The sequence below is a fragment of the Coregonus clupeaformis genome, chromosome 19 (genome assembly GCF_020615455.1).
Source record: "Coregonus clupeaformis isolate EN_2021a chromosome 19, ASM2061545v1, whole genome shotgun sequence".
NCBI lineage: Eukaryota > Metazoa > Chordata > Actinopteri > Salmoniformes > Salmonidae > Coregonus > Coregonus clupeaformis.
The window spans coordinates 50,308,865-50,379,729 of record NC_059210.1 but is presented as its reverse complement, the minus strand read 5'-3'; the positions used below and the strand labels follow the sequence as shown (position 1 = coordinate 50,379,729).

Below are 70,865 nucleotides of genomic sequence, written 5' to 3'. Positions count from 1 at the left end.
CTTAACATAATACACCCTATACCATAATATCACCCTGTGTTGTATTGTTGTATATGTTATTTGATGGCTCATTTATCTGGACCATATATTTTCTTGTGTGCTTGTTGTTTGTGCTTTTAGCCTAGTGACAGTGGCAGTCGGCCTTTCCACCTTACTGTGGACAAACTGGAGGAAGCTATGAGGAAGGCAACTAGCGAGGTAGCCCCCCCCCCCCCTCCAAAACAGAATAGTTATCCATTGATAAAATGAAGACACCGGTACTAGAATGTTTCATTGGTGTAACTGTCCCTCGGTGTGGCCCTGTCTGTCAGGGGGTGACCGTGCGGGCCGTGGTCCTGGTGAACCCCCATAACCCCCTGGCTGAGGTCTACTCCCCTCAGGAGATGACTGGCTTTCTGGAGTTTGCCAAGAGGTGAGATTTCTCCTCATATCATATTACCATATTGTACAATATTTTTTCCCTCTTGCGCATATAACGCAGAGTATCATGACTGTAGTTGTGTTTTAAAGTGTAACCATAAACCAGCTCATTTGTACAACACACTGCTCCCTACTGATAGAGGCCTTTTACTGCCTGCTTGTATTGCCTTTGTAAACATCATAAAACGGTGCAATAGAAATTCATAGTAAATGATTTCTCTTTTCCTCCCTGTTCTCTCCATTCCTTCCCCCCTGCCTAAGGCATAAGTTGCATGCCATTGTAGATGAGGTGTACATGCTGACGGTGTTTGAAGACACCTTCCACAGCGTCCTCAGCATGGACAGGTATGATGCACACACACGCACACACGCACACAAACTCTCCCTATGGAATGTACATTAATAATGGTGTGCTTACAGCCTGCCGGACCCCCAGAGAACACATGTGATGTGGGGAATCAGCAAGGTAAGAGTTTAAAGTGAGTGTGTGTGTGTGTGTGTGTGTGTGTGCATGCGCGTGTGTGTGTGATGTGTGTGTGTGTGTGCATGCATATGCATGTGTCTGAATGTGTTTGTACATACATGTTGTTGTGGGGGCTATCTGGGGGTTATGTGGCCATCCTCTTAGATTGTCCCCTGTCTCCTGTGTGTTGTCCCTGTGCAGGACTTTGCGATGGCAGGAGTGCGTGTGGGCACTGTGTACTCTGATAACAGGGACTTGGTGGAAGCTCTGGATAAACTGGGGACGTTCCATGGTGTCCCTGGTCCCATACAGCACCAGATGGCAACGCTACTCCAGGACAAAGGTACGCATACACACACACACACACACACACACACACACACACACACACACACACACACACACACTAGATGAGAGGAAATGTCATCCAAGTAGGGAGCTCAATCTACCTGTGTTCTACTCTGTAGATTGGATCGATGGGAAGTTTCTTCCAGAGAACAGGCTGAGAATGCAGGCAGCTCACAGGTACATGACAGGGGAGCTACAGAGCCTGGGAGTCCCCTACCTCCACCGGCCTGCAGGCTTCTACATCTGGGCTGACCTCAGGAAGGTAAGGACACTGAAACACGGTTGGGGTTACTGCATGGTGTGAAGCTGATGATTTGGTTCTTCCTGACATGGTTCCTCCTCCTCTCTCTCTCTCTCTGTCTCTCTCGGTCAGTACCTGCATGAGCCGTCATTTGCGGAGGAACTGTCCCTGTGGAGGTGTTTCCTCAGACACAAGGTGGTGCTGAGCTGTGGCCAAGCCTTCCACTGCTCCACCCCCGGCTGGTTCCGCATTGTCTTCACCGACCGACAGCAACACCTTACGCTCGGTACGTTCAGATGCTTTTCTCCTCTCATGATAAGGGGGCAGGAAAACAGATATAGGGAGACGTTGATCTTTTTTCCTCCTCGCTTTCTCTTTTCGCCCTCTTCTTTCTTCTGTCCTGTTTTCCTCAAATTCCTATCTCTTCATCTCATTCTGTGAAGTCATACAATGACATGAAAACTAAATCAAAGGGATGGTGTTATGTGGTTGTTGTAGGCATGCAGAGGATCAGGAAGGCCTTGGAGGAGATAGATGGGGCCACATCCACCCCTGACACGGGCACAACGAAAGAGGCCACAGAGGAGAAAGGGACAGAGAAGACAACACAGGGGGACACAACACACACACACAAACCTCTGACTGATAAGTCAACATCCTTGTCCAAGAACACATCATCAGAAGAGCCAGAGGAGAAGGATAATCCCACCCCTGATGCCATCCCATTGGTCAGTGAAGACTTTGTCCTGCTCGACTGCCAGACGTCCCACCCCACAGAGAGTCTGGACTCCCTGATTGGTGCCCTGAGGCAACAGATCCACACATCTGACTGGCTGGAGAAGAACACTCCGGAACTGTCTGCTGGGGAGGACCCAGAGCTGCTGGATGTGTTCAAAGACCTGCTGGACAGAGCCAGGAAGTAGAGGAGAGGAGGGGATGGAGAGGAGGGGATGGAGAGGAGGGGAGGAGAGGAGGGGAGCGGATGGAGAGGATGGGAGGGGGAGGGTGGGAGGGAGAGGTGGAAGGAAAGGACAGGCAAGAAAGGACATCCGTCAGGATAGGCTGCAGGAAAGGAGACAAAGGTTCCCCAGTTTGTCCACATCAGGATGTCTTATTTTTGAGTTGTAATGAGAGCTGTTCTTAATTATTTCAGCCAGAAGTCAGTGTATCAGGCTGTGCTGTAATCTATGCAGTTCTGTTCATTGAATGCCAATGTTGACTCAAATGAATATACTGAGTTAAGTTTCAGTCTCTGTCAAATACATTTTGTAACTCAGTTATAACTCGTTTTCTGGTTGTGCTGTAATCCACTTTAATGATTAACCCGTGAATATGGTTATACGTTTATGATGTGGTCATCTACAGTACATTTCCTGAGCTTTTAAGAGAGTTGTTTTTAATACTGTATACATATGTACAGTAAATGGTTCTGAATATTTCACCAAGTCTTAATGTTGATAAATTGGTCAACTTTCAATAAAAGCCTTATTTTTACCACTTGTGGAGAAGGACAGGATGTGTTTTTCCAGATCAATTCGAGTGAAAGCCTAAATACTGTAGACTACATTTTTTAGTTGGTAAATCAAGGAAGTGAAACTGACATGAAATAGTTTTGAAACCCAAATGATTGAAGTATAATGTTGCCTGTTTTTGTTACTGTAGATATTCCAAGTACACAACATAATCTGTTTTAGCCTGCCTCTTGATACATAGTAATCAACCAGTAAAAGTTGCATAAGCTGTTGTTGACAGTTTGGCTCTGGGTTGTTGGGGTTTTTCCATGATGACCCTGCTCTGGCTGGGGACTAGAAAAGGAAGCTGGAGGTCTTGATTTGTGTGGGGGTACCCAGGTTTCCTTTCCTGAGCTCTACACACACACACACACACACACACACACACACACACACACACACACACTGTACAACCCCCTGTTCACCAACACATGGCAGCTATAATGTCATGGCTGAGCGGGAGCATGTGATTGATTGTGATCTAGTGAAAGCGTCATGTTACTTACTCTTGTGGGCGAGGTGTGAAACACAAAGTGTTTGTGTGTGTTAATGTGTGTGTGTGGGGGGGGGGGTATTTTTCCCCACAAGATGACAACCTGTCCTTTGTTACACCCCATGCAGAGTGAGGGAACAGGGACCAAGCTTAAAAGTGTCATCACCCTTCAAAACAGATATAAAATACAGTAAAAAAAAGAAAAGTTGTTTGACTATCGTCCTTTCACTACCACGGTGGATATGGTAGAGGGAGACAGAGCTGCTTTCACTTTCCTAATGACATGAGCCTTTGTGTCACAGCTGTGGGAACTCAAACACTGAGTACGGGGGTTTCTACTGTAGTGGTGAGGCGGAGAGCAACACAGAGGGAAATATATATTGTGTTTTTCTGACTGTGGTACACTGACAGTGTGAGTCACTGTATCAGAGTGTTTGATGGCAATGAGCTCATTGTACAGTAGTCCATCACGCGTCTGACTAGCTCCTGCTCTCCTCATGCTGGGGAGATTTATACAAAGCTTCATCACACACTCTAATCCAGCATTCAGGAGTCCACAGTTCAGACAGAGTTCAACATAACAAGATTGTCTGATCCTCTGTATCAACAAAACAAAATTAAAGGTAAGATGAAAATGTCCTATACAATCTGTCTGTTGCTAATGTCGTGTAGCTGATTTACTGTACATTGCTCTGTTGGTTTATGGCACCATTTTAATTTATCTTTTATATATCTTTATAACTTTGAACTGTTACTGATAAGGATTAACGTTTTTAAACAGATTGATACTGTAGTAGATTTACCTGTGAATGCTCCACCCTCTCTCTCACCACACCACCCCTTCTCTCCCTGCTCTCCCACTTTCTCCCTGTCTCATTCTCTTTTCTCTCAGCCCTCTCAGTCTGTCAGTATGAAGGTGTTAGAGATGGGAGACTCAGTGAGTCAGTTCAGGTTGGCTGAGTCGTGTGTGGGGCTGGCAGGGTGTCTGTGTGTGGCCTACTCTGTTTGGACCCCTTGCTGGCTCAATGACCAGGGACTGTGGTCTATAGGCAACAACAGCACCAACACAGACAGTGATGGTGACCAGACTGGGGGCATCATCTTTAACGGTGAGTCAAGAAGCTACATTGACCGTCAGCATCAACTTTGGCTCTGTACAGCATCAAATTTGGCTCTGTTTGACTCAGAATTAGAGATGTTTATTACCCCTGTGTAAGCAGGGTGTATTAATGTCAGTGACATGTTTATACAATTTAGTTTATGATGTTACGGTAATACTAACTGTTTTTTAAAATTTATTTTACCTTTATTTTACCAGGTTATTCTCATTGAGATAGAAATCAGAGACCTGGTTGCTAATTCAAAGTGTGTGGTTGCACCTAATGGAATGCTTAAGGTAGCAGATGTACAAGGAGAGGCTTAACTGTGAGTGTTGTTGAACATTTTAGTTACACTTAAGGTTGGCTGTCTGCCTTTGGCACTGTGGAGTTTTCCCTCAGAATCCCAGTGATGTGTACAGGTGTGGACTTGCTCCTGAAGCAATCATCCACATTCTCAGAGAACAGGAGGAGAGGTAGATGGGAGGGGGATGTTAAACTTTTAGGGCTGAAGAGGGTGTACAACAGGTAATATACACATCCCAAATTTCTCCACCAGTGCTGGGCCAAAGAAAAAGCTGATGTTAAAGATAGAAAAGCTTGCATACAGTTCATGCTGCTCCCCTGCTTTATTCCTGCACCCATATACTGTATATAAATGGCAGCGAAATATGCCGTGTGGAGGCGTTTCTTCTATTGATTAACTTTTAGGGCCTCTCACAAACCTGACAGGTTTGTTAGGTTAGCTGTTTAGTGTGGTTTTGAGGCAGTAAGGGTATCTGATTAAATCAATTGCCTCTCACTGTTGTTCTCTGTTTAGTATGACATCAAAGAGGGACAATGTTAGAATGATAGATCAGCAGTCAATTTGACAATAAATGACATTGTGTATTGTCATTGCATTGACAATGGTCCTTGTATTCGTCTCCGTTCAGAATAATTATTGGGATCTTGAAGAGTTTTTCAGAAGTGACATAGCCGGTTGTTATTGCTCTCTCTTCTATGTTGGACTTGAATATAGCCTGCAGATGTAGACAGGTTTAGACATGAACTCTAGTTCACTGCTGAGAGGAAGAAGAGCTCAACGCCCACATAACTGAGAAACACTGTCCGAGGCAGAAATTATTACAAGTCACTGTAAAATCATGTGTCACTGTTTACATATTATAACCCCTCTGTGTGTGTGTGTGTGTGTGTGTGTGTATGTATGTGTGTGTGTGTGTGTGTGTGTGTGTGTCTTCAGCCCTGGAGGCAGAGCAAGTGTTTGGGGTACTGTCCTTCTTCATGGCTGTGAATTCGGGGGCTCTGTGCCTCGTGTTCGCCCTCTGCTGGACATCCCAGACAGTGCGCTCCTACTCCAACACCCGTTCCCTCCTCATGTCAGGCCAGGCCCTCTACCCCACCGTCCTGCTAATCCTCACTCTGGGACCCACAGGTCAGTATGGGTCCAGGGCACAGGCCTGAAAGGAAGAAAGTGTGCATGTGTAAAGTATTGGAACAGGGGCTTTGAGTCCACATCCTGCAAGAATCTATCTATGTTGCTTTTAACGATGCAAAACATGTTTTGATCAGTGGAGGCTCCTCAGAGGAGGAAGAGGGGGACCATCCTCCTCAGTGAATTTCTTACAAATAAAAATGGTAAAACATTAAAAAAGTTATCATTTTTAGATAAAACTCTACTAAATATATTATCGTCACCAAATAATTGATGAAAACACACTGTTTTGCAATGAAGGTCTACAGTAGCCTCAACAGCACTCTGTATGGTAGCACCATGGTGTAGCCGGAGGACAGCTAGCTTCCGTTTTCCTCTTGGTACATTGACTTCAATACAAAACCTAGGAGGCTCTTGGTCCTCACCCCCTTCCATAGACTTCCGGAGGACATGCTCCAACTTATCAGAGCTCATGCAGTATAAACTGACATGTTGTCTACCCAATCAAAGGATCAGAGAATGAATCTAGTACTGAAAGCATAAGCTACAGCTAGCTAGCACTGCAGTGCATAAAATATGCTGAGTAGTTGACTCAAAGAGAGAGAAAGCCAATAGTTGAACAGTTCTGAACAAAATAATTTCTTCAAAAATGAAGGAGAAGCGCGAGAGAGAGAGAGAGAGAGAGAGAGAGAGAGAGAGAGAGAGAGAGAGAGAGAGAGATTTCGTATTTTTATTTCACTTTCAGTTTCACGTAGCTAGCGAATGCAGCTAGCTAGTTTAGCCTACTCAAAACACCCGGCTAAAACAGAGGGATGCTTTGTTAGCTTGCTGGCTATGACTATCCAACACAACACTGGTACTTTTCCAAGTCAGGGTAAGCTTTTGGTTTTATTAATTTATTTCCATCGGTGCCCGCCGGTGTAACCGCTATACTGCTTAGTGACTGTAACGTTACTGCATGATTGTAGGGGCTTTACGAACGCATTAGTTATATTAGCTATGTTGACTAGGACGTTACTTTAGCTAATAAGGTGACAACGATGTAGGCCGTGTGTAGCGGTTAGGATATGGTTTGGCTTGAAAAGGTTTTATCGCCTGGTCACATACTGCTGATGTGTTGTGCATTGAAGTCCACAAACGAAGGGAAAAGGTGAGTGAACTGTGTTTACAAGTGATCAGGGGTGTATTCATTTATTTTAATATTTTTTTGTTGTTAATTTTTTTTATTTAATCTTTATTTAACCAGGTAAGCCAGTTGAGAACAAGTTCTCATTTACAACTGCGACCTGGCCAAGATAAAGCAAAGCAGTGCGATAAAAACAACAACACAGAGTTACATATGGGGTAAAAAAACATAAAGTCAAAAAATACAACAGAAAATATATATACAGTGTGTGCAAATGTAGCAAGTTATGGAGGTAAGGCAATAAATAGGCTATAGTGCAAAATAATTACAATTAGTATTAACACTGTAGATGTGCAAGAGATTATGTGCAAATAGAGATACTGGGGTGCAAAAGAGCAAAATAAATAACAATATAGGGATGAGGTAGTTGGGTGGGCTAATTTCAGATGGGCTGTGTACAGGTGCAGTGATCGGTAAGGTGCTCTGACAACTGATGCTTAAAGTTAGTGAGGGAGATAAGAGTCTCCAGCTTCAGAGATTTTTGCAATTCATTCCAGTCATTGGCAGCAGAGAACTGGAAGGAATGGCGGCCAAAGGAGGTGTTGGCTTTGGGGATGACCAGTGAGATATACCTGCTGGAGCGCAGACTACGGGTGGGTGCTGCTATGGTGACCAATGAGCTAAGATAAGGCAGGGATTTGCCTAGCAGTGATTTATAGATGGCCTGGAGCCAGTGGGTTTGACGACGAACATGTAGTGAGGACCAGCCAACAAGAGCGTACAGGTCACAGTGGTGGGTAGTGTATGGGGCTTTGGAGACAAAACGGATGGCACTGTGATAGACTACATCCAATTTGCTGAGTAGAGTGTTGGAGGCTATTTTGTAAATGACATCGCCGAAGTCAAGGATCGGTAGGATAGTCAGTTTTACGAGGGCATGTTTGGCAGCATGAGTGAAGGAGGCTTTGTTGCGAAATAGGAAGCCGATTCTAGATTTAACTTTGGATTGGAGATTCTTTATGTGAGTCTGGAAGGAGAGTTTACAGTCTAACCAGACACCTAGGTATTTGTAGTTGTCCACATACTCTAGGTCAGACCCATCGAGAGTAGTGATTCTAGTCGGGTGGGCGGGTGCTAGCAGCGTTCGATTGAAGAGCATGCATTTAGTTTTACTAGTGTTTAAGAGCAGTTGGAGGCTACTGAAGGAGTGTTGTATGGCATTGAAGCTCGTTTGGAGGTTTGTTAACACAGTGTCCAATGAAGGGCCAGATGTATACAAAATGGTGTCGTCTGCGTAGAGGTGGATCTGAGAGTCACCAGCAGCAAGAGCGACATCATTGATATACACGGAGAAAAGAGTCGGCCCAAGAATTGAACCCTGTGGCACCCCCATAGAGACTGCCATAGGTCCAGACAACAGGCCCTCCGATTTGACACATTGAACTCTATCTGAGAAGTAGTTGGTGAACCAGGCGAGGCAGTCATTTGAGAAACCAAGGCTATTTAGTCTGCCAATAAGAATGCGGTGGTTGAGAGAGTCGAAAGCCTTGGCCAGGTCGATGAAGACGGCTGCACAGTACTGTCTATTATCGATCGCGGTTATAATATCGTTTAGGACCTTGAGCGTGGCTGAAGTGCACCCATGACCAGCTCGGAAACCGGATTGCATAGCGGAGAAGGTACGGTGGGATTCGAAATGGTCGGTGATCTGTTTGTTAACTTGGCTTTCAAATACTTTCGAAAGGCAGGGCAGGATGGATATAGGTCTGTAACATTCCGCCGACTCTGTTGAAAAACGTTTCTTAAACGGAAGCAAACGGAACGAAACGGGGATAAATGTGTCGCTGTGTGCAGCTACGTTGTAAACGTTCATTCATAGGCTAGGTTGTAACAACCTCATGATGGGAAAATTTGATTATCACGTAGAAGCCTAAACCTATCGATGTTACATTGAACTGGGTTAATGGAATATGAATGACAGTCATCCAATATGCTGTAATAGAAATAAGGCCATGCTCATACAAAAAAAATCATCCACCCTCATCATAAACGGCACTGACCGCCACTGGTTTCGATAGAAGATTTCCCATTCCTGTCACTGCTTATGTTAATCTAGTTTCCCTTCTGCTTACTCCTGCTTTATGGGGGAGGAGCTTTTGTCGAGTGTTTTCACACAGGTATATTAGTAAAGATGGATTGCTTGTGTATTGCCTACAGTAAACACTCAGATTCCTCTGTCTAGACTCCTTCTATCTACTGATGATGACCTGACGGACTCCGCTCTTCCCTTCTCCTCCCTCTCTGTCTCTCTAGGATTCTTTTTCCTCCTCAGCTGGTCCCTCTTCACCTACCAGCACCGGGCAGAGATCAGCGATGACTTTACCTGCCTGGGCTCCTCCTTTTGGCTGGGCGCCCTGGGCTGGGCCCTGCTATTGGTTGCTCTGCCTGTGGTCTTCCTGGTGGAGCAGTGTGTGGTCCCGGACATCCTGCCAGATCTCATGAAGGCCGCTGAAGGGTGGCGGGGCGCTTCCCAGGTACCGTACGTCCAGCGCTTGTTCACCGTGAGTCACCAGCATTGTCATGAAGACCAGAGTGATGAAGACGTTGAGAGAGGGCTGAGGAGGTACATGTCTGTACCCTGAGAGGAGGAATAGAGAGGACACAGGACAGTGATGGTGTATTAGTGTAACCTTCTTCAGGTTCAGACACTGAGCTGACTGCAGAACTGGACTGGACTGAGCACACAGCTGATAGGGGTCCATGTTCACTAGGGAGAGGAGCTTCTAGTCCATGTCTGTATCAGAGATTTCTCCACTGTAGGAGAATGTTCACAGAAGCACTCTGAAAATATGTAATATTAGACAAATAAAATAAAATGTTGTTGGTCGCACACACATATTTTGCAGATGTTATCGCAGGTGCAGCGAAATACTTATGTTTCTAGCTCCGACAGTGCAGTAATACCTAACAAACCAAACCAAAACACACAAATCCAAAAAATAAAGAAATAAAGAAATAGCAGAACGAGCTATGTCAGAGTCCGGAATATATATACACTGCTCAAAAAAATAAAGGGAACACTAAAATAACACATCCTAGATCTGAATGAATGAAATAATCTTATTAAATACTTTTTTCTTTACATAGTTGAATGTGCTGACAACCAAATCACACAAAAATTATCAATGGAAATCTAATTTATCAACCCATGGAGTTCTGGATTTGGAGTCACCCTCAAAATTAAAGTGGAAAACCACACTACAGGCTGATCCAACTTTGATGTAATGTCCTTAAAACAAGTCAAAATGAGGCTCAGTAGTGTGTGTGGCCTCCACGTGCCTGTATGACCTCCCTACAACGCCTGGGCATGCTCCTGATGAGGTGGCGGATGGTCTCCTGAGGGATCTCCTCCCAGACCTGGACTAAAGCATCCGCCAACTCCTGGACAGTCTGTGGTGCAACGTGGCGTTGGTGGATGGAGCGAGACATGATGTCCCAGATGTGCTCAATTGGATTCAGGTCTGGGGAACGGGCGGGCCAGTCCATAGCATCAATGCCTTCCTCTTGCAGGAACTGCTGACACACTCCAGCCACATGAGGTCTAGCATTGTCTTGCATTAGGAGGAACCCAGGGCCAACCGCACCAGCATATCAATCAATCAATCAATCAATCAATTTTATTTTATATAGCCCTTCTTACATCAGCTAATATCTCGAAGTGCTGTACAGAAACCCAGCCTAAAACCCCAAACAGCTAGTAATGCAGGTGTAGAAGCACGGTGGCTAGGAAAAACTCCCTAGAAAGGCAAAACCTAGGAAGAAACCTAGAGAGGAACCAGGCTATGAGGGGTGGCCAGTCCTCTTCTGGCTGTGCCGGGTGGAGATTATAACAGAACCATGCCAAGATGTTCAAAAATGTTCATAAGTGACAAGCATGGTCAAATAATAATCAGGAATAAATCTCAGTTGGCTTTTCATAGCCGATCATTAGAGTTTAAAACAGCAGGTCTGGGACAGGTAGGGGTTCCATAACCGCAGGCAGAACAGTTTAAACTGGAATAGCAGCAAGGCCAGGCGGACTGGGGACAGCAAGGAGTCACCACGGCCGGTAGTCCCGACGTATGGTCCTAGGGCTCAGGTCTCTCAGTTGGCTTTTCATAGCCGATCATTTAGAGTTGAAAACAGCAGGTCTGGGACAGGTAGGGGTTTCGTAGCCGCAGGCAGAACAGTTGAAACTGGAATAGCAGCAAGGCCAGGCGGACTGGGGACAGCAAGGTGTCATCATGCCCGGTAGTCCTGACGTATGGTCCTAGGGCTCAGGTTCTCAGAGAGAAAGAGAGAACGAGAGAATTAGAGAGAGCATACTTAAATTCACACAGGACACTGGATAAGACAGGAGAATTACTCCAGGTATAACCAACTAACCCCAGCCCCCCGACACATAAACTACTGCAGCATAAATACTGGAGGCTGAGACAGGAGCGGTCCGGAGACACTGTGGCCCCATCCGAAGAAACCCCGGACAGGGCCAAACAGGAAGGATATAACCCCACCCACTCCGCCAAAGCACAGCCCCCGCACCACTAGAGGGATATCCCCAACCACCAACTTACAATCCTGAGACAAGGCCGAGTATAGCCCACAGAGGTCTCCACCACAGCACAAACCAAGGGGGGGCGCCAACCCAGACAGGAAGATCACGTCAGTAACTCAACCCACTCAAGTGACGCACCCCTCCCAGGGACGGCATGAAAGAGCACCAGCAAGCCAGTGACTCAGCCCCTGCAACAGGGTTAGAGGCAGAGAACCCCAGTGGAGAGGGGAACCGGCCCGGCAGAGACAGCAAGGGCTGTTCGTTGCTCCAGCCTTTCCGTTCACCTTCACACTCCTGGGCCAGACTACACTCAATCATATGACCTACTGAAGAGATAAGTCTTCAGTAAAGACTTAAAGGTTGAGACCGAGTCTGCGTCTCTCACATGGGTAGGCAGACTGTTCCATAAAAAATGGAGATCTATAGGAGAAAGCCCTGCCTCCCGCTGTTTGCTTAGAAATTCTAGGGACAATTAGGAGGCCTGCGTCTTGTGACCGTAGCGTACGTATTGGTATGTACGGCAGGACCAACTCGGAAAGATAGGTAGGAGCAAGCCCATGTAACGCTTTATAGGTTAACAGTAAAACCTTGAAATCAGCCCTTGCCTTAACAGGAAGCCAGTGTAGGGAAGCTAGCACTGGAGTAATATGATCAAATTTCTTGGTTCTAGTCAGGATTCTAGCAGCCGTATTTAGCACTAACTGAAGTTTATTTAGTGCTTTATCCGGGTAGCCGGAAAATAGAGCATTGCAGTAGTCTAATCTAGAAGTAACAAATGCATGGATTAATTTTTCTGCATCATTTTTGGACAGAAAATTTCTGATTTTTGCAATGTTACGTAGATGGAAAAAAGCTGTCCTTGAAACAGTCTTGATATGTTCGTCAAAAGAGAGATCAGGGTCAAGAGTAACGCCTAGGTCCTTCACAGTTTTATTTGAGACGACTTTACAACCATCAAGATGAATTGTCAGATATGGTTGTAATATGGTCTCACAATGGGTCTGAGGATCTCATCTCGGTACCTAATGGCAGTCAGGCTACCTCTGGCGAGCACATGGAGGGCTGTGCGGCCCCCCCAAAGAAATGCCACCCCACACCATGACTGACCCACCACCAAACCGGTCATGCTGGAGGATTTTGCAGGCAGCAGAACGTTCTCCACGGCGTCTCCAGACTCTGTCATGTCTGTCACATGCTCAGTGTGAACCTGCTTTCATCTGTGAAGAGCACAGGGCGCCAGTGGCGAATTTGCCAATCTTAGTGTTCTCTGGCAAATGCCAAACGTCCTGCACGGTGTTGGGCTGTAAGCACAACCCCCACCTGTGGACGTCGGGCCCTCATACCACCCTCATGGAGTCTGTTTCTGACCGTTTGAGCAGACACATGCACATTTGTGGCCTGCTGGAGGTCATTTTGCAGGGCTCTGGCAGTGCTCCTCCTGCTCCTCCTTGCACAAAGGCGGAGGTAGCAGTCCTGCTGCTGGGTTGTTGCCCTCCTACGGCCTCCTCCACGTCTCCTGATGTACTGGCCTGTCTCCTGGTAGCGCCTCCATGCTCTGGACACTACGCTGACAGACACAGCAAACCTTCTTGCCACAGCTCGCATTGATGTGCCATCCTGGATGAGCTGCACTACCTGAGCCACTTGTATGGGTTGTAGACTCCGTCTCATGCTACCACTAGAGTGAAAGCACCGGCAGCATTCAAAAGTGACCAAAACATCAGCCAGGAAGCATAGGAACTGAGAAGTGGTCTGTGGTCACCACCTGCAAAACCAGTCCTTTATTGGGGGTGTCTTGCTAATTGCCTATAATTTCCACCTGTTGTCTATTCCATTTGCACAACAGCATGTGAAATGTATTGTCAATCAGTGTTGCTTCCTAAGTGGACAGTTTGATTTCACAGAAGTGTGATTGACTTGGAGTTACATTGTGTTGTTTAAGTGTTCCCTTTATTTTTTTGAGCAGTGTATATATACAGTACCAGTCAAAAGATTGGACACACCTACTTATTCAAGGGTTTTTCTTTATTTGAACAATTTTCTACATTGTCGAATACTAGTGAAGACATCAACACTTTGAAATAACACATATGGAATCATGTAGTAGCCCAAAAAGTGTTAAACAAATCTAAATATATTTTAGATTTTAGGTTCTTCAAAGTAGCCACCCTTTGCCTTGATGACAGCTTTGCACACTCTTGACATTCTCTCAACCAACTTCATGAGGAATGCTTTTCCAACAGTCTTGAAAGAGTTCCCACATATGCTGAGCACTTGTTGGCTGCTTTTCCTTCACTCTGCGGTCCAACTCATCCCAAACCATCTCCATTGGGTTGAGGTCGGGTGATTGTGGAGGCCAGGCTGTGGAGGCAGCACTCCATCACTCTCCTTCTTGGTCAAATAGCCCTTCCACAGCCTGGAGTTTTTTTGGGGGGGTCATTGTCCTGTTGAAAAACAAATGATAGTCCCACTAAGCACAAACCAGATGGGATGGTGTATCGCTGCAGAATGCTGTGGTAGCCATGCTGGTTAAGTGTGCCTTGAATTCTAAATATATCACAGACAGTGTCACCAGCAAAGCACCTCCACACCATCACATCTCCTCCTCCATGCTTCACGGTGGGAACCACACATGCAGAGATCCTCCGCTCACCTACTCTGCATCTCACAGACACTGTTTTTTTTGGGGCTGCAATTTCTGAGGCTGGTAACTCTAGTGAATTTATCCTCAGCAGCAGAGGTATCTCTGGGTCTTCCTTTCCTGTGGTGGTCCTCATGAGAGCCAGTTTCATCATAGCACTTGATGGTTTTTGTGACTGCACTTGAAGAAACGTTCAAAGTTCTTGAAGTGTTCTGTATTGACTGACCTTCATGTCTTAAAGTAATGATGGACTGTAGTTTCTCTTTGCTTATTTTAGCTGTTCTTGCCATAATATGGACTTGGTCTTTTACCAAATAGGGTTATCTTCTGTATACCACCCCTACCCTGTCACAACACAACTGATTGGCTCAAACGCATTAAGAAGGAAATGGTGTGTATAGACAGTATGGACAGTATATGAATAGAAAAGGTGTGTACAGCAGTAGTTATATAGGATAAGCCTTGAATAGAATACAGTATATACATATAAAGTGGGTAAAACAGTATGTAAACATTATTAAAGTGACCAAAAGTGTCAATGCTGGGATAAAGTGTTCTTGTCAAGCAAGGAACAATTAATTATTTGTAGTTGTTTGTTGCCAAGTGCACTTTCAGTAAGATTTCCTGTATTAAAGGAATTATGTATGTTACAATAGTGGCCTCATGTGGTGAGTATGACCAAGGTTTGATGTGGAAAAAGCTATTTTTGATACAGCTTGGCAGTAGTGATATGTTCGCAAGTATTCAACATTAGTATGTGGAAAGTCACACATTTTGGCTGTTCATGTGCAAAGTGGGATCACTACTTATTGAATTTAGATGAAAGTGATACATACATTTACAGTTTAACAGTTTAACTAATACCTCTAAATCCTATGTGAATGTAAATATTATCAGAAAGCTTGATACCCGTCACCACTATAAAGTGATTGATATTACAACGTTTTTGCTGTGTGACTGTGATATTATTGATATTGTACATTTTAAAAACAGATGAATAAACTGCTGTTTTTATTTACTCAGCCCTGTTAACCAGTATCTCCACCAGGCTCCAGACGTCTTCCTGTCATCACCAGAGAACAGTCCCCTGCCCTGCCAGTGCCAAGCCACTGGATATCACACTGCACTCCCACAAACAGCCATATTATTACACCCCTCTTCCCCCATGAGCAGTAGAACCATCACATCCAGCAGTACAGTTGACTCATGCCAGCCATCTACTCAGCACTGCCAAGCTACTGTCTACCTGTCTCTCTCACAGCCCTTCATTAGTTCTCTCAATCTTCTCTCTTCTCTTAATTCCCCAACAGGAGTGGAGAGAGTGGGCTGCCTGCCTGCCATCCTGCCCCATGTTCACGTCCTGATCCTTGTTAAAGTAGGGGAGAATTAACAGGCTCTGGCTTTGTTAATTGGCCGTTAATCAGGTGTTGCTCTAATTAAAAGGCAGTTCCACCCTGTTGGCGCCTGCTAATGAGTGTGTTATTAAATCCACCAAGGATTTGGGTCTCTTTTTCAATTTATCAACAGGGTAGAGACTAATTTGTGTTGGAATGAGAGTGGAATGTCATTGAAGGTTGTCTTGCTAGATAGCGTGACCCATGCATAGGGTCAAGTGCTCCCTTACTCTCTACACAGTCCTGTGTAGCTCAGTTGGTAGAGCATGGCGTTTGCAACGCCAGGGTTGGGGGTTCGTTTCCCACAGGGGACCAGTATGAAAAAAAATGTATGCACTCACTAACTGTAAGTCGCTCTGGATAAGAGCGTCTGCTAAATGACTAAAATGTAAATGTACATAGACAACAAACATGGTGGTGTGTAGTGTTATTGCGTGTGTGTGTGTAGTGCATCCAGCTGCACTGAATGTGAGGATACTCATGTTGTGAATTTCTCCCTTGTGCTGTATTGCTCTTCAAGAGATTGGGTCTTTCCACTCTTTGACATTGTGTATACATGGAGATGTGACCCTTCCCTGGCCTCTTCATTTAAGTAGAGCACGGCCCTTCATCAGACACAGCTGTGGCTCTCTGCCTGGCTTTTTGAGACCTTTGGGCAAGGCCATGTGGTAACGGAGTCACACTCCCACTATAGAAATGAGCAGATATTTTTTATAATCAGGGCCAAATCTTAGTGCAATATATGTATTTGAAGGTATTTGTTAGTGCTTTAATGCAATATTAACAAGTAATTGTTCAAATATATCTGTCATGCAAAAACATTATTAGTGCTGGGTGATAGTCACAGCTTCCCAGAAACTAAACAAATCATCTTACTTCAAATAATGTGTATGCATTTTATGACTCCCAAATGGCTCCATGACAGATATTCAATTTTGCATCAGGATATTGTCCTAAAAATACTGATCCAGAGATAATTATATTGCAATATGCTATTTTGCACGTTTGTAACTCTGTTAATGGACATCTCTTTGGATTATTTGTATTTTCATGATGAAATATTACATGAAATGATACCAAAATATAGTCAACTAAGTACTTTATCAGATGATATGTTACATTAATGGATTATCAGTAAAAAACAGAATGTTATGTAGGTTTGCATATACACCCCCCCCCAAATAGATGTTAATTGACTGTGACTCAATTACCAAGCACTAATTAGAGATGTTTTGCATGAAAGATATATTTGAACAATTACTTGTTAGTATTGCATTAAAGCACTAACAAATACATACATAGCATTAAGACTTGGCCCTGATTGTAAAACAAGACATGGCAGTTTTTAGAGTGGGAGTGTGACTCCTTTACCGTGTGACCTTGCCCCTCTATATAACCCATACACAGTATCACTTAACCCCTCTACTACTCACTTCCCCTACCCACTTCACCTTTCTCTCAACCCACTGAGAGATAGAGACAGAAACAGTGAGGGTAAGAGAGAAACCGAGTCTGATGGAGCGAGAGAGAGAGAGATGGAGAAAGAGAGTAATATAGAAAAAATAATAGCTTAGGATGAAGGGAAAGGGAGAGAGAGGATTGTTTAGTGTTGTTTGCCAACTTGGCCTTTTGGTGGTGCTAGTGTAACGTGTTATATTTTTGCTGTCATTTGATGAGTAATGAAATGACGGAAGATGGACTCATACGATGTGTGTGTGTGTGTGTGTGACTAAGTGCGCACACGTTTGCGTGTACCTTGATTTATTACAGACAAACCCTGACAAACCCTGATGAAGAACAATATTTCGGAATATTTATTAGGAGCCAGGATGTGGCGGTCGACTTAATAAGTCAGCTGTTATTCAGCTACGTCTCTGTCTTGGAGGACAGTAAATTATGAAATAAAGCAGGAACTCAATGCTCTCTGCAGTTGTATTTTTCGGTGGTTTCTATAATTAATCGTGAATATTTGTAACTTCTCTGACAGTTAAATGCTGTTACGTTAGAGCAGAGACACTGAGGGGAAATGTAGGAATACAAGACAGCAGGGGAGAAACAGGTGGAAATGATGAGATGGTGGAGCGAGTGAGAGTAGGGATTTGAGAAGTCAGAAGATGGTTTAACGTTTCTTCATTGTAGTCTACCAAATGTTTGAATTGTGTTGTGTCACAGACCTGTCTTGATAAAAAGCCCATCAGAATTCTCTCCCTTCCACTCTCTCTGCCTCCCCTGTCTCTCTCTTTAACTCTCTCTCGCTCTCTCTTCGCTCTAATGTAATAGTTATGGTCTCTCTATTATGGGCTCTCTGCCTTCAATTCCATTGCATTTTACATTTTAGTCATTCAATATAAATGGTCAGTCTACAGTATCTATGTGAATGGAAATATCAGAAGATGTTTGGTCTCCCAGAGAAAGGGAGGGAGAGAGTAAAAGAGAGAGAAAAAAAGAGAGAGAAAAAGGTGGACATGGACGTGAGGAGAGTAAACTCAGTGCCCTGGTGTCCAGGCTCTCCCTTCTTGCAAGGAGGACCCTGGCTTTCCGTCTCTCCTGGTGAATGTTACTGGCGTCCTGTTTCGTCCAGACCACCAAGGGGTGTCATGCACCCATTATTTTAGAGGGGGCATGAAGTACGTGAGGGTGGGGGGGGTGGGTGGTCCTGCATTTTTCAAACACCTGAAACACCTAGAGCCATAGTCATTATGCCTAATTATATGTAAAACATTTACCTCTTTTAATTAATGATGCACATCGATTTTTTAAAGAACTTTTATGCCGTAGGAGTTTATTGCAACTGCCACACTGGTATATAGTATCATAACCCAATAATTTTTGTCAAATGCTAGTGAGGTTGGGAGATTAGGAACCTATTTAGCTGGCTTGCTAGGTGGCTGGTACTACAGAGAAACAACAAAACATTTTTGTTTTATTTATTCATCAAGAAGGAATCAATAGGCTACGTAGCTTGATCAAATTAATTTACAAACATTACCGGCAGCTAAAATCAAATGAAACGCTGTGTGTGTCATTCTGTCTCTCCTCCTCTGCTGCATGACACTAGATCACAGTTTTCAAACTCATTCCATGGAGGGCCGAGTGGCTGTGGGTTTTTGCTCCTCCCTTGTACTTGATTGATGAATTAAGGTAACTAATTAGTAAGGAACTCCTCGCACCTGGTTGTTTATGTCTTAATTGAAAGGAAAAAACTAAAACCTTTCTGTATAAGCCCAGGCATTTGTATGTGTGTGTGCATGTGTGTGTGCATGTGTATGTGTGTGTGTGTGTGTGTGTGTGTGCGTGTGTGTGTGTGTGTGTGTGTGTGTGTGTGTGTGTGCGTGTATGTGTGTGTTCGTGTGTGTGTGTGTGTGCGTGTGTGTGTGTGTGTGTGTGTGTGTGTGCGTGTGTGTGTGTGTGTGTGCGTGTGTGTGTGTGTGTGTGTGTGTGTTTGGGGAACCAGGTTTCCATCCAACCTTTTTATGTAAAGTACAAGTTGGATAAAAAAATGTCAGGCCTGATGGTAACAGCAAATTTGACGGTAAACTTTCCAAATGTCGACAAAGCAAAATATTCTAGACAAGGTGGGATCTTTTTGTGTCAGTGAAATTAATTATGCTAGAGAAAAGTCAGTGGAAATGCCTTTATGCTCAAATATTGATATAATAACCATCATATCAAAGTAAACTTGGAGTCACACAATGATATGTTGTGTGGGGCTCCCACTACTGTATTTGTATTGTATTTATTAAGGATCCCCATTAGCTGCTGCCAAGGCAGCAGCTACTCTTCCTGGGGTCCTGCAACTACGACTCGGGAAAGCATGCAGTTTACTTCGCTACAGATGAAATAAGTTATGATGAACTTCACAGGGTGGTGAAAGTGCACAATGATGAGCTTGATGTGCCTTTCAATAAATATTGAGAGTCTTATTCTGGGGACATGATGATCGATGCTTGGCTGCCATTTGACAAATAAAAATAATAATCTGCATAATATGTAGGTAGCCTGCCCTCACTGTATCTGCCTGCTGTTGGCTAGAGCGCACATGCCAAGACCAGAGTGGGCACATTCGCTATATAACACAAAAATGTTTTGGTGACAAAACCATCAGTAGAGTTGAAAATGCGATGGAAACCCATTTCACTTGTACATGGGAATTGAACCACAAAAGTTATTTTTATGTGCAGTACGTCATCACACACAGCCTTTTATCCACAACAAGTCAATTTGATGGAAACACATCTCTGGTGGGTAATGCGCATATTGTTTTTATGCAGATTTTAGAATATTAGCATGAAAATCTCTTGCCAATTGGATGGACACCTAGCTAGTGTGTGTCTTTTTGTGTACGCCTGTGGCTCCATTCTCATCTCTCTATTCATGCCTGGCCAACTGCAGTCGCTCCCGTCCCTTATCTCCCGGTGACCAAGGAAATTAAATTACAAATATAATCACTCGATGCCAGTTTCTTTAACTGCATGCCTCTGCTTTGCATATAGAGTGTGCTTGCTTTGGGGACGCGTGGTGTGAAGTTACTCATAGGACTGTTTGAAATAATGGGCCTGGCCCTATACCTGCCGAAGTAGAGTCACACACTTTCTTTACACTGTTGTTCACATTGACAAAGCTATCTGAAGGAGAAGGTTGGGGAAAGAGCAATGTGGTGGTGAGAGAGACAGGTACAGAAATCTGGTGGCAGAAACATTTCTGCATTTACTGTTTTGTGTAGGCAAGTAATTTAGAATAGTGTAAAGAGCTGTGGTGGGAGAAGGTAAGTATATCGAAACAGACATTTCCTTGTATAAAAAAAAAGATTAGTAGAAAAAGGTGATGAGAATGATAGCCTAAAGAGAAACTTTCCATTGTTCTGTATTAAAGGTATTCTCCCCTGACTATCTATCTATCTCTCTCTCTCTCTCTCTCTCTCTCTCTCTCTCTCTCTCTCTCTCTCTCTCTCTCTCTCTCTCTCTCTCTCTCTCTCTCTCTCTCTCTCTCTCTCTATTACTCTCTCTCTCTCTCTCAATTACTCTCTCTCTCTCTCTCTCTCTCTCTCAATTACTCTCTCTCTCTCAATTACTCTCTCTCTCTCAATTTAAATTTCTCTCTCTCTCTCTCTCTCTCTCTCTCTCTCTCTCTCTCTCTCTCTCTCTCTCTATCTCTCTCAATTACTCTCTATCTCTCTCAATTACTCTCTATCTCTCTCAATTACTTTCTCTCTCTCTCTCTCTCTCTCTCTCTCTCTCTCTCTCTCTCTCTCTCTCTCTCTCTCTCTCGGTGTCTGTCTGTCTCCTTCTCTCTTTCCCTCATTCTGCAGGGCTTTTACAGGGGGAAATTAAAATTTGTTTGTTTAGAATGATGAGTTAAACGAGAGAGGAAGGTAGAGGGGGTAAAATATGTTGATATGGAAAGCAACGGTATCAATATCTCCAAATCTACCCCATCACAAAACACTTTCTTAAGCAGGTGTGTCCACACACCTATGCCTCCTTTAGAGGAGAACCCTCATGACCAACAGGTTGGTGTGTGTGTGTGTGTGTGTGAGAGAGAGAGAGAGACAAGGCAAGAAGGGCCTTCTATGCCATCAAAAGGAACATAAAAGTCGACATACCAATAAGGATCTGGCTAAAAATACTTGAATCAGTTATAGAACCCCATTGCCATTTATGGTTGTAAGGTCTGGGGTCCGCTCACCAACCAAGAATTCACAAAATGGGATAAACACCAAATTGAGACTCTGTATGCAGAATTCTGCAAAAATATCCTCAGTGTACAACTAAAACACCAAATAATGCATGCAGAGCAGAATTAGGCCGATACCCGCTAATTATCAAAATCCAGAAAAGAGCAGTTAAATTCTACAACCACCTAAAAGGAAGCGATTCCCAAACCTTCCATAACAAAGCCATCACCTACAGAGAAATGAACCTGAAAAAGAGCCTCCTAAGCAAGCTAGTCCTGGGGCTCTGTTCACAAACATGAACAGATCCCACAGAGCCTCAGGACAGCAACACAATTAGACCCAACCAAATTATGAAAAAACTAAAAGGTAATTACTTGACACATTGGAAAGAATTAACAAAAAAACTGAGCAAACTAGAATGCTATTTGGCCCTAAACAGAGAGTACACAGTGGCAGAATACCTGACCAGAGAGTACACAGTGGCAGAATACCTGACTGTGACTGACCCAAAATTTGGAAAGCTTTGACCATGTACAGACTCAGTGAGCATAGCCTTGCTATTGAGAAAGGCCACTGAAGGCAGACCTGGCTCTCAAGAGAAGACAGGCTATGTGCACACTGCCCACAAAATGAGGTGGAAACTGAGCTGCACTTCCTAACTTCCTGTCAATTGTATGACCATATTAGAGACACATATTTCCCTCAGATTACACAGACCCACAAAGAATTAGAAAACAAATCCAATTTTGATAAACTCCCATATCTATTGGGTGAAACACACAGTGTGCAATCACAGCAGCAATATTTGTGACCTGTTGCCACAAGAAAAGGGCAACCAGTGAAGAACAAACACCATTGTAAATACAACCTAGATTTATGTTGATTAATTTTCCCTTTTGTACTTTAACTATTTGCACATCATTACAACACTGCATATAGACATAATATGACCCTTGAAATGTCTTTATTCTTTTGTAACTTTTGTGAGTGTAATGTTTACTGTACATTTTTTATTGTTTATTTCACTTGCTTTGGCAATGTAAACATATGTTTCCCATGCCAATAAAGCCCTTATATTGAAATTGAATAGAGAGATAGAGAGGGCCAGGCTGGTAAAATAATGTCTCCCCGCTGTATTCTGTGATTCATGGTGTGTTTGCTTGCCATTTCTCTCAAACTGGACCAGCCAACCTCCAGAAGACAACAGTCTCTACCCCTCAGTGCTCTCCCCCTTCCTCTCCTCCTGCTCCTCCTCTCCACGTCTCACCCCTTTTTCTCCTCTGGTTCTGCCTGTTATTTCTCTCGCCAACTTGACCAGCCAGCCTCCAGATGACGTCAGTGTCTCCCTCTCCTCTCAGTCTCTCCCTCCCCCTCACATCATTAGGCTGTGAATTGGTTTAAAGATCAGCCACTCTAAATCAGTCCTGAATCAGCGTGTGTCACGATGCCATTGTCCCCGTCTGAGCTATGACACCATCGTCATTGAAAAGGGCACGGTCGTCCTGGCATTTCCCATAATGGATGTTTTAGTTAAAGGACAGGAAAATAATAACCAGATCTTTGTCTGGGAGCAGCGCCGTTTGTCTTCTTCCAGGAGAGTGGAGACCATACCAGGGGACTGTCAGGGATTGCGGGCCATGGGGGGCCTGGTGGCCCTGGGGGCTGGAGCTGACAGACAACGCTGCTCTTTTCACCCTCAAACAAGCAGGATGACTGTTTTTTCTCTGTCTCTCTTCACACCTTTCTCCTGTGGTCAGCGACATGCCCATTACACTGATGGAGAGAAAGATGAGATGAAAGACAGAAAGAAAGAAAGAGAAAATATCCCCAGGTTTGGGAGGAATCTGTGCTTTCTCTGTTGGGGAAGGATGGCTACAAGTTTTCAAACACAACTGACAACCTCTGTAGAGTTCCATGATACTATTGCTAATAACCAGATAAGCGTTGAAGAGCTCCACCACATCTGTCCAGGTGTAGCAGTAGCATACAGTATTGGCGTCTTGAAAGAGACTGAGCACACTCCTGTAATTGTTTGAGGAGGTTCTTCCAGGAGACACTAGCCTGCTGGTGATGGGCTGGCTGTGTACATTTGCATGGATTTCTAAAAAAGAACTAAGAGGCGATTAAACACGAAACAAATCCTCTGAGCGAGTGTTTACGTGGCTGGGGGTCCCCCGGCGCACTGGTGCCCCTCTCCTCACTCAGGGAAATCTACATTTAATTAACACAGAATTAAAGAGCATTGTTTTTTTTATTAAAGACACCAGGCTGTATTCCCCACACTACTCCGGTGTCCCTGAATCCGGCTTTAATTTGATTTGGGTTTATGGAGAGTGGATCAGAACCATCTGGAGTGTCTGCCTCTTGATCAGACCTATGTTTTACTTCCTGGTGTGGGGTATTGTCTGTAAACATACTACCAGGCTTCCAGTAGTGAAAATAGATTTAACTTCTTCTCGTATGGGACCTCCTATGTGTGCACGCACATGCTTCAAAAAATTGTATGGGCCTAGTCATAGAATTACTTATCGAATCCCTATTAATTTAAAGGATCTTTGTTGTAGTAAAGATTTGTTGTTTAACTTTTTAAATGTATTACCTATTAATGTGGCATAAACACAACTAGTTATGATTTTTTTCATCTTATTGTCAAACAATCACTTCACAACGCTCCTGTAAGCCTGGCTACCTGCGCACTTTCGTCCACTAAAAAAGTATTTCCGCATCCATAGAGTGCACTGTGCACCCACTATTTGATGAATGGAAAGAGACATCTGTTACAAAACACCCAAAATGTTATGAATGACATTCGGTGATTGTCAAATAGGCCTACAATAGTAACCTGAATTGATGCGTCCACTGCTGTCCGCGTGCGTCTCGCTCTCGGCCACTCATCTCTGCCTTGGAAAATGTTGTAGTGTATTTCCACACGTTTTCAAGTCCATTTGCTAATTTTTCATGCGACTGACATGCGCTAATGATAAATAATAGTTTAAGCCTACAGTTTTCTTGGCATCTTTGTTTTAATTATTGTGATAGGCTCATGTTTTACCGGAACGGCGTAACGCTGTATCCCCACTATTTATTTAGCCTGTACTCCCTACCTAACTACCGGACCGTACCGGCTTACTTTCACCCCTGCAGGCTTCTCTTCAATAAAATAAAATCAAATGTTATTTGTCACATGCGCCGAATACAACAGTGAAATGCTTACTTACAAGCCCTTAACCAACAATGCAGTTTTAACATTACATTTTAGTCATTTAGCAGACGCTCTTATCCAGAGCAACTTACAGTTAGTGAATACATATTTTTTTATACTGGCCCCCCGTGGGAATCGAACCCACAACCCTGCCGTTGCAAACGCCATGCTCTATCAACTGAGCTATATCCCTGCCGGCCATTCCCTCCCCTACCCTGGACGACGCTGGGCCAATTGTGCGCCACCCATGAGTCTCCCGGTCGCGGCCGGCGGCAACAGAGCCTGGATTCGAACCAGGCTCTGTCGCTTAGACCACTGCGCCACTCAGGAGTTCTTTAAGAAAGAATACATTGGTATGGGATTAGTATGGGGATTCCTTTGTAATAAATACGTTATTTCAACAAATATGTTTCCTATATCATCTAGCCTCTACAGAACAGAACAATGTAAAATAACAAGATCTGCACATAATCAACATAAAGATCTTTGAGCACCAGGTAGAGGGCAATATTAATCAAATGTATTATAATATTGACAATGCTTGCACTTGAGAGAAGAACATTTGAGGACAAATGGTGAGAGCAGTGATGCTGAGTGTGTGTACTTCAGCTCTGTGTTGAAGCCCTACCACTCTCCACAGGATGACTCCAACACAGTCCCATCACACAGGGTCACGTCGCAGGACCAGCCCCAACAAGGCCTCTAGATGACATCACTCACCTCCCCTGTCCCCTCTCTGTCAGCCTGTGATTATGGAGGCTCTACCTGAGAGGGAGGGAGGGATGGAGGGAGGGAGGGAGGGAGCAAGTAATGAATCTCCATCATTCCATTAATTCACTATTAGCAAGGTCAGGGTGAAGAGAGAGGGAGACAGCGGAGAAAGATAAGGAGAGAGAAAGATAGAGAGAGAGAGGGAGAAATAGAGGGAAAGAGAGAGGAAGAGACGGATGAGGGCAGTATGAGTGGTTGGGACAGGGATCTATTCTGGCAGGTAGTGTTGATAAATGGCTGAGCATCAGGGTCCTAATTAACCAAATCATCTGGGGGAGGAGACAGACAGAGAGAGGGAGGTGACACACTTTTGCAATGGTGTGGGTGTGATGGTAAACTTGATAACCTCAGGTCAGGGTATATACAGTGCGTTCGGAAAGTATTCAGACCCCTTGACTTTTTCCACATTTTGTTACATTACAGCCTTATTCGAAAATTGATTAAATAAATAAATAAAAAACATCAATCTAGACACAATACCCCATAATGACGAAGCAAAAACTGGTTTTTGGAAATGTTTGCAAATGTATTAAAAACATAAATACCTAATTTACATAAGTATTCAGACCCTTTGCTATGAGTCTCGAAATTGCACTCAGGTGCATCCTGTTTCCATTGATCATCCTTGAGATGTTTCTACAACTTGATTGGAGTCCACCTGTGGTAAATTCAATTGACATGATTTGGAAAGACACACACCTGTCTATATAAGGTCCCACAGTTGACAGTGCATGTTAGAGCAAAAACCAAGCCACGAGGTCAAAGGAATTGGCCGTAGAATGCCGAGACAGGATCGTGTCAAGGCACAGATCTGGGGAAGGGTAATAAAAACTTTCTGCAGCATTGAAGGTCCCCAAGATTACAGTGGCCTCCATCAGTCTTAAATGGAAGAAGTTTGGAACCACCAAGGCTCTTCCTAGAGCTAGCCGCCTGGCCAAACTGAGCAATCGGGGGAGAAGTGCCTTGGTCAGGGAAGTGACCAAGAACCTGATGGTCACTCTGACATAGCTCCAGAGTTCCTCTGTGGAGATGGGAGAACCTTCCAGAAGGACAACCATCTCTGCAGCACTCCACCAATCAGACCTTTATGGTAGAGTGGCCAGACAGCAGCCACTCCTTAGTAAAAGGCACATGACAGCCCGCTTGGAGTTTGCCAAAAGACACCTAAAGGACTCTCAGACCATGAGAAATAAGATTCTCTGGTCTGATGAAACCAAGATTGAACTCTTTGGCCTGAATGCCAAGTGTCACGTCTGGAGGAAACCTGGCACCATCCCTACGGTGAAGCATGGTGGTGGAAGCTTCATGCTGTGGGGATATTTTTCAGCGGCAGGGATTGGGAGACTAGTCAGGATCGAGGGAAAGATGAACGGAGCAAAGTACAGTGAGATCCTTGATGAAAACCTGCTCCAGAGTGCTCAGGACCTCCGACTGGGGCAAAGGTTCACCTTCCAACAGGACAACAACCCTAAGCACACAGCCAAGACTACGCAGGAGTGGCTGCGGGACAAGTCTCTGAATGTCCTTGAGTGGCCCAGCCAGAACCCGGACTTGAACCCGATCGAACATCTCTGGAGAGATCTGAAAATAACTGTGTAGCGACGCTCCCCATCCAACCTGACAGAGCTTGAGAGTATCTGCAGAGAAGAATGGGAGAAACTCCCCAAATACAGTTGTGCCAAGCTTGTAGCGTCATACCTAAGAGGACTCGAAGCTGTAATATCTGCCAAAGGTGCTTCAACAAAGTACTGAGTAAAGGGTCTGAATACTTATGTAAATGTGATATTTCCGTTTAAATAAAAAACATTTCTAAAAACCTGTTTTTGCTTTGTCATTATGGGGTATTGTGTGTAGATTGATGAGCGGGAAAAAAACACAATTTAATCCATTTTAGAATAAGTCTGTAACGTAAAAATATGTTGAAAAAGTCAAGGGGTCTGAATACTTTCTGAATGCTCTGTAGATAGAGAGTGGTACAAACAGAGTGTGCAAGCTAAGGTAATTATAGAGTAAGAGAGAAAAAAAAACTAATGGCAGAAGCACTGAGCATTCTCTAATCATGCAGTTCAATGTTCCTGAAGCTACAATATAGGCTACTTGGAAAAATATAAAACACAATGTATTCAGCCTACATCGTTGTCACCATATTAGCTAATGTCAAGTCAACATAGCTACTAGAACTAACGCATTAGTGAACCTGCTACAATCATGCAGTACAGTTAGCAAGCAGTTTAGCAGTTACACCTGCGGGCCCCGGTGGCAATAAATGAATAAAATCAAAAGCTTACCTTGACTTGGAAGAGTTCCAGTGTTGGATAGCCATAGCCATTGCCAGCTAGATAACATAGCATCCCTTTCTGTTTGGGTCGGGTGTTTCAGTAGGCTAAACTAGCTAGCTGCATCTGCTAGCTAAGTAAGTGAAAGTGAAAAAAATAAGAATATAGCTAGCTCTCTCTTTTTTGGTTCTCCTTCAGTTTTTAGAATAAATTAATTTGTTCAAACTGTTCAACTATTGTCTTTCTCTCTCTTTGAGTCAACTACTCACCACATTTTATGCACTGCAGGGCTAGCTAGCTGTAGCTAATGCTTTCAGTACTAGATTTATTCTCTGATCCTTTGATTGGGTGGACAACATGTCAGTTCATGCTGCAAGAGCTCTGATAGGTTGGAGGACGTCCTCCGAAAGTTGTCATAATTACTGTGTAAGTCTATGGAATGGGGTGAAAACCACGAGCCTCCTAGGTTTTGTATTGAAGTCAATATACCCAGAGGAGGATGGAAACTAGCTGTCCTCTGGCAACACCATGGTGCTACCCTACAGAGTGCTGTTGAGGCTACTGTAGAACTTCATTGCAAAACAGTGTGTTTTAATCAATTATTCTGTGACATGAATATATTTATTAGTTTTATCTAAAAAGGATAACTTTTCACAATTTCTATTTTTATGAAATTCACTGAGGATGGCTCTCCTCTTCCTCCTCTGAGGAGCCTCCACTGGAATGTACAGTCTGTATTTAAAATTCAAAAAGCACTTGTACATTTGAATTATCTTGTTGCAGGTGCGTGGGAATAATGGGATTACTTCAAAGAAAAGAGAAACCCACACATTGCTCTTTCTCATATCACTTTTTTATTCAAGCTTATGTGTCGGCCTCTTGGTCTTCATCAGAGCTTGTCTTTTTTTGATCATGCAGTGTGTCATAGTAAGATGGACCACTTAACCTCCAACATGTGAGAAGACGTCCACAGAGACCTTCAGCACCGTGGACAGCGACCCATGTCACGGCTCTCCTTACAGGGTCGACACAGGAAGTAATCCATCACCCTCCTCCTTTCCCAGTCCTTCTACTTGTCCCCAAATCCACATTCATAACAGTCAGCTCCATGCCAGGTGTCTGTCTCTGCCAGGTTGTATTACCATACATACATCAACCAGCCGTTGAGTTGATCAATAACAAGTCAATCAACAGAGGCAGAGAGATGGGCGTCTCAGGGGGTCCCCAACTGCTTGTTATTAGACAGACAGACATCTGCAGCTTTTTCTTTTTGTCTTTCTGTCTATCTGTCTGTCTGTCAGTCAGTCAGTCTGTCTGTTTGTCTCTTTGTCCATCTGTGCTTACCTATAACTATGCTGTACATAGGGTTGGGTTCAATGGTTAAATTGAGCCAGAGCTACCCAGAGCCAAGCTCCAGCACCGTATGGGTCCAAAGAGGAGTAGGATAGAAAGTTGGATAATAGTACCCTAACCCTAGAATGGTAATACATTATACTTACATGAGTAACACTAACCCTAACCCTTACCCTAACACTAACCCTAAACCTAGCTTAATGTCCACACCCCGGTTCAACCCTAACCCTAACCAGAGCTTCATGTCCACACCCTTGTTCAACTTTAACACTTATCCCTCCAAATACAGCTCCCCCACTTCCAAATTCCCAATTTGAATGCTGGGTTAGGTCTTCATAATCCATCATCGGTTCCTATACAGATATCTACATGTCCACAGATATGGTGTACTGCAGATCTTTAAACTTTTGCCTCCAATTTATTTATTTTTCAGATTTGTCTATCCTTGCCTTTTTGTGTGGCCCATTGTATCCCAGTCAACTATAATTACATAACCTAACATCCTTCTCAACACTCAAACACAACCACTATACAGAACTGTCTAAATTACACAACAAACGCCACAGTCTGTGTTCCCCCTTCCGGGTCTGTGGAACAGTGGAAGGCAGAGATGAGTAGGATAGAACAGATACCAAACGACTCCACTGCTTCTGCTGGGGCCGTTCACTGTGTGTCTAATGACTTGGCAGGCAGATACAGCACAGCGGCGAAGCAAGAGGCTCCCCAGGCGAAGAGATACCACATTCATCCTCTGGATGAATTTTAACAAGACTGATCTTGGGCAAATACTGTTTGTCTGTCTGTGTGTTTGTCTCCACAGAGATAACATATTAAATAGTGCTCTCTAATTAGTGCTCCATCTTAATGGAGACATGGAGGGAGGCGGTTTGGATACAAAATGAAAGGTATTACTTGATTGCCCCCAAAGCAAAACAGAATCAAATGAAAGATCAAGTTCACACTCCAGTGATTGTGTCATTTACAGTAAAACAGTCTGTCTTCTTGGTAAGACTGGAGCCAGCATTAATCTGATGAATTAACAAAGGTTCACTGTCCAACGGCACACTCAATATTATGTTTGCATTCTTCCCTCTGATCTTATTTAATTGAATTACTGATACAGTTGGACTGTATCACTGACTTGAGGAAGCATCCATTATTCTTAGACTATACAAGACTGTACAACAATGTAACTGCTCCTCTGTGTGAAAGTAGGGCTCTACTGGCTATATACTGTGTTCTCCATAAAAACCCTGCACTGGTAACCTTTCACCGCTCTCCCTTTCACAGTTTGGACCACCTGGTTGAGGTGAATCCACAGATGGAGGGTGGTAAAGGGGGAGGGGTGACACAGAGGAGTCCCCACCTGGTGAGGAGTGTGAGGTGTTAATCTACTGGTAGTGCGTGTGTGTGTGTGTGTTTGGGGTTAACCTCATATTGTTTTCTGATCAGCTGCCAGTGTCTCAGGTGGCAGTGTTGGGGTCTCCTAACAGGGTATAAATACCAGAGGGAGGAAGAGAGGGACAGACAGAAAGAGATCCTTCCCATGGAGTAACAATCCATAGTTGGAGACACACCAAGCCAAGAATCAGCCCAAGGCCCAGAGATAGACATAAACATACACACACACTGTGCAGGCAGTGACTCCAATTCCCCCCTGTGCCCCCATGCGGAGAGGAGCCCCAAGGGAACCGACGCCAGCTGAGACTGAAAAACAAGGTAAGAGCCCAGCTCTCTCTCTCTCTCACACACACACACACACACACACACACACACACACACACACACACACACACACACACACACACACACACACACACACACACACTCACACACAAACACACACACTGGGTGACTCAGCTGTTAGACTCTGAGGAAAGTTCAGTCTGAGCGATACAGAGAGAGCTGAGAGTAAAGCAGACCTCCAAACTACCCAGGGAACACACACACTGGGTATATACACACACATTGATGGAGAGAAAGAAAATGCCACTATGGGCACGCCAATGGTGTGACATGGTAAGAATCGGATAGTTGTTTATTTTTTGGTTTAATTGATGTATTGATAGTGGAGCTACTTGAATGTATATGAATGGACATGGGTTGAAATACCATTGCAAATGTACATTGATAGTCACATTGTATTATTGTATAAGGGAGCTACAAAGTAGTTGACTATGAGAATGTGGACGTTGTTGAAGTCTTAGCCCTTCAAAATAACTACTTCAGGGTCCACTTGGAGCAGTTTCCTCTCAATTCGAGTGGCATATAAAGAATATAGGCCTATCCCTGTATAATTATTTTTCTGAAATGAAAAATTATTTATTTTCCTGGGTGCTCCAAATGCCAGTCAGAGCCTCCTGGGGCTCCAATTCTGTCTCCAGCCTAGAAAATGACGAATAGAAGTGATTGACAGCCCTCCAGGGATAGGTGTGTCCATTTAGCAATTTTACTGTGTCCAAGGCAAGAATTGCCACAGCAGTTCCCTGAGCACCAGGATTGCGGGAAGATAGAAATAAAGTTTGTTTGGTAGTGGATCGATCCCTGAATGTCTCATGCATTTTACAGAAGATCTAAATGCCACTTATGGTATAATACAGAACTGGGTCAGATCTCAGATGTCCACCCTGTTCACGGGATTCCAGAGGACCTTGTACAAAGATTCCACCAGATTTAAATTAAACTGGTAGGACTAGGACTGTTCATCTAACTTCTCCCCTATCGCTTCTTCTCCCATCTCTCCTCTCCTCTCCTCTCCTCTCCTCTCCTCTCCTCTCCTCTCCTCTCCTCTCCTCTCCTCTCCTCTCCTCTCCTCTCCTCTCCTCTCCTCTCCTCTCCTCTCCTCTCCTCTCCTCTCCTCTCCTCTCCTCTCCTCTCCTCCTCCAGAGCCCTTGCTGACACTATGGAGGAGGGGACCCTGGAGAAAAATGCTCCCCGGTGCTCCATGCCGGCCGAGCTCCATCACCCCTACTCCAAGTTCTCAGACTGGAAGTTCAAGCTGTTCCGGGTCAGGTCCATGGAGAGGGCCCCGCTGCCCGGGGAGACGCAGCCCGAGAGAGGGGCCTTGTCTGGGGTTGTGGCCTCTGCACCCCTGGGGGAGACGGTGGGGGATGTGGTGGGTCTCCCAGGGAGTGTGATGAAACTGTGCCTGGGGGGTAAGAGCAAGGAGAACGTGGAGGGGCCGGGAAAGAGAGTGGACCTGAAACTCCAGGAGATGGACACACACATGAACCACCTCAGGTCAGTCGAGGAAGTGGAGTGGTTTTTAATCAGTAACAAGCTCTGAAATGTACTTTCACTCTGTTTAAAACATACTGGAAGATCAGAGAGACAAACTTTTGGTCTATGTAATATCCTAACGTTCCTGTGTGTGTGCAGGTGTCTGTGTCGTCTCTGTGGCGGGGCCCTGAGGAAAGCCAAAGGTCCAGAGCATGAGGTCCAAGGGCTTCTGGACGAGGCAAGCAGGAGTGCCCTGCGCAGGATGGGCTGCAAGGCCACCAGCTGGCCAGAGGTCATCCTCAAGGTCTTCAAAGTGGACGTGACGGGGGACATGGAGGTCGTCCACCCGTCGTTCTTCTGCCAGCGCTGCTGGACATTGGCCATGCGAGGAGGGGGCTTCTGCAGCTTCTCCAGGACCCATGTCCCTGAGTGGAGACCCCACACCACCCTCTGCCTCCTCTGCCACCCCAAGAAACCCTCACTACAGAGGAGAGGGAGGAAGAGGAGGAAGCCCACTCGTGGAGCCCAACGCATGGCCAAGAGGACCAAGTGGGACCTCCAGGATAACGCTGCTACTATTGGTGAGAAGAGAGCCTGGAGAACAGTGACAGATCCTCACCAGGGACCTGGACTTAGACCCTGGGTGAGATCCAGCGTCCAGAGAGCTCAGTGGGTGAAGAGCATCACCCTCTGCCAGAAAGAGCACCTTAGTGTCAGACTGCTGTCCGAGGACCTCCCTGTGGACTTCCTGAGCTCAGTCACTTGTCAGGTGTGTGACCACCTGCTGTCTGAGCCCGTCCAGTCCCCCTGCAGACACCTCTTCTGCCGCAGCTGCATCGCTAAATACATCTGCTCTCTGGGTCCCCACTGCCCGGCTTGCACCCTGCCCTGCCGCCCTGCCGACCTTACTGCCCCAGCTAAGGGCTTCCTGGGGGTCCTGCACTCCCTGCCGCTGCTCTGCCCCAGAGAGAGTTGTGGGGAGCGGGTACGGCTGGACTCCTTCAGAGCCCACTGCTTGGGACACCAGCTAGAGGAAGATAATGGGGAACAGAGGTCACCAGAGAAGAGCCTGGACAACTTCCTGCCTGTCAACAAAGGGGGGAGGCCCCGACAGCATCTCTTGTCACTGACGAGGCGTGCCCAGAAGCACCGGCTGAGGGACCTGAAGACCCAGGTGAAGGTGTTTGCAGAGAAGGAAGAAGGTGGAGACACCAAGTCGGTGTGCCTGACCCTGTTCCTGCTAGCTCTGAGGGCAGGAAACGAACATCGGCAGGCAGACGAACTGGAGGCCATGATGCAAGGTAGGAGTCTGGACATTCAGGAGCTCACACATAGAACAAACATGATCTAACGTAATCACAGGCCTTGAGCCACTTATTGTTGAGATTCAAGTATTGTATATGTTCAAAGATGCAGTTCACATAAACATTGACAACTACCCACTGTGTGGGATATTTGTAAATGGGAAATCTTGTTACACACTCTGTCCTCTCGTTCCTCTCCCTCGCTCTCCCTCGCTCTCCCTCTCACACCCCTTTTCTCTCTCTCTCTCTCTCTCTCTGTCGGTCTCTCTCTTTCTCTCACCCCTCCTCTCTGTCTCAACCCCCACCCCCTCTCACCCCCTCTCACCCCCTCTCTCTTTCTCTCCCCCCTTCTCTCTTTCTCTCCCCTTTTCACACTCTCTCTAATGCACAATAACAACTCTTGTCAACAACATCAGCACCACTTGTATCTGCAAATTATACAGGCAGCACCGTACTCCACTCTGGGGAATAGCGGCCAGCTGGTGTCTGTTTTCATCTGCAGCCAATACATCAGTTTATGGCAGCTTCACTGATTCACCCTGCTGTCCTCTGCATAACATTCATAATGACAGCAAATGCAGGGGTGCAATTAAGAGATATTCCATACTGAAATTATCATCAGAGTGCTAGAATTAACTAGTGACTGAGGTCGATGACACCTCTCTCATTCATAAACAAGTCTTGGTACTCATAATACATAATATCTGCCTTTATTTCTCTCCATCTCTCTCTCTGGCTCCAGGCAGGGGCTTTGGCCTGCATCCTGCTGTGTGTCTGGCCATCCGGGTCAACACGTTCCTGAGCTGCAGCCAGTACCACAAGATGTACCGCACCGTCAAAGCCACCAGTGGGCGCCAGATCTTCCAGCCCTTGCACACCTTACGTGCTGCAGAGAAGGAGCTCCTCCCAGGCTACCACCCCTTCGAGTGGCAGCCGGCCCTCAAGAGTGTGTCCACATCCTGCCATGTGGGGATCATTGACGGGCTATCAGGGTGGGTCGCTTCGGTGGATGACTCCCCAGCAGACACAGTCACGCGTCGGTTCCGCTACGACGTAGCCCTGGTGTCGGCCTTGAAGGACCTGGAGGAAGACATCATGGAGGGGCTGAGAGAGCGAGGCCTGGAGGACAGCGCTTGCACCTCGGGCTTCAGCGTCATGATCAAGGAGTCCTGCGATGGCATGGGGGACGTCAGTGAGAAGCATGGTGGAGGGCCGGCCATCCCGGAAAAGGCTGTGCGTTTCTCCTTCACCATCATGTCCATCTCTATTCAAGCTGAGGGAGAAGATGAGGCGATCACCATTTTCCGGGAGCCCAAGCCCAACTCAGAGATGTCCTGCAAGCCGCTCTGCCTGATGTTTGTGGATGAGTCGGACCACGAGACGCTCACAGGCGTCCTGGGGCCTGTGGTGGCCGAAAGGAACGCTATGAAGCACAGCCGTCTCATCCTGTTTGTGGGCGGCCTTTCTCGCTCCTTCCGCTTCCACTTCCGGGGCACGGGCTACGACGAGAAGATGGTGCGAGAGATGGAGGGTTTGGAGGCCTCTGGCTCCACTTACATCTGCACGCTGTGCGACTCTACTCGGGCAGAGGCCTCCCACAACATGACTCTCCACTCTGTCACCCGCAGCCACGATGAGAACCTGGAGCGTTACGAACTTTGGAGGACCAACCCTTATTCTGAATCAGCTGAGGAGCTGCGAGACCGAGTCAAAGGCGTCTCTGCCAAGCCCTTCATGGAGACCCAGCCCACACTGGACGCCCTGCACTGTGATATCGGCAACGCCACCGAGTTCTACAAGATTTTCCAGGATGAGATAGGGGAGGTCTATCACAAGGCCAACCCCAGCCGGGAGCAGCGTCGGAGCTGGCGAGCAGCCCTGGACAAACAGCTGAGGAAGAAGATGAAGCTGAAGCCTGTGATGAGAATGAATGGGAACTATGCACGGAAGCTGATGACCCGGGAGGCAGTGGAGGCAGTGTGTGAGCTGGTGCACTCAGAGGAGCGTCAGGAAGCCCTGAGGGAGCTGATGGGGCTCTACCTCCAGATGAAGCCTGTGTGGCGCTCCACCTGCCCGGCCAAGGAGTGCCCAGACCAGCTCTGCCGGTATAGCTACAACTCCCAGCGCTTCGCAGAGCTGCTCTCCACCGTCTTCAAGTACAGGTATGACGGCAAGATCACCAACTACCTGCACAAGACCTTGGCCCACGTGCCAGAGATCGTGGAGAGGGATGGCTCCATCGGGGCCTGGGCCAGCGAGGGGAATGAGTCTGGGAACAAGCTGTTCAGACGGTTCAGGAAGATGAATGCCCGCCAGTCCAAGACCTTTGAGCTGGAGGATGTGCTGAAGCACCACTGGCTCTACACATCCAAGTACCTGCAGAAGTTCATGGAAGCTCACAAGAACTCTGCCAAAGCCCTGCAGGCCACCATTGACACTATGGAGAGTCAGGAGACACAGGAGGATGCTGACATGTCACTGGATGTCCCAGACTTTTGAAAATATTGTTTTAATTTGACATTTCTTTGGAACTTTATGGATTACAGGAAGGATATGTTTTAGCTGGAGCATGTCTAATTATAATCTGTCTGTACTGTACTGTTCTGCAGGGGCGGACCAAAAATCGGTCCTGGCATTTCTAACATATTGGCGCAGTTTTGTCCTTGAGGCCCCCACACCGGCACATTTTTTTCCTCTAGTCCCCCACACTGACATTTTTTTTCCCTTGAGGCCCCCATTATTAGCCAGATAATTATCATGTTGTGCAAAAAAATCAAGTTAGACATGCCCACTAGGCTAAAAATGGACCAGCTCATGTAGCATTTGCCCGAAAAGCCAGATGGCCAGTGTGACCCTGCTGTTCTGTTTCAAACGTAATATTTACTCTACAATATGAACTATGTATTAGTAGTGATGTAAGAGTAAGATACCTTATTCTGTAAAGACATTATTATTATTTGTTATAATCCAAAAAAGGTGGCACTTATTTCTTTAATTCATTATTTACTTTGAGGACATTTGAAAATGCTTTCTACCTTAAATTTAATTTCCGTACATAATTCCCAAAATCCCTTTAATTTTATATTGATATTTTATATTAGTTCATTAGTTCATAATGATTTGATGATTTGATAGTTGGTGTTTTATCTCTGGGTGCCTGTGAAATATGGGACAGTTTATTGTATTGCATGGGTTATGACACATCCATGAATTTATCCAGTGATGTTATTTATGGGAGAAAATGAAAGCACTGTAAGTCATGGAGGGGAAATTGTGTTAAAGGAGCTCACATTTATGATCAGTGTATTAGTTTATCTCCAGTGCTGGAACAAAATGGAATCATAGAGACTCAAATTGTCCTTGTTTCAGGGCTGCCTTCTAAAAAATATTGCTTTAGAGCATTATATTCGGGTCCCCGAAGTCCAAAATGGGGGCCTGGGTGACTTTGAAACCATCTTTATCTGTTTTAGCGTTTGCACAGTGAAGGAGAAATAATACCATTCTACCTCTTCTCATAAAATAAAATATAAACTGACCTTTTTGTTGATCGCATGAAAATGCAGTAGGGTCCATTACTAGGCCTAACACCTTTATGCTTGCCTCAAGAAGTATTTAGATTCTCTTTATTGAATCCTCACACGCCCTGGCTCTATGTCTCTTCTGGGGCGCAGAACAGCCATCTGCTTTAAGAGGAAACTAAGGGAAGCAAGTGAGCCTTGAGGGGAACTGAATTGATTTGATCGTTTATTTGTTTGATTGATTGGTGTTATTGTTTATCTCTGCCGTCACCGTTGTGACAGGCAATTTTTTATATTTGACACATTACATGTTCTTGTTCTATTTTACTGTCATGACTTTAACCTGATGATGTACATATTTTCATAATGTCTAATATTTTGTTTAAACAGCAGTTACAGTCACAGAATAACATCACGTTTTACATGACGGTATGTTAAATATTATTATTAAATTGCATTTGCTACATGAAGGATGATGGATATGGTTTGTGTGAATCTCATATCAGCAGTGTATTCAATCTGCTGGTTTGTCATGTTTCAAGCGTACATTTAAACTCAGGAAAATAACAACTGTTGCCAAAAACACTCACTCATTTTTTTGTATGCCTGTTGCACATTTGTTCACTGTTCATTTGTTTAATGTGTTTGTGTTTGTTCATTTGATTTGGTGGTTTTATTTGCCTTTTTTATAGTTTGATGATTACTGAATGAATTGTTCATACCTCTCTACAATACTGTTAATGTACTGAAAATGTAGCAAAGAATTTATCACACTATTAAACTTTCCTGTATTCCAAATATTTTTCGATTCTGCCATTGATAATGGAGCTTATATGTTGGTTTATGTTATTACACCTGTGTGAACTGGTCAATGTTTATTTTTTTATTTTTATCATAACAGATTTTGTGAATGGCCACAGAAACATTCAACCACAGAAAATACATTATATTCTATAGGTTTACATACAATTGTGCCAGTCCAGACAGTATTAGCCTACCTTCCAAAGTCAATTCGGTTTGACAAAACTCTAATTTGACTTATTCATTTAATGTTCTAAAAGCATCCTCTAATAACGACTGCCAAAAACAAGGGTGAACACAACAAGCTTCAAAGCCACTATGTGTAATATGTAGGGTAAAAAATTGCGCAAATAGACTCTGGCTTTAATTTCAATTTTTATTCAATTGAGTTTCATACATTTTTTTTTGCGAAACTTTAGTTTAGTTTATTACATACAATATTGAGCACTGTAAGGAATCGAAAAACAAGCGCTGGAAATGTAGCACAACTACAAAAAAACAAGTTCAATCTGAGTTTACATATTCAAAAGTTTGAGCACAGTATTACTCTTTTTAGAGCATTTTATTATTGACAAACATAACCTCAAACAGTAAATTGCTGCAATGGCACATTAAACAATGATATGGCATGTGGACCACATAATTAGAATGACATATTATGAATCAGTTGATCAATGAGTAAGTGTAATTCAACTACATGGTCAGACATCACTCAAACAGCCTCCTGAAGAAGCGCTTCTTGGCAGGGGTAATCTTCATTGGGCCCTTCCTGTGCTGGAGCTTCATGGGGCTCCTCTTCAGGGGCAGCACCTGGCGTGGTGGGGTCATCTCCTGGCGGGGCAGGCCCCCGTGGTCCAGGCAGAAGTACTTGCCGTTTCCCTGCGAGAGCCTCACCAGCAGGCTCTCAGTCAGCTCCATACACTGGGCATGGACCCAGTGGCCTCCCTCCCCTTTGGAGCAGTAGATCATGGCTGGCCGCAGCAGCTCTGTGGAGTAGTAGGGCTCCCAGGTGTTGGGGTCCACCTGGCAGCCCAGGCAACATTTGACCCAATAGCCTGTCTGGGACTCGTCCTCCTCATCCTCTTCATTGTACGTATCCCCCTCTCCCTCACTGCTGTCCTCCAGCTCGTGGGGCTCGCGGCCGAAGTACAGCTCCTCAGAGTCCTCCAGAGGGGCGGAGTCCTCGAAGTCTGTGGACTCCTGGCTGCAGCCCTGGTTCCCGTCTTCACCCTCTCCCTCCCCCTCCTTTTGGAAGCACACCTGGTAGAAGTAATGTGCATCGGGCGGGGCTGGCCTGCCCTCAGAGGGGACCCCGATCAGAGCGCTCCCTCCACCCAAGCTGCCTCCGAACCAGGTGTGGCTGTGGCTGATTTCCACGGTCCACTGAGGGGCCTCTCTGGGCTCGATGCGGATCCCAGAGTCATCCAGCACCACACTGCTGCACTCCATCCTCTTTTGGGTCTCTGACTGATACCCACCCAGGACAATGTACTCATGGGAGGGCCCCACACGAGTGGCAATAGCACTGGTGATGGACAGGCCAATGTCCAGGTGCTCACAGGAGAGCAGAGGGCTGCCCTGCAGGAGCTCCACACGCAGGCGGAACACACGAGGAGGACGGGAGTCAGACGGCAGAGTGTGGCCACCAAGGAAGTAGACACAGTCGTCTCTGGCCAAAGCCAGGTGGAAGGACTGGCCGTCAGTGAGCTCAGGTAAGGTGTGGGCGGAGCAGCAGCCAAACTCCAGGTCGATGATGAACACCTGAGGAGGGCAGTCCACAACACTGTTCCAGTTCTCTGTGCTCCGCTCCCCGGCCGGCATGTAGGATCTGCCCCCAAACACAACGCAGGCCCTCTTCCCCAGATTGTGCACCATGCTGAGGGTGTGGCCGTATCGGGGCCCTGGCTGCTCTCCCACCAACTCTCTCTCCTGACAGCGCAGCGTCACTTTGCGGTTGCAGCCACGGCTGTCCAGGGTCAGCAGGTAGAGGCTGGAGGAGATCTCATTGTTTGGGGTACGGCCTCCATGGATGAGGTAGCCCTCTGGGTGTCCATCATGGGGCTCAAGGCGGGTCACGGCGGGACAACGCAGAGGGGGAAGGTAGCAGGAATCATTGGAGAAGGAGATGGGTCGCAGTTTGAGCTCCCCACGCTTTAGGCGTACCCCGAAGACCCCTGTCGGACAGGAGCGCTTGGGCCAGCCTTTCTGGCCGAACAGAAATATGTCACCGTCCAGCTGTAGCAGGGAGCAGCCAGGCTGCAGGAGGCTGCCACAGTTCACTGCAGTCAGTGGTTGCAGGGACATGCTACTGCAGGTGGCTGTGGAAAAACAACAACAAAAATGTGTCTCAGTCAGCTGCTGCTTGTTTTGAACTGAAGGCTTTTAAACCTGGGTTGTCTGACTCATTCTAATTCTATGGTCTGATTATCAATGACAGAACCGTGAGTCTTAAAAGGACAAGGCCATTTTACAATGTTTGAACAAGTAGGATTCAAATGTTTTATTTTCAGTCCAATGTATTAATTATTGTTTATTTAGGAACTATTTATTCCAAATTCGTTTATGACCTGCAGAAAATACTGTCAGACAAATTTACCCATGTGTAGTTTTTAATCGATTTCTTTTCATGTCATTAAATAGCCAAAAGACTCATTTCCCAACATTCATTGCTCAAAGCGGATCCGAGCGAAGGTAACGTAAACCAACGCTCTGTTATCAACCTTTTACTCGTATTATAGCTAGCAAATTTTCCTTAACACGAGTTAGCTAGCCATTTTGGTAAACAATAAACACAATACTATGATACAAGTGTTAGCTTCGATTGTATTAGTATATGTGGTAGCCTGCTGTGGTCATGTTTGGCTGGCTAAGCTTAGTTGGAAGGAAGCTAGCCAACTAACGTTAGCTAGCTAGCCTCTGCAATATTCTCTGATGTGATGTGCAGAGATATAGCCAAAGATGGTTTAGATTAGAAACTGTGATTTTTGATTAACAGTACGATAAACACCGCAAACCATCTAGCTAGCGTTCTGCTACATTTAATCACGTGAGGTCCCATTGCGATGTCCTGCTCAATTAGACAGTAATAACGGCTATGCTACTTAGCTAACGTTTTCTGTCTTTATGCCAAAGATAATTTAGGACAAACTAGCTAGCTAACTTTACTACAATCCTTGCTATATATAATATATAGCTAGCTAGCTATATGATTAAAACTCCAATGTGACAATGAATGTCTAAGAAATGTAGCTAGCTAGCTATAGACCATGTCTAGACATTCTTGTCACATTGGAGTTATAATCATAGCTAATATCAGTGTCAAATCTCCCATTGAAAGCAGCATTTCAGCATTGCTTACCTCCTGCTCAGGTAGCTACTGTCTGAACGTCTCGAAGAACAATGTTGTGGAATGTTGTAATAAGTTAGGCTAGTCTTTGTGTAGCTTTAGTACTAAGCTGTGTAGACAGACAGTGGTTGACAGAGTTTGTGAAGCTCGATTGACTCAGATGAGTTTCAGATCTTGAGGTTAACTGTCTGTGACCGCTTTTGACAGGCAGGTGTGCTCCCTCTACACTGCAATAACACTGAGCTGGTAGTACAATCACAGTTCATGTAATAACATTTAAACAATGATCTTGTTAAATTATTTCAGAACGTTAATTTGAATCATAGGTTGTGTACAGTAGAGTTTGTTTCTCTGCAAAGAATAATGTTTTTGTGCTTTAGTGTTGTCATTGCTCTTGTGATTGAACCTTGAAGAAGCAAAGGTAGCTTACAGTTTGAAGGCAATCTGTTTGGAATTAATGGAAATGCCAGCCCTTTATACTGTTGCAAATGTAGTGCACCAATCCTTCCAGCCACTCTCTTCAACTCATCCTCTCTGTTCCATCACATTCTTCTACTGTGGACTCCTCACAGTGAGCGTGTAAAAGCTGGCTTTGTTACGCTGAGTACAGCCACGTTATTGTTGTCAGACTACTTTCACATCTAAGGGAAGGTGGCCATTAGCTCTCTGTCTCTCTCCCTGTGTGTGTGTGTGTCATTACAGCTGTGGAACATTCAGGGGGGCTCATTGTATGTATCCCTTTTTTTTTTTTAGCTGGAGAGCCCTCATTATCCCCTCTGTGAACAGTTTGGCATTTTCCACACCTCAGTTAAGTGGCATGTGTGTAGTACCATTCTCAGTCAGTGGGACTGTGATTCATGTCCTCACACAGTACACTGAACCTGATGCATGACTTACATTATACTGTGTTGAAGAAGAGGAAGGGAAGAGAAGAGCACAGCTTTATTTCCATTTAATTTATAGTTCTACTCAAGCTTGAATTCCTTTTCTATTATGCCTAACCACTTCTTGTGTAGTCTACTGGAGGAGAGACACACAGACACACACACACACACACACACACACACACACACACACACACACACACACACACACACACACACACAGTGAGCTTGAAGCAGATGTCTGACATTAGCATAATGTTTTTGTGTTTTTGGAGGGACTGTGAGAAGGCTTAGGGAGTGTACAAAACAAAGGCTGCAACCACGATTGCCTGGAAGAACGTTAGAACTCAAAAACAAACAAGCAGCGATGCACCTGTGTCTCTTTGAGCTGTTGCTTAGAGAGGGGGGGAATAACGCATTCCTCCCCTCCCCATTCCTAACAGCTGAATAGGTACTGTGGAAATGTTTTTTCTATGAGTTAAGATAATACACCTCCAAATCAGCACTGAATAACATACCTGCTCAATCAGTCAGTTCCTTAAGGCACCAACACAGTTCTGGTGAAGGTCTGCTTTATGTTGCAGCTGGGTCGGTGCAGTTGCGTGTGTGACAGGCTCAGCAGTGAGCCATGGAGATGGACCCCAGGCCATGCAGGGATTTGCAGAGTATAATTGATAGAACAGAGTAATTTGAAAGTGCTGTAGCACCTGTTTCTGCCCCCGATATAATGTTTCAATACCTGACGAGTCCTTCCCTGCAAGATTCCGGTTTTGGCTAATGGGCGCAGTGACAGTTGTGATGTTCTGACGATCATACTTGCTGCAGTGTTTATCACTGTTTAATGCGATGCTAATGGTTCCCCCTGTAGTGATTGGGATTGAGCAGAGTGTCGGCAGCAGGGTAATTCAGGGTAATTCCACCTGGGCCTAGCTAATATGGCCGCTGTGCTACTGTACTTAACATCTCTCTCGCTCCCCCATTATCCTTTCTCCCCCAGGTGAGCTGTACCCAGGGGTTGCCAGTGTACCAGGCCAACCAGGTGTGTTGGGTGGCAGGATGCCTGGGGTGGAGAGTGGCTCAGGTGGTCTGGCTGATGACCAGGTGGTCCTGGAGGCCCTGTAGTGTTTCTGCAGCTCCTCAGAACAGACCTACGACCAGTTCCTGTCCTCCTTCACACACGGACTGACTCCAGGTCAGTCTCACAGGCAGTTCACACACCTAATTTGGGGGGGGCTTGGTTCTAACTTTCTAGGTCCTTTAAATTAAGTAAAGTTTGTGCTTTTAATGATGTAACTATTGGGCCAATAAAGGTATTTAAAAAAATAAAATAAAATGTATCTCTCTCTCTTTTTCTCTCTGTCGGTCTCCCTTGGTTTATTTCTGTTCCCTCCATCTATTTCAGTGTTTTCCCATTTTCCTAAACCAAATTAGTGGATTGTTTCAGGAGCAGGAAGGTTTACTTCAGATGTGTACATTGGAGCATGAACAGTGCTTAGGACCTCAGGCTATGCCAGCTATTGATTTAACCATGATTCTGATTAAAGGTTCTCTCTGCTGTAATCGATACTACACATCAGGAAGTTACACACTGAAACTGAAACTCTGGGATAGGATCCCATATTTGGTTTACAATTAATTCCACTGGTGATTATTTGGAAGAGTTGAGTGAGCACCAGATCATATAGCATCTGTAGGACTCTTAGAGGCACTCAGCGGTCCAAACACATTACTATATGTAACTATGTAACAACTGGAGCCATAGAGCAACAGGAGTAGAATGGCCAGGACCCCACAGAGCTGTTAGTGTGTGATGAGATCATAATGACAGTCATACTGCTTGAACAAAAAGCACAGTGCAGTGGTCATATACAGTATGAGTATCTGGCAGTGAGTATCTCTTTGTGACTGTGGTTTGGTTGCAGATGGAGCTGGGTGCTGGAGTGACTGTGGGCAGCTGTGGAAATGGAGACTGTCGTCCACCAGGCAGAACTCTCAAGGTTGATATTGTGGACTAAAGTCATGTTATTGTAATATCCCAACTGTATTTTAAATATGGGAATAGAATGTAAGATAGTGCATATTCTTTGAAAAATTGCTTGCAATTTGGTATGTATTATTAATTTTTTATCGCTGACACAGGTCACACACATGGACTCATGATGGTCACATATTATAAACGGCTATATACTTTGTCTCAACTATCGATCAAAATATAGCTTTATAACTTGTTTAGTACAGTAGTATACACAACATGAAAAGTAATAATCACTTTCTCTTGTTTTTTTATTTGAGAATTGTTGATTGAAGAGTAACTCTCCATTGTTCTCTGTGTATAGCTGGATAACTACCTGGATTTTGGGGACTTCAGTGAGGAGGAAGGAGATGTAACTGCTGACCCAGGTACAGCGTCTGGTTCTCTAGAACTGATTTCAGATCAGTGCATTGTAGAAGGTGGAAAATAACTTTCTTGGCACTGTATAATGGCATTCTTGTTTTCAAAAACTAAAACTGTTTAATTTCTTCTAAAGTCATCTAAGAGTGTGCATGGATCATCATTAACATTAATTTATCCTAATCTTTCCTGATTACGGTAGAATTAGAAAGTTAGCGCCTTGCCATGCAGTATTGATATGAGCCTTTGAGCCCACAATGCTATTTCACGGAGAATGGTTCCATTAATCGAAGCTTCTTTGACAGTAAATTACAGCGCTCCAGAGTTCTTACATTCTTTTCTCAAAGAAAGGAAAATCTCCAGTGAAAGTAGAATATATTCTTAATAATCCATGTAAAGAAGGAAACATGAAGCAGTTTGCCAGTAAGCCTCAGAAGACATTTAAGAGTTCACCTTGTAATAGGATTTAGTTAATGTCATGTGCATATTATTTATGTAATAAGGCTAGTCATGCCATTCGTTTGAAATACATTACCATCTATTACGCATTTTCAATACATGCAAATTGTGGCCCGACCCTATAATTAGTGTTAAGGGCAATGGCTCTCTGCTCTGAGGTTTAATGCTCTCTCTGTCCTCATTTAGCAACGAGGGATACATAGGCCTCGTTCAAACTACATCTCCATTCAACTGCTTTAGATACAGAGGATCAGGGCCCTAATGCCAACCCTGATGCTGAGCCCAACAGTAACAACCATACACCTCCACAACATACTGTGTGTGTGAGGGTGTTTACAATGGGGTTGCAGCCAGGCCTGGTGTGTGTCCTTCCTAACTGGATGGGGAAAGTGGATTGGTAATATAAGGAGAGGGTTGACTAAGGGTGTATCAGTGTCTCATGCCAAACGGTGTAAAAATCACTGGGTGGGTGTCATTGTCACCCTGGCTGCCTGTCCAAGGTGTTGATGCCCACAAACGTCTGACAGTGAACTCCCACCTTGATTAGCATGTACAAAATAATTATCAATGTGCTGTGTGTAAAAGCAGGTGGAGAGGAGGAGGGGAGTGTTGGGGAAGGCGGTTCTGCTGCGTCTTTCTGACACTGAGCACATCGTAATTGCCTTTACGGCAGGATCGATGACCGCTCAGCATCTGAATGAATCTGACTGTCAGGGGTGATGGCTGCGATGGCTTTTACACTTCTGCTGTGATGGATTTTAGTTGCGCCTGAGAACAGCATATGTAAGGTTTTGTTTAGTGTATTAGGATCCCCATTAGCTACTGCACATGCAGAAGCTACTCTTCCCAGGGTCCACATAAAACGTACTTATACATGACAAAGTACAGAACAGTTATAGACAAGAATGACATAAGATATTACATAAAATAAGTAATACATTCATTTTTGGTACACCCATCTAGTACTGGGTCGGACCCCCCTTTGCCTCCAGAACAGCCTGAATTCTTCGGGGAATGGATTCTACAAGGTATGGCGTTCAAACGTTGCTCAATTGGTATCAAGGGACCTAACGCGTGCCAGGAAAACATTCATCACACCACCGCCACAAGCCTGTACCGTTGACACCAGGCAGAATAGGGCCATGGACTCATGCTGCTTACGCCAAATCCTGACTCAACAGGAACCGGGATTCGTCGGACCAGGCAATGTTTTTCTACTCCTCAATTGTCCAGTGCTGGTGATCGCGTGCCCACTGGAATCGCATCTTCTGGTTTTTAGCTGATAGGTGTAGAACCCGGTGTGTTTGTTTGCTGCAATAGCCCATCCGTGATGAGGCCCGATGAGTTGTGCATTCCGAGATGCCGTTCTGCACACCACCGTTGTATTGCGCTGTTATTTGCATGTTTGTAGCCTGCCTGTTAACTTGTGCGATTCTTGTCACTCTCCTTCGACTCTCTCATCAACGAGCTGTTTTCGTCCACAGGACTGCCACTCACTGGATGTTTTTTGTTTGTCGCACCATTCTTGGTAAACCCTAGACACTGTCGCGCGTGAAATGCCCAGAAGGCCGGCCGTTTCTGAAATGCTGGTACTGGCGCGACTGGCACCGACGATCATACAACGCTCAAAGTCGCTTAGGTCACTAGTTTTGCCCATACTAACGTTCAATCGAACAGTAACTGAATGCCTCGATGCCTGTCTGTCTGCTTTATATAGGAAGCCACGGCCACGTGACTCACTGTCTGTAGGAACAAACTATTTTCGTGAACGGTGTGGTGTACCTAATAATATGTCCACTGAGTGTATATTGGAAAGACCAGGAGACAACAGAAAATACTATTTACACACTATTCATATATATTTTATATTTGAGATTCTTCAAAGTAGCCACACTTTGCCTTGATGACAGCTTTGCACACTCTTGGCATTCTCTCAACCAGCTTCATGAGGTAGTCACCTGGAATGCATTTCAATTAACAGGTGTGCCTTCTTAAAAGTTAATTTGTGTAATTTCTTTCCTTCTTAATGCGTTTGATCCAATCAGTTGTGTTATGACAAGGTATACAGAAAATAGCCCTATTTGGTAAAAGACCAAGTCCATATTATGGCAAGAACAACTCAAATAGGCAAAGAGAAACGACAGTCCATCATTACTTTAAGACATGAAGGTCAGTCAATCCGGAAAATTTCAAGAACTTTGAAAGTTTCTTCAAGTGCAGTCGCTATGATGAAACTGGCTCTCATGAGGACCGCCACAGGAATGGAAGACTCTGCTGCGGAGGATAAGTTAACTAGAGTTGACTGCACCTCAGATTGCATCCCAAATAAATGCTTCACAGATTTCAAGTAACAGACACATCTCAACATCAACTGTTCAGAGGAGACTGCGTGAATCAGGCCTTCATGGTCGAATTGCTGCAAAGAATCCACTACTAAAGGACACCAATAAGAAGAAGAGACTTGCTTGGGCCAAGTAACATGAGCAATGGAAATTAGACCGGTGGAAATCTGTCTTTTGGTCTGATGAGTCCAAATTTGAGATTTTTGGTTCCAACTGCCGTGTCTTTGTGAGACGCAGAGTAGGTGAACGGATGATCTCTGCATGTGTGGTTCCCACCGTGAAGTATAGAGGAGGAGGTGTGGGGTTCTTTGCTTGTGACACTGTCTGTGATTTATTTCGAATTCAAGGCACACTTAACCAGCATGGCTACCACCGCATTCTGCAGTGATATGCCATTCCATCTGGTTTGCGCTTAGTGGGACGATCATTTGTTTTTCAAAACACACCTCCAGGCTGTGTGAGGGCTATTTGACCAAGAAGGAGAGTGATGGAGTGCTGCATCAGACGAGCTGGCCTCCACAATCCCCCGACATCAACCGAATTGAGATGGTTTGGGATGAGTTGGACCACAGAGTGAAGGAAAAGCAGCCAACGAGTGCTTAGCATATGTGGGAACTCCTTCAAGACTGTTGGAAAAGCATTCCACATGAAGCTGGTTGAGAGAATGCCAAGAGTGTGCAAAGCTGTCATCAAGGCAAAGGGTGGCTACTTTGAAGAATCTAAAATCTAAAATATATTTTAATTTGTTTAACACTTTTTTGGTTACTACATGATTCCATATGTGTTATTTCATAGTTTTGATGTCTTCACTATTATTCTACAATGTAGAAAATAGGAAAAAAATAAAGAAAAACCCTTGAATGAGTAGGTGTTCTAAAACTTTTGACTGGTACTGTATGTCGGTTTGAAGTGTGTGCAAATATATTATACAAGTGGTTAGGCATTTTCAACATACACATGTTTCTTAAAAAGACTAGAAGAGAAGTAGTCAATTTCTCCTCAACCATGAAAGACTATCATGCATGCTGTTGATGTTAGTTCTGTGTGTGCAGTAAAGGGCAAGGCATGCTGCTTTGTTTTGAGCCAGCGTCAGCTTTGCTAGTTCTTTCTTTGCTACACCTGACCATATTATCGGACAGTAATCAAGATGGGACAAGATCAGAGCATGAACAACTAGTACAGTTGATCTTTGTGTCAAAAACGCAGAACATCTTTTTAAAACAGACATACCTCTCCCCATCTTCACAACAACTTTGTCAATATGACTTGACCACGATAACTGACCATCCAATGTTACTCCTAGGAGTTCAGCTTCTTCAACTTGTTCAATGGTCACACCCTTTACTCGCAACTCCGGCTGAGGTTTAGGTCTAAGAGAATGCTTTGAACCAAATACAATGCTTTTATGTATTTAAGACCCGTTTATTTTTTATTACCCATTCTGACACTGACTGAAGGTGTCTATCTCCAAGACATAACAACCCACCGTATCTGCGGCCTCCAGGGGATTTTTGTCTTTAGTTAAAACATCCTTAGAGAGTACATCCTAAGTCTCCCGAGTGGCGCAGTGGTCTAAGGCACTGCATCGCAGTGCTAGCTGTGCCACTAGAGATCCTGGTTCGAATCCAGGCTCTGTTGTAGCCGGCGCACAATTGGCCCAGCGTCATCCAGGGTAGGGGAGGGAATGGCCGGCAGGGATGTAGCTCAGTTGTTAGAGCATGGCGTTTGCAACGCCAGGGTTGTGGGTTCGATTCCCATGAGGGGCCAGTATGAAATTAAAAAAAATTAAATAATGTATGCACTCACTAACTGTAAGTCGCTCTGGATAAGAGCGTCTGCTAAATGACTAAAATGTAAATGTAAATGTACTTGTTTACATACACACTAATAATTCGATATTAAACAGATTTTGTCAGTAGCCCGAGTGTGGAAATAGTCATGTAAACACCTTACTCTGCTTATCTTAATCGGTGTAAGGTCAAAATCAAAGTAAGCATACACCGATTAAAACACCTGGTTTTCTGAGCAATCTTTCTAATTATTAGGACATCTTAAACAGCTTAATCGGCGTTCCAGAGGTGTATTTGATCTGCGCATGTGGCAGCACCGGTAGCACAAGCCTCCCTCTTATGCGTGAGTGACGTGAAATCGCAAAAACTAAAAGTATGCATCTTAGAAATAGTTGTCATATACAAACTTTATATGTCCGAACTCAATCGAATAGGCTTCGCAAAAATAACATGATCTCTGTGGTAGAATGTTTATTTTGATTGTCGATTTTCTGCATCAAAAGTCCCATCAGGTAGCCTGATTTCACATGTGCCCATGTAAACAGGATTATTAGGGAAATTGTTCATTTTGCAAAGCATGTAAATGTTTTAAACTATTATATTAATCTGACTATCCACAATAATAGTATTGTGTGCATGTATCCGTGCTCAATGTGTGACAATCTCATCTGCACATACTACACAAGGTGATGTCCCTTCACCCACTCATGCTTCGTCTTGCTTCCTCCTTATCCTCCCTTCTCGTCTCCCTCCACCTCCCCTCCCTTGCTCCGTCCTCCCATCCCAGTGTGACTTTCACAGTGAGAGTAATTAGCTGTTTAATTAGGATCAACACCGGCCCTGTGGCTGCCAAGCAAAGGAGAAGTGTCAATATTTAATGGTCTCTGCTCCTCTCTAATTGATTTAAATTCCCTTTTATGAACGCACGGGGACACATAATTTTATACCTACCCTCTCTTCGACAGTTGTCTAGGCCTTTTCAGTCTTATCGCTCTCCATCGCCCTGATGTTTTGGTCAGGGTCCTATTATCAGGAGTGTGTTTTGAGCCCTGCTATTTGAGGCTCCTCTCTCTCTCTCTCTCTCTCTCTGTGTTCTCTGTGTTCTCTGGATGTGGGTTACATTAGCTGGCTGACAGAGATGATTACAGCCGACCAAGGCCTTTTAATACAGATTAAATCTCCTCCACCCATTGATGTCTTTCATATGCCTGCCACCCAACCATCCCTCACCTGTTGCCTGTGACCCTTTCTCTCGTGCTGCTGTTGAGTCCTCCTGCTGCGTGCTGCACGATCTGTATTCTGGAGAAACTGTCAGAGGAAATATGGGTTCATAGTGTGGCTCTGCATTTTGATAGAGATCCGTTTCACTGCAGAGTTACAGCAGGCTTAGTGGGTCCTGTTTGGATTAGTGTTGTCACGATACCAGAATTTTGTTTGAGGGCCGAGTGTCTGCGGGTTTTCGCTCCACCCTTGTACTTGATTGATGAATTAAGGTCACGAATTAGTAAGGAACTCCCCTCACCTGGTTGTCTTAAAGGAAAAAACAAAAGCTGAATAGTATAATTAAGCAATAAGGCCTGAGGGGGTGTGGTGTATATGGCCAATATAACACGGCTAAGGGCTGTTTCCTAGCACGATGCAACGCGGAGTGCCTGGACACAGCCCTTAGCCGTGGTATATTGGCCATATATCACAAACCCCTGAGGTGACTTATTGCTATTATAAACTGTTTATGAACGTAATTAGAGCAGTAAATACCCATTGGATACGGTCTGATATACCATGGCTGTCAGCCAATCAGCATTCCGGGCTCGAACCACCCAGTTTATAATTGAACTTTTTGCCACCAGCTCCTGATATCAGGGCATAAAAACACAAGTCTGTGCACTGAATTAGCCTAGTGCGCATGTGCGCCCAGCAATATCCTGTCCCACGCTTGTTTTCCCCGGTTTTCCCTGGCTAAACTGGCTGGCTAGCTGAATGAACTATGCTAGTTTTCGTCCTCATTGCCAAACTTCATAAATACTGCACCCTCAACTTCAAAACTCCGTTGCTAGTTATACAATCATGTAACTAAGACATTCGCTGGAAATAAAATTATTTATTGTTTTGTTGAATAGTCATGACTGATTCGAGCCATCTGTCGTGTCGTAAGACAACGGTGGCGAAGGATATCATTGCTACTTAATGCAGATGCAAGTTCAGTTTTGAGATCCACCGTTATTGGCGTAGGGTTAGCTGGACGTTTCTGACTGGTCTTGGAACTGTGTCAATGGGCAGCCTCTCGACGCTTGACTCAATAGTATATTTAGTGATTTTGCCAACACAGCCAGATACAGTATGTACACAGTTTTGTACCCTTAACCTTTTTTAAACTATTTGTTGATTTAATCTGACTTTATTAGTATAATGAGTAATCCAGGAATGTCACAAGTTAATTGACTCAAGAAAATAGCAACTCTACAGAGCGCCAATGGCTACAATGAATGGCTAAATGGGTCCACAGGGCTCCTCCTCCTCACCACTCTATAGATAATCTTTGGGAGAGACGGGAGAGAGAGACTGAATAAGTGAATGAATAAAGTTTTTGGTGGCAATCAGCTTTGAAATCAGCATATTTTGCCTTCTGGTTTGCATACACACAAAGTACAAGGGTAGTGAATGGATGTTAGCTTTAGCTGTCATCTAGCATGGAAAGTTACCGGTAGCTTCCAGCTTTGTAAGCTATCTTCTTGCAATGTAAAGTGTTCTAGCCTTTATGGACATTGTTTTGCGAACAGTAATTAACAGTTTCAACATTTCTACATGCCGTGTTGCATTATTCAAGTGTGTTATGAGTAAGTGGAGCAGGCACAGTGCGTGCTATAATAAGGGGTCGGCTGCGCAGATAGACAGGCGTGATCCCTGAGACACATTTCACAGAAGTACCGAAAGTAAAAAAAAGATATAGTACCAAACCGTTTTTCATGTTCTAGTATCAGAAACGTACTGACGTTTTGATATACCGTACGACACTAGTTTGGATGTGTCTTACAGGAGGAGCAGAAAGACAGATTCTCCTGGAGCGTGTTCTGTTGAGAGAAAATGTTTTGAAATGGAGTGAAGCATGTAGGTGCTAAATTAAAGGAAAACTCCACACAAAATGACAATCTTTTCATTAGTCCACTGTTGATACAGTCCCAAAAGGGTTTGCATGTCAGCAGTCAAGTTTTCAAGATATTGGACTTTCAAGAAGCAAAGTGACACTTGCCCCAAAAAATTATCATATGATGCAAAATGCATCATCATGATGTGTCAAGTGACACTTTGGTTCTTGAGTGTCTAATATCTTGAAAACCTGACTGCTGACATGCAAACCATTTTGGGACTGTATCCAGACTTGGTGCATCGGTACCGCTTGCCGTGCGGCAGCAGAGAGAACAGTCTATGACTTGGGTGGCTAGTTTCTTTTACAATTTTTAGGGCCTTCCTCTGATACCGCCTGGTATAGAGGTCCAGGATGGCAGGGAGCTTGGCCTCAGTGATGTACCCTCTGTAGCGTCTTGTCCAGATGGGACAGTGTGGAATGCAATAGAGATTGCGTCATCTGTGGATCTGTTGGGACGGTATGCGAATTGGAGTGGGTCCAGGTTGTCTGATGTGAGCCATGACCAGCCTTTCAAAGCATTTCATGGTTACAGTGAGTGCATTTAGACAAGTTACCTTGGTGCTTTTTGGGCACAGGGACTATGGTGCTCTGCTTTAATCATGTAGGTATTACAGACTGGGTCAGGGAGAGGTTGAAAATGTCAGTGAAGACACTTGTCAGCTGGTCAGCGCATGCTCTGAGTACACGACCTGGTAATCCCTCTGGCCCTGCGGCCTTGTGAATGTTAACCTGTTTAAAGGTCTTACTCACATTGGCTACGGAGAGCGTGATCACACAGTCGTCTGGAACTGCTGGTGCTCTCATGCATGTTTCAGTGTTGCTAGCCTCGAAGCGAGCATAGAAGGTATTTTGTTATTCTGGTAGGCTTGCGTCACTAGCCACTGGGCTTTGCAGGAGTTGTATTAGGTTACAGCGTGTAGTGTTTACTGAGGTGAGAACATGAGGAGGTAAAATCATTACTCGTAAAATGATAATTTCTATGCATGATTTCCTAGTGATACAATTCAATTGTGGTGATGAGCAGCCCTTTCCAACCTACTGGAGTCTGATTTTAATTGAACAACGAGTTGCTTCTCATTTTCTGTAATTTGATTGTTACACTTCTGAATTGTGTTTGATGATGGCACAGAACAAAGCCATTGCGATAATCATTTGCATAATGCTGTCCTTACTCTGATCTTCTGGAAATAATACAATGGCTTACCTCTTCAGGAGACAGACTGACTGAATCACAGTTAACTACAATTAACTCACTTTTCAAGGAGTGCCACTTGAAAAGGCCGGCTTCGCTGAGTGAAAACTTAATGGTCAGTTCAGTCTCACTATGTGAATCCTATTCAAGCCACACTGTGCATACCATCAAAGAGGGGTCCTAATCCTGTGTGAGGTTCTCTCCTTCCGTTTCAAGTGACTGAGGAAGGACAGCTAGAAGCAGAAAGAAGACACTGTTGAGTCCTCATCCTGTTTGTCTTCTCTCCTCTTCTCTCAGATGGTGGGGTTCGGGTCCTACCAGGGGAGGTGGAGGAGGACCTCCCTGCCTACCTGCCCTCCTTCTGTCACCTGACCCAGCTGGACCTGACCTCCACAGCCAGGAGGACGGGGACACGGCCGGGGACACGGGGAATGCAGCAGGACACGCCACCACATGGACAGGTACGAGGAAGGACAGTCACTAAGCTATGACATAAAGACACTAAGATGAAGATTACATTTACCCATCCCAGGAACAGCTTAGTTGACTCCGCAATTAGTTGACCAGGAAAATGGGACTTGCAGTTTGTACATTTTGTTAGAGAGTTATGTTAAGCAGTCATAAGTGTGGTTATTTCAACCACAGTCCTTCTGTGCTGGCGTCATGCGAGAGGGGTCTGTCTATATACAGTGTAGGGAACTTAATTTGTGTCTTTGACTTTTCACAGAGTGACAGTGAAGAGGTTTTGCCTTTCAACCTGGATGAGAACTTTGACTACGACAATGTTGTGCTGTCTAGGAAACATCTCCTACCACAGTCCAACGCTGGTGTATGACCTCTGTGCAGGGACCACTGTCTGGGAGATCCTTATGTCATACCACATAAAATTACCCAACTTACCATCTAACTGGAGTAATACACCACTCCTGAAAACAGCGTCCTTCCTGTCATTCCTGCTACTAAGTGGAACATTAGAACAGAGCAACACCAAATGGCACAGTTTATCCAAATTCTCTCCTCAGGGAATCAGGAATAATCACACTGTTTTGGACCTGAGGGCTGTGAGACTGGTCACTGATGAACGACGACACACAGGAACATAGAGGCTTGGCCCACCAGGGATCACACAGCAGAAATGCTGTGTATTTGGGTTTATGTGTGTAAGAGTTCATTTGTGTGTATGTGCGTACGCGTGAGTGAGTGTGTGCGTGTGTGTGTGTGTGCTCGTACCCCACTGGGTAAACACCCTGTACTGTAATTAATTCCCTGTAAGTACAGCCTGTGTCTCACTGTGCCTTTCCATTGGAACAAAGAGCTCTGGGAGACGCACTGAGCAGGCTTCAGACCTGAAAGCACACGCCAAATATTTCCCCCTATGTCAGTGGTTCCTTTGTGATTTGACATGTAAAGTATTTGTGTGTGTGTGTGTGTGTAAGAGAGATAGTTAGTGTGCATGCAAGAGAGTGAGAAAGTTTGACAGGGGTTGGGAAGAGTCCATACTGCAGAAAAGCAGAATACATCTTCCAGTGCAACTGTTGGTTTACTTTAAAACATTAAGAAGAATGTGTGCAGCGCGACGCGTGCAGCCTACTCCGTCTGAACGCAATGCATATTTAATGGCTGTTCCTGTCACCTCACATTTAATTGGTGGGTGGCAGGGTTGGAACAAGCCTAAAGAGGACAAGACCTTTTCACAGTTATGTGTTAAAAGTTAAAGAGCAGACACATTTGAAAAGCTAACATTCAATGGAACACGGTTCCTTGAGTTGTATGGGTGAGCTGACATTTACATTGCCTTCAGAAAGTATTCACACCCCTTTAGAGTGGCCAGAAAAAAGCCATTGCTTAAAGAAGAAAATAAGCAAACACGTTTGGTGTTCGCCAAAAGGCATGTGGGAGACTCCCCAAACATATGGAAGAAGGTACTCTGGTCAGATGAGACTAAAATTGAGTGTTTTGGCCATCAAGGAAAACGCTATGTCTGGCGCAAACCCAACACCTCTCATCACCCCGAGAACACCATCCCCACAGTGAAGCATGGTGGTGGCAGCATCATGCTGTGGGGATGTTTTTCATCGGTAGGAACTGGGAAACTGGTCAAAATTGAAGGAATGATGGATGGCGCTAAATACAGGGAAATTCTTGAGGGAAACCTGTTTCAGTCTTCCAGAGATTTGAGACTGGGACAGATGTTCACCTTCCAGCAGGACAATGACCCTAAGCATACTGCTAAAGCAACACTAGAGTGGTTTAAGGGGAAACATTTAAATGTCTTGGAATGGCCTAGTCAAAGCCCAGACCTCAATCCAATTGAGAATCTGTGGTATGACTTAAAGATTGCTATACAACAGCGGGACCCATCCAACTTGAAGGAGCTGGAGCAGTTTTACCTTGAAGAATGGGCAAACATCCCAGTGGCTAGATGTGCCAAGCTTATAGAGACATACCCCAAGAGACTTGCAGCTGTAACTGCTGCAAAAGGTGGCTCTACAAAGTATTGACTTTGGGGGTGTGAATAGTTATGCATGCTCAAGTTTTCTGTTTTTTTGTCTTATTTCTTGTTTGTTTCACAAAGTAGTAGGCATGTTGTGTAAATCAATTGATACAACCCCCCCCAAAATCAATTTTAATTCCAGGTTGTAAGGCAACACAATAGGAATCATGCCAAGGGGGGTGAATACTTTTGCAAGCAACTGTATGTTTTGGGCAAATCCAATACTACACATTACTGAGTACCACTGCATGTTTTCAATTATAGTGGTGGCTGCATCATGTTATGGGTATGCTTGTAATCATTAAGGACTGGGGAGTTTTCCAGGATAAAAAAGAAATGGAATTGAGCTAAGCACAGTCAAAGTATTATAGGAAAACCTGTTTCAGTCTGCTTTCCACCAGACACTGGGAGATTAATTCACCTTTTCAGCAGGAGAATGACCTAAAACACAAGGCCAAATCTACACTGGAGTTTCTTACCAAGAAGACAGTGAATGTGGCCGAGTTACAGTTTTGATTTAAATCTACTTGGAAATCTATGGCAAAACCTGAAAATGGTTGTCTAGCATTGATCAACAACCAATTTGACAGAGCTTGAATAATTTTGAAAATAATAAATGGTCAAATGCTGCACAAACCAGGTGTGGAAAGCTCTTAAGAGACTTACCCAGAAAGACTCACAGCTGTAATTTCTGCCAAATGTGCTTCTCCACAGTATTGACCCAGGGGTGTGAATACTTATGTAAATTAGATTTCTGTATTTAATTTTCAATACTTTGTCATTATGGGGAGAGAAGATGGGTGAAAAAAAGTATCTATTTAATCAATTTTAAATTCAGGCTGTAACACAACAAAATGTGGAATAAGTCAAGGAGTATGAATACTTTCTGAAAGCACAGTATGTACTATGTATGATGCTCCAATGTATTTTTCTCTTCTCTGTGAAAGCTGATACTATGTGGTAGTTCTATAGGTGTATACATCATTGACTGTAGTAATGTATTATTATTGTTTAGTAAAGTCTGTACCATATTGTGTTTATGTATTATTGCTTACAGGATCATAGCAAAGATCATCTAGGAAAGCAGATGAGTATTTAATTTTGCATTGGGAACTTTCAGTTTGTGTCCCTTAGCTGAGTGTGTTTATGGTTAAACATCTCATGCTACTCCTGTGCCTTAGCAGATGGAGCAGGCTCCCCTCCCCAGGTGCTCTTGTTGTCTGTGGTACTGTGTGTGTGTGTGTTATGGGGGCCGTGACCACTGCCCTTCGGTTGGTGCTACCCCACCAGAAGCCAGGAATGGGGAGGGAGATAAGGAGGGCAACCCCCCTCCTCGCCCCCGCAGGCAGCCTCACCCAGCCTCCCACAGCTGCAGCGTTAGTGGGCCACCAACGGCAGGTAACCCCCAGGTGAGGAGGCTGAGAAGAAGAGGAGAAGAGAACACAAAGAAGAGCACTGCAGAGAAGAAATGGTAGAGACTAGTATCTCAACTCCTCCAGCTTGGTACATTACTGTGAGACCTGGGTTCAAATACTATTTGAAATAATTTAAAATTACTTTAGCTGGGCTTAATTGAGCCTGCCTGGCGCAATGGAACCAAAAGAATAGTCTTAAACCCCACTAATCTGGCGCTCCAGGCAAGCTAAAGCAAACGCTTGAAGAATTTGAAATATTTAAATTAATATTTGAACCCAGGTCTGTTACCCTATGACCAAGTATCAGTGGCATTTAGTGTGTGTGCAGAGTGGTTAATTGGTATGTTTGTGTGTGCGGTCTACTAACTTAGTAGAAATGCAGAGCAGACATTAAATCAGAAAAACAGCCTTCCCTTCACATTATTAGCTCTCAGCATTAGACCAGTCCTACATCATTAGCTCTTGTCCTGGGTCAGTTCTGCTCTCTTGCAGCTAAGAGGGGTGGAATTTATTACCAAGCTTCATTATGATTTAATAAACACTGTTCTTTAGTCTGTTTATTTATTGATGTGATCATTTTAATGATTCCCAAGATAGTGTGTGTGATTTAATAAGATGACAGACACGCTATCGCTCCGGAGGGAATTATTTCCTTTTCAAGAATGATCTTTGGAAGTAGATGCCATATGAAGCTTTAAAAACACCAGACTGGTTTGTAGACTATAGACAGAAAGAGGCTGAGACAAGGAGAAACCCAGCCAGGCATCATTGAATATTCATATAATATGTACTGTACATGCTGAGGAAGTTTTCTCCTGGCCCATTTAAAACCGAAGTAACAAAACACCCTGATATATATTAATATTTTATTATTTTGCCCTTGCCTAATAAGTCTAAATCATGCTTCTTTGCAGTATAATAATTTAGGTTGGTTTGCTTAGTGTTGGGGGTAAGGAAGGAGGGATGGAGGGAGGGAAGGAAGGAGGGGGGGAAGGAATGAGGGAGGGAGGGTGTTTCTCTCTTCCTGAGGGTGTCACTGTTGCCCCATATGTGGCACCTCGACGGTGGTGTGTAACACAGGGCTCTAATTGCACTGATCAGCTCCACACTGGTGAGTCAGGCCACTGTCTGTCTGTACTGGAGACACACACACACAGAGGTATGCACACAGACAAGTGTGTGCACATACAGGTAGACACACCGTTACATAGGTTGAATGTTGATCGTCATGGCAACAATCAAGCTTCACCCAATTAACCAATCTGCATAAAAATGTTAATACAGGTTTGATGAGAACAAAACACAGAGGATGTAATTCTGCAATCTGAAGGTCATGCACTCTCCACTTTAGCAATTATTTTAACAAGACGCCCTCCATGAAACAACTTCTATTTTCTAGGAACGGCATTGTTTCACTAATGGCTTCCTTCCTTCCTTCCGGTCCTTGCGCCACTGGTCTATGATGGATTCCACAGGGGAGCTGGAGATTAATAGACTCATGTGGCTCTGATTTATGCTCACATCCCTTTACTCACGTTCACATTTGCATCATGTGTTAACAGTATCTCTGTGTTATTTGATTCCATTCTCCTCAGCGCTCTTCCCTCTACACATGTTTATAGGGCTGTGGCCAGAGAGCTAAAGCTGTGTTGATTTACGCAGGTATGAAATGATGCTTCAATAAAAACGTATGATAATAAAGCATCGTGCCAGAAGGGGAGAGGGAGGAGATGAGAGAGGGAGAAAGAGGAATAGAAAGGTGGGATGGAGCGAGGACTGTTGATCTCTGGAGCACTATTTATGTATTCCCCTCCATTCCCCTGTGGCAGGCAGGCAGACAGTCAACTTGCCAGAACCCAGGGTGGGAGCACCAATCCAGGCTAGCCTGGGACACCAGAGGGGCCCTGCTCTGGATGACGCTGGATGTTGTGGTGGATCAGTGGGATTGAGAAGGACAAACAGGCAGTGCTGTAGGTGCCTGCAGAGGAGAAGTCCCAATTTGGCTCCACTCCTTGGCTGTGCTCCTTCCCTCCTGAGCCCTGATGGAGATGAGGGAGGGTCTGTGATGAGGTGGTGTTGAAGGAGTCAGGCGCAGGAGGGTAAATCACAGAATAACAGGCTTTAATCCGCAAAAATACAGGGTTACGCAGAAATGCGTCAAACACACTCCAGAGAACAAAACAGGTGCACTGGAAAATACAAGGCACACGGGAAAATACTCCCGTCGAACAAAATACACGAGCTCCACCGAGCTTCACTAACCTTCACAATAAACAATCACCCACAAGGACAAGGGGGCAGAAGGAACACTTATACACAGACTAATTAGGGGATTAGAACCAGGTGTGTGTGATAATGAGACAAGACAATTGTGATGATGATTGGCACGGCAGTGGTTAGTACTCTGGTGACGACGAACGCTGAAGCCTGCCCGAACAAGGAGGGGAGGAAGCCTCGGCCGAAGTCGTGACAGGGTTCTCATGTTGCTGCTAGATGGAAAGTCATGAGGTAGAGGTTACGGATACTACATAGTAAACGTTAATGGCTTTCTATAGGATGTTTTCCTATTCCTCATTGTGTACAAGGACAGCGTCAATGTCCTTCTACCCGTTTTGAAACAATGACGTTAACAAATAGTGACCTTCTTCTTCGTTCTCTTTGTTCGGTCTAAGGTCTCTACCTTTCACATTTACTCCACATCCGTTACATCTCAAATTAAATCAAACTCCCTTTCCATGGCCTCAGTCTCCGCCCTGGAAAGGGAGTAAATTCGACTATTCGGGGGGTGTTGTCCCTCCAGCAGGTCAATGGCGCAGTCCCAGGGCCTGTGAGGAGGGAAACACATAGCCCTTGATGAAGAGAAGACATCGGAGAGATCTGCATACTCACATTGAATGTTGGGCTGGAGGGCGGACTCTGGACTCTCCACTGACGTGGAACAACAAACCACCGGCAGGCAGGTCTTCCGGTATGAGTTGGACCAGGCTGTGATCCTCTTGGTGATCCAATTGATGGTGGGGTTGTGTAGTCTGAGCCAGGGCAATCCCAAGACGATCCGGTGAAGGGGTGATGTGAAGATGTGGAGTGACAGCTCCTCGTGGTGCTCCGGTAGTGTGGGAAAGATGATGGTGATGGGGAGCCTCTGCCGAAGTCGTGACAGTACCCCCCGACGCGCAGCTCCAGCAGTGCGCCGACCCCGGCCTCTGGGATGGCCAGGAGGACGCGGAGCAGGGCGAGCCAGATGGCAACGGTGGAAATCCCGCAACAGGGAGGGATCGAGGATATCCCTCACCGGGACCCAGCACCGTTCCTCCGAACCGTACCCCTCCCACTCCACGAGGTACTGAAGGCCCTCCACCCGACGCCTCAAATCCAGGATGGCACGGACAGAGTACGCCGGGGCCCCCTCGATGTCCAGAGGAGGTGGAGGAACCTCCCGCACCTCAGACTCCTCTTCGGACCCGGAATGTATGACAGTGTAAAATCAAACCGGGTGAAGAATAGGGCCCACCTGGCCTGGCGAGGATTCAGCCTCCTCGCTGCCCGGATGTACAGTGGTCCGTCCAGACGAGGAAAGGGTGTTTCGCCCCTTCGAGCCAATGCCTCCTTTGAGCCAATGCCTCCTCAAGGCTCGGACAGCAGCCAACAGCTCCCAATCACCAACGTCGTAGTTTTGCTCCGCCGGGCTGAGCTTCTTAGAGAAGAAGGCACAGGGGCGGAGCTTGGGTGGCGTACCCGAGCGTTGAGACAGGACAGCTCCTATCCCAACCTCGGATGCATTCCACCTCCACTACGAATGGTAGTGATGAATCGGGGTGGGCCAGTACTGGGGCTGAGGTGAAGAGACCCCGCAGTTTGCTGAAGGCCAGGTCAGCCTCAGCAGACCAGCAGAGCCGGGACGGCCCACCCTTCAACAGGGAGGTAATGGGAGCTGCGACCTTGCCAAAGCCCTGTATAAACCTCCGATAGTAGTTGGCAAAGCCAAGGAAGCGCTGCACCTCCTTAACCGTGGTTGGAGTCGGCCAATTACGCACGGCTGAAATGCGATCTCCCTCCATCTCCACACCTGAGGTGGAAATGCGGTATCCAAGGAAGGAGGTGGACTGCTGGAAAAACATACATTTCTCTGCCTTAGCATAAAGGTAATTTTCAACAGTCGGTCCAGTACCTTGCGAACCAGGGACACATGCTCGGCGCGTGTAGCGGAATACACCAGGATGTCATCGATGTAGACCACTACACCGCATGTCCCGATGTAGACCAAGCATGTCCCGAAACACCTCGTTCACAAAGGACTGGAAAACTGAGGGAGCATTCATCAAACAATAGGGCATCACCAGGTATTCATAATGCCCCGTGGTTGTGCTGAATGCTGTCTTCCATTCATCTCCCTCTCGGATACGCACCAGGTTGTACGCACTCCTGAGATCTAATTTGGTGAAGAAGCGCGCCCCATGCATTGATTCAATCACTGAAGGAATGAGGGGGAGAGGATAACTAAATCTTATCGTCTCCCTGTTCAGTGGTCGATAATGAATGCACGGGCGCAGACCTCCGTCCTTCTTCTTCACAAAGAAGAAACTTGAGGAGACGGGTGAAGTGGAGGGACGTATATACCCCTAGTGCAGGGACTCGGTGACATATGTTTCCATAGCCACCGTTTCAGCCTGTGACAGGGGGTATATATGACTCCTGAGAGGTACAGCGTCTACCCGGAGGTTTATCGCGCAATCCCCCGCCTGATGAGGTGGTAATTTAGTCGCCTGCGTTTTAGAGAACACTTGCGCCAGATCGAGGTATTCAGGGGGAATGCGCACGGTGGGGGTACTGTCTGGACTTTCCACCGTAGTTACCCTGACACTCTCGCGACCACCCTGTGAGAGCCCTCTGCGGCCATGAGAAGGTGGGGTTGAGGAGTGCTAGCCATGGGATACCTAATACCACAGGGAAAGCAGGAGATTCAATAATCGAAAAAATAACCTGCTCACAATGAGTCTCCTGAGTGATCATGGTGACTGGAATCGTGACTTCCGTAACAAACCCGGGCCCTATTGGTCGACTATCGAGTGCTCTGATGGGGAGTGGAATGGATAGGGGAACCAATGCCCTGTCCATAAAGTTCCCAGCTGCGCCTGAATCGACTAGCGCCTTACACTGGGGAACTACCATGTGATCGGGAAAGTGGACAGGTAGGGTACAGTGCGCAACAGAGGGCTCTGAACAGGTGTGGGTGTTCGATACCTGGGGTGATGCATGAGTGCCCTGCCTGCAGCCTCCAGGCACAAAAGAACGTTGACTATTACGTGTGGTGTACTGTCCCTTCGTGCCACCAGAGTGGCACTGTCGCTGTCCTCCTCCGCTCTCTCGGCTGGCGGCTCCACCCAGCTCCATCTGCTCAGGATCCAAGTCGTCCGAGGTGGAAACGGGCAGACCCCTACCAGGACGTCCTCTGGCTGCCAGCAGGTTGTCCAACCGAATGGCCATGTCCACCAGTTTATTAAAGGACAACATGGTATCCCGGCAGGCTAGCTCCCGTCGGACGTCCTCCCGCAGATGGCACCGGAATTGGTCGATCAGGGCCCGCTCGTTCCACCCCGACCCCGCTGCCAGCGTCCGAATCTCCAAGGCGAAGTCCTGCGTGGTCCTCGTCCCCTGCCTCAGGTGGACCAGTCGCTCACCCGCCTCTCGACCCTCGGTGGGTGATCGAAGACCGCCCGAAAGAGGCGAGCGAATTCCCTGTAGTCCTCCAACGTGGCTCCTCCTTCGTTCCACACTGCGTTGGCCCACTCCAGGGCTTTCCCACAGAGGCAGGAAAGGAGGACGGACACCTTCTCCCGCTCCGATGGTTCCGGCCTGATGCTGGCGAATTAAAGCTCCAATTGGAGGAGGAATCCCTGGCACAGCGCCGCCGTCCCATCAAACGCCTGTGGTCGGGATATCTGGATCCCTCCGGGTGCTGGGGTGTAGGAGGCTGGATCCGGATTGCCAGCTCGTCTCGACAGATTGGGTTCTCTCCTCTCCAGGCGTTAAACGACCTGAAGAACCCGATCCATCGTTTTCCCCAAGCTGGCCAGCATCGTGGAATGCTCCTGGACCCGTGCCACGACTACAGGCATGCGCTCTTCTCCTGCTGACTCCTTGAAAGCAGGTGGGTGATTCTGTGATGAGGTGGTGTTGAGGAGTCAGGCGCAGGAGGGTAAATCACATAATAACAGGCTTTAATCCGCAAAAATACAGGGTTACACAGAAATGCATCTAACACACTCCAGGGCACAAAACAGGTGCACTGGCAAATACAAGGCACACAGGAAAATACTCCTGTCGGACAAAATACACGAGCTCCACCGAGCTTCACTAACCTTCACAATAAACAATCACCCACAAGGACAAGGGGGCAGAGGGAACACTTACACACAGACTAATTAGGGGATTAGAACCAGGTGTGTGTGATAACGAGACAAGACAATTGTGATGATGATTGGGGCGGCAGTGGTTAGTACTCCGGTGACGACGAACGCCGAAGCCTGCCTGAACAAGGAGGGGAGGCAGCCTCGGCCGAAGTCGTGACAGGGTCCTCATGTTGCTGCTAGATGGAAAGTCATGAGGTAGAGGTTACGGATACTACATAGTAAACGTTAATGACTTTCTATAGGATGTTTTCCTATTCCTCATTGTGTACAAGGACAGTGTCAATGTCCTTCTACCTGTTTTGAAACAATTACGTTAACAAATAGTGACCTTCTTCGTTCTCTTTGTTCGGTCTAAGGTCTCTACCTTTCACATTTACTCCACATCCGTTACATCTCAAATTAAATCAAAGTTTATTGGTCATGTTGTGACGAGTACTGAGGATACGAAGAGGCAGGAATCAACAAGGTAAAGGTTTACTTAACAATGAGAAAGAGAATAACAAAGAGCGAGTAAACGACACGACGCTAACAATTACACACAATAATGACGGAACAGTCCAGGGCTATATAGTGGTGGTGATGAGATGATGAGGTGCAGGTGCGCTGGAGGTGATTAGGGTGTGTTGGGTTTTAATTCCTGTGTTGCCGAGGTGGCGCGCTCAGACAGGTGACTCAGTAGACTGGCGAATCAGAGCGTCGGAGGGGAGCAATGGGAAGAGACGTGACAGTACCACCCCACCCCCCGAACGCAGGACGTCGCCGGCCATGAGGACGAAGCTGGCGGAGGCAGGAGAGGTAGAGCGTCTGATGAACCCCTTTTTCAGGGTCTCTGCCACATACTTCTACATGGCCTTAGTCTCCGCCCTGGAAAGGGAGTAAATGCGACTCTTCGGGGGGTGTTGTCCCTCCAGCAGGTCAATGGCGCAGTCCCAGGGCCTGTGAGGAGGGAGACACATAGCCCTTGATGAAGAGAAGACATCGGAGAGATCTGCATACTCACGTGGAATGTTGGGCTGGAGGGCGGACTCCGGACTCTCCACTGACGTGGAACAACAAACCACCAGCAGGCAGGTATTCTGGCATGAGGTGGACCAGGCTGTGATCCTCTTGGTGATCCAATTGATGGTGGGGTTGTGTAGTCTGAGCCAGGGCAATCCCAAGACGATCCGGTGAAGGGGTGACGTGACGATGTGGAGTGACAGCTCCCAGTGGTGCTCCGGTAGTGTGGGAATGGTGATGGTGATGGGGAGAGTGATGTGCGTAATGGTGCCTGATCCAAGTGGTTTATTGTCCAGCGAGGTGACGTGTAGCGGAGAAGCCAGTGGCACGGTGGGCAACCCCCATTCAGAGACCAGCTCCCTATCTATAAGTTTTCCCGCTGATCCGGAATCTATCATTGCAGTGGAAATGGAAGAGAAGGAATAACCAGTCACCATTATGGGAACTAAAAACAATGGTTTTGTGATAGGAGATGACGTAACACTCACTTGAGCGGCGACGGGAGTCATACCGCCCAGATTGGGAGCCGCCAGGAGATCTGTGGTCCGTGGTGATGTAGGGGGTGCTGCCCACCTCCATGGGTGAGGACTCGGAGGCAGGGCGGCTTCCACAGCTCAGATGGGGTGAGCGTCGAGGCTCCGGGAAGTGTTGGGAACGCCGTCTATCTCTCAACATGTCGTCAAGATGGATGGAGGTGGCGATGAGGGTATCAAGGTCCATCTCGTCGTCCCGACATGTGAGTTCCGTCTTGATGTCCTCCCGTAAGCCTCTCCTGAAGGCCGTGCGCAGAGCACTCTCATTCCAGCCGGAAGACGCTGCCACCATGCGAAAGCTCAGAGCGTACTCGGATGCGGGCCCCTCTCCCTGTTGTAGCTGGAGGAGACGCTCACCCCCGTCCTTTCCCTCCGTGGGATGATCAAACACCGCCCTGAACCGAGCGAGGAAGGTGGAGTAGGGAAGCGCCGCGGCCTCACCTCCTTCCCTGACTGCCATGGCCCAATCCAGCGCCTTTCCTTTAAGATGTGAAATCACCAGTGATATCTTGGCTTGGTCAGATGGATATGCCACAGGCTGACGCGCCAGATAAAGTGAAACCTGTAGCAGGAAGCCGCTACATTTAGTAATTTTACCGTCATTGCGCTCCGGTAGGGCGAAGGGTCCCTCAGAAGTTGGTGATAGCACGGGAACATGTGGACTGGGTGCACTCGCTGCTCCCTGAGGTGGAACCGGAGCGCTGGGCAGATTATGCAGAGTTTGGAGCACTTCCTGCATGGCAGCGTTCAACTGGGCAAGCTGCTGCTGGTGCTGGTCAAGGCGCTGGGAAACTCCAGGAGGATTACCTGCTGCATCCATTTTCGTGAGAGGTGTGTAATTCTGTGACTAGTACTGAGGATACGAAGAGGCAGGATGCAGACGCAGGAATCAACAAGGTAAAGGTTTACTTAACAATGAGAAATAGATTAACAAAGAGCGAGTAAACGACACGACTCTAACAATTACACACAACAATGACTGAACAGTCCAGGGCTATATAGTGGTGGTGATGAGATGATGAGGTGCAGGTGCGCTGGAGGTGATTAGGGTGCGTTGGGTTTCCATTCCTGTGTTGCCGAGGTGGTGCGCTAAGACTGGTGGCTCAGTAGACCGGCAAATCAGAGTGTCGGAGGGGAGCAACGGGAGGAGACGTGGCACACGTACACAACAGTGCAGTAATAACTAACAATACAAAATAAAAAATACACAATACATATAATCCAGAAAAAAATAATTAAGTAATATCAGAACAATATATATACAGTTTATTAGGTACACCACCCCGTTCACGAAAATGTATCGCACCTACAGACAGTGAGTCACGTGGCCGTGACTTGCTATATAAAGCAGGCAGACAGGCATCAAGACATTCAGTTACTGTTTGATTGAACATTAGAATGGCCAAAACGAGTGACCTAAGTGACTTTGAGCATGGTATGATCGTCGGTGCCAGGTGCGCCGGATCCAGTATCTCAGAAACGTCCGCCCTCCGGGGCTTTTCATGCACGACAGTGTCTAGGGTTTGCAGAGAATGGTGCGACAAACAAAAAACATCCAGTCAGCGGCCATCCTATTGGCAAAAACCTCTCATTGATGAGAGCGGTTGAAGGAAAATGGCAAGAATCGTGCATGCTAACAGGTGGGCCACAAGCAGACAAATAATGGCGCAGTACAACAGTGGAGTGCAGAACGGCATCTCGGAATGTACAACTTGTCGATCCTTGTCACGGATGGGATTGCAGCAGATGACCACAACGGGTTCCACTCCTATCAGCTAAAAACAAAAAGAAGCGGCTCCAGTGGGCACACGATCACCAACACTGGACAATTGAGAAGTGGAAAAACATTACCTGGAACATAACAGAGAGTTCAGTTTACTTGAGTGGCCTGTGCAGTCTCCAGACCTCAACCCGATAGAGCATCTTTGGGATGAGATGGAACGGGCTGTTTGCAGTATGAATGTGCCGCTGTCCAATCTGCAGCAGCTGCGTCATGCCATCGCGTCAGCATAGACCAACACCCTGTGGAACGTTTCCGACACCTTGTAGAATGCCCCAAAGAATTCAGGCTGTTCTGGAGGCAAAGGGGGGTCCGACCCGATACTAGATATGTGTACCTAATAAACTGTCCAGTGAGTGTATATACAGTACATGCAGTGCTGTGAAAAAGTATTTGCCCCCTTTCTAATTTTCTCTACTTTTTCATATTTGTGATTTTGAATGTTATCAGATCTTCAACCAAAACCTAATATTAGATAAAGGGAACCTGAGTGAACAAATAACACAACAATTATATACTTATTTAATTGTGCATCTTTAAGAATTACATCTAGCTTTGTTGAGTGTCTTTGTTTATGGTAAAGATTTGTTTGTTTGTTTTGCATTCTAAGCACTGGGTTTGCCATTTGCCTTTCAACTTGTACTGCAGCACTGTCAATTATCTATTGTGGCCAATCATACAGTGTCTATGATGACTGGATATACCAGCGTATTACATAAAGCTATTTCCTGTATACAGGCACCTTAATATAGGGACAGCCCACTATATTTGGGACTAACATGGGTCTTATATGGTTTATGACTCATGTGCTACTACAGTAAATACATCCTCTGTACACATGCAGCGTCATACTGTAGGCACAGCAGCCCATTGGGAATTATTTGGGTCTTACATAGTGAATAACTTAGCATTCACCACTCTTCCCCTGAGCGACAGTTATGACGCTCTTACAAGGTTGTATGTGTGTGTGTGTTTGTGGGGTGTTGTTCCTCACATGGGGGTTGATCTGTCAGAGCTAATCGCTGGCCTCTCTCTCCACTTTGGCATTCTCAGGCTCCGGGCAATCAGCCTCCTTTTAGTTACAGGGACAGGAGGAGTGAAGGAGAGATGGAGGGAGGGAGAGATGTAAGGAGAGATCCTTAAAACAAGGGGAAACACATCTCCAGGGCTCTCATCCGTCAGCCTCACCTCCCTGGTAAGCCCTGGGGAGAGAGGCAACACATCGGGCATCATGGAAAGATGTACAGTGCTTCGCGAGGGTCAACTATCCCTCTCGTTTATAATGACATTCTGGGTGCTGTTTTGAAAGTCTAGTCTGTCTCTGCTGTTAGAATAAAACCATAAAAGTAGAATAATACATTCATCTTGTGTTTTTTCTCCATCCTACAGACTAATCAGACTAATCATCACTGAAGTGGTGGGCGTCTGTGTGACCCATGTTAACCCCACAGTCAAAGCCTTCGCTGTATGTCTGTTGAGGACAAAAGGAAATTGTGAAGTGAATAGCCTCCTTAGTAATGCCTCTCCTCCCAGTTCTCTCCCTGGCTGTGTAGAGTAGACCTCAATGTAGGCAGACGCAGGAGGGAAAAAATTAATTTTGTGTTCGGTGTACGCTTAGCGGAGTCTGTGGGCTGAGTGATATGTATCACCAGAGAAACATTCTGAGCTTTGAAGCCCCGGCAGCGCTGCCGTTGCAAGGCAGGAAATGAGAGGGAGGTTTTTCATTTCCCCGTCGTGCTATCTCCACTCACCAACTAAATAAAGCCCCCCTTTGCCACAGGTCCCCGATTCCATCTACTTACTCCTGGCCAGGGAGGGCGGTAAAGGAAGACTGTTCTGCAATCAGGGAATGTAATCTATATCATGTATTTTATATTTATGGTAAACGCTAAAACGCAACAGGGTCAAGTGTGTCTGCTAGAGGCAGACTTGTGGGGAGGGGCTGCTTGACAGTTGATTTCACCCCCCTGGTTGTGTGAGGCCGGAGGGAGGTCAGGCAGGGATGGAGGCAGGCAGGGAGGGAGAGATGGAGGCAGGGAGGGAGGGATGCAGGCAGGGAGGGGCAGAGGGAGGGAGAGGGCGAGAGAGAGGGAGGGAGGGGGCAGAGTGATTGTCACCGAGAGGGGCTGTGGGGACACAGACTGAATGATGGATAGATTACATCACATCAAGGTGGGATAGAGTGATGTGATTATCACTTCATAATGCCTTAGGAATGGCGGATGGTAAATATCTCTCATATCCCCTCCAGTGATTCCCTTTTGTTCCTCCTGGGCTCTACATTTTATTTTGCATATCAATGTCTTATGAGTTGGATCTCTCCTTCCCTTCCTCTCTCTGTCTCTCTTGCTATCTCTCTCTCTCTCTCTCTCTCTCTCTCTCTCTCTCTCTCTCTCTCTCTCTCTCTCTCTCTCTCTCTCTCCCTCTCTCTTAATTCAATTTAAATTTAAGGGCTTTATTGGCATGTGAAACGTATGTTAACATTGCCAAAGCAAGTGAAGTAGATAGTAAACAAAAGTGAAATAAACAATAAATATTAACAGTAAACATTACACTCAGAAGTTCCAAAGAATAAAGACATTTCAAATGTCATATTATGTATATATACAGTGTTGTAACAATGTGCAAATAGTTAAAGTACAAATGGGAAAATAAATAAACATAAATATGGGTTGTATTTACAATGGTGTTTGTTCTTCACTGGTTGCCCTTTTCTTGTGGCAACAGGTCACAAATCTTGCTGCTGTGATGGCACACTGTGGTATTTCACCCAGTAGATAAGGGTTTGTTTTATGTGTCTCTAATATGGTCATACATTTGGCAGGAGGTTAGGAAGTGCAGCTCAGTTTCCACCTCATTTTGTTGGCAGTGTGCACATAGCCTGTCTTCTATTGAGAGCCAAGTCTGCCTACGGCAGCCTTTCTCAACAGCTCACTGAGTCTGTACATAGTCAAAGATTTCCTTAAGTTTGGGTCAGTCACAGTGGTCAGGTATTCTGCCACTGTGTACTTTCTGTTTAGGGCCAAATAGCATTCTAGTTTGCTCAGATTTTTTGTTAATTCTTTCCAATGTGTCAGGTAGTTCTCTTTTTGTTTTCTCATGATTTGGTTGGGTATAATTGTTTTGTTGTTGTTGTCCTGGGGCTCTGTGGGGTCTGTTTGTGTTTGTCAACAGAGCCCCAGGACTCTTCTCCAAGTTCATCTCTCTGTAGGTGATGGCTTTGTTATGGAAGGTTTGGGAATCGCTTCCTTTTGAGTGGTTATAGAATTTAACTGCTCTTTTCTGGATTTTGATAATTAGCGGGTATCGGCCTAATTCTGCTCTGCATGCATTATTTGGTGTTTTCGTTGTACACAGAGGATATTTTTGCAGAGTCTCAATTTGGTGTTTCTCCCATTTTGTGAATTCTTGGTTGGTGAGCGGACCCCAGACCTCACAACCATAAATGGCAATGTGTTCTATAACTGATTCAAGTATTAGCCAGATCCTAATTGGTTTGTTGAATTGTATGTTCCTTTTGATGGCATATAAGGCCCTTCTTGCCTTGTCTCTCAGATTGTTCACAGCTTTGTGGAAGTTACCTGTGGTGCTGATGTTTAGGCTGAGGTGTGTATAGTTTTTTGTGTGCTCTAGGGCAACGGTGTCTAGATGGAATTTGTATTTGTGGTCCTGGCAACTGGACCTTTTTTGGAACACCATTATTTTTGTCTTACTGAGATTTACTGTCAGGGCCCAGGTCTGACAGAATCTGTCCAGAAGATCTAGGTGCTGCTGTAGGCCCTCCTTGGTTGGTGACAGAA

General features: G+C 45.5%; 5 protein-coding genes across 6 annotated transcripts in view; 4 read left to right on the top strand and 1 right to left on the bottom strand.

The window, feature by feature from the left end:
- accs (1-aminocyclopropane-1-carboxylate synthase homolog (Arabidopsis)(non-functional)) overlaps window positions 1-2,443 on the top strand; it is an 8,213-nt gene extending 5,770 nt beyond the window's left edge. Inside the window, exons 9-16 of the mRNA XM_041838003.1 lie at window positions 121-198; window positions 312-412; window positions 682-765; window positions 841-886; window positions 1,085-1,226; window positions 1,351-1,493; window positions 1,605-1,758; window positions 1,971-2,443. Coding sequence (XP_041693937.1) covers window positions 121-198; window positions 312-412; window positions 682-765; window positions 841-886; window positions 1,085-1,226; window positions 1,351-1,493; window positions 1,605-1,758; window positions 1,971-2,395 — 1,173 coding nt within the window. The 3' untranslated portion in view covers window positions 2,396-2,443. The remainder of the gene's footprint in view (window positions 1-120; window positions 199-311; window positions 413-681; window positions 766-840; window positions 887-1,084; window positions 1,227-1,350; window positions 1,494-1,604; window positions 1,759-1,970) is intronic.
- Window positions 2,444-3,815: 1,372 nt separating this feature from the next.
- LOC121531418 lies at window positions 3,816-10,057 on the top strand. The gene is made up of 4 exons (XM_041836661.1): window positions 3,816-4,099; window positions 4,369-4,585; window positions 5,817-6,008; window positions 9,448-10,057. The coding sequence occupies exons 2-4, from the start codon at window positions 4,387-4,389 to the stop codon at window positions 9,774-9,776; spliced, it is 720 nt and encodes a 239-aa protein (XP_041692595.1). The 5' UTR covers window positions 3,816-4,099; window positions 4,369-4,386; the 3' UTR covers window positions 9,777-10,057.
- A 20,537-nt stretch (window positions 10,058-30,594) lies between these two features.
- On the top strand, window positions 30,595-37,738 carry rag1 (recombination activating 1). Its single transcript, XM_041838002.2, has 4 exons — window positions 30,595-30,758; window positions 31,926-32,279; window positions 32,418-33,559; window positions 34,305-37,738. Exons 2-4 carry the CDS (start codon window positions 31,942-31,944, stop codon window positions 36,059-36,061), a joined length of 3,237 nt encoding a protein of 1,078 aa, XP_041693936.1. The 5' UTR covers window positions 30,595-30,758; window positions 31,926-31,941; the 3' UTR covers window positions 36,062-37,738.
- A 501-nt stretch (window positions 37,739-38,239) lies between these two features.
- On the bottom strand, window positions 38,240-41,788 carry rag2 (recombination activating gene 2). Of its 2 annotated transcripts, none has more exons than XM_041838000.2 (2): window positions 41,658-41,788; window positions 38,240-40,199 (listed from the first exon to the last, which is right to left on the bottom strand). In XM_041838000.2, the coding sequence occupies exon 2, from the start codon at window positions 40,183-40,185 to the stop codon at window positions 38,590-38,592; it is 1,596 nt and encodes a 531-aa protein (XP_041693934.1). In that variant the 5' UTR covers window positions 40,186-40,199; window positions 41,658-41,788; the 3' UTR covers window positions 38,240-38,589. The 2 variants fall into 2 exon arrangements, with proteins under 2 accessions (XP_041693934.1, XP_041693933.1); XM_041837999.2 differs by lacking the exon at window positions 41,658-41,788 and adding an exon at window positions 41,240-41,644.
- A 190-nt stretch (window positions 41,789-41,978) lies between these two features.
- On the top strand, window positions 41,979-55,296 carry LOC121532208 (intraflagellar transport associated protein). Its single transcript, XM_045205101.1, is given in 7 exon segments — window positions 41,979-42,034; window positions 43,109-43,303; window positions 43,543-43,580; window positions 44,034-44,108; window positions 44,448-44,511; window positions 53,732-53,895; window positions 54,162-55,296. Coding segments are annotated over 6 exon segments (585 nt in total). The 5' UTR covers window positions 41,979-42,034; window positions 43,109-43,167; the 3' UTR covers window positions 54,270-55,296.
- The last annotated feature ends 15,569 nt before the right edge of the window (window positions 55,297-70,865 follow it).

Coding starts and splice junctions, on each gene's coding strand:
- LOC121531418 (XM_041836661.1), top strand. CDS start 4,387: ATGAAGGTGTTAGAGATGGGAGACTCAGTGAGTCAGTTCAGGTTGGCT. Junction 4,586..5,816: donor TGGGGGCATCATCTTTAACG/GTGAGTCAAGAA, acceptor GTGTGTCTTCAG/CCCTGGAGGCAGAGCAAGTG. Junction 6,009..9,447: donor CCTCACTCTGGGACCCACAG/GTCAGTATGGGT, acceptor CTGTCTCTCTAG/GATTCTTTTTCCTCCTCAGC.
- rag1 (XM_041838002.2), top strand. CDS start 31,942: ATGGAGGAGGGGACCCTGGAGAAAAATGCTCCCCGGTGCTCCATGCCG. Junction 32,280..32,417: donor ACACACATGAACCACCTCAG/GTCAGTCGAGGA, acceptor GTGTGTGTGCAG/GTGTCTGTGTCGTCTCTGTG. Junction 33,560..34,304: donor ACTGGAGGCCATGATGCAAG/GTAGGAGTCTGG, acceptor CTCTGGCTCCAG/GCAGGGGCTTTGGCCTGCAT.
- rag2 (XM_041838000.2), bottom strand. CDS start 40,185: ATGTCCCTGCAACCACTGACTGCAGTGAACTGTGGCAGCCTCCTGCAG.